A 72,089-nucleotide genomic window follows, 5' to 3' on the forward strand; every position below is an offset into this window, starting at 1 on the left:
TTCGATCCCGACTACGGGTGTTGTCTGTACGGAGTTTGTACGTTCTGCCCGTGACCGTGTGGGCTTTCTCCGAGATCTTCAGTTTCCTCCCACACTCCAAAGACATACAGGATTGTAGGTTAATTGGCTTGGTATAAGTGTAAATTATTCCTAGTGCGTTTAGGATAGTGTTAGTGCGCGGGGATTCCTGGTTGGCGTGGACTCGGTGGGCTGAAACGCCTTGGTTAAAAACTAAAACTAAATATTTTTACCCTTACCTACCCAAAATCATCATTTTCTTCAGCTATGTATCACCATCAGATTGAGGAACAGTTTCTTCCCTGCTGTTACAAGACTACAGAACAGTCCTTAAATAAGATAGAGTGTGGTTGTAATCCTCATTGCAGATCTTATGCATTGTCTCTTTAACTATAACGATATAACGATGTAACACTATATTCTCCTCTCTGGTACTGTGCTCTTTGCATTGTTGTTCTTGTATATGGCTTGATTGTACTTATGCATAGTCTGATTTGACTAGCTAACATGCAAACAAAGCTTCTCACTTCATCTCGGCACACGTGACAATCACAAACCAATACCAGTACCGATAGCAATAGCGATTCTGGTAAAATTCCTATCCATTTCCTTTCACTGACTTGCAAAATAATGTTAATATGCATTTCTCCTTTAATAGCACAAACCCCCTTGATGTCCCTCAGCAACACATAAGCAAATACTTATTACAGTGTGCTAAGCTAGTTCCCCTGGATCTCCGTGGATTGTCACCTTGTCATGGTGGAGAAGCTTGTGTGGACCTGAGATCCTGAGAGCGATGCCGTCTGGAGCTATGCTCCTGGTAGGGCCACCCATGGCGGTAAGATCGAGGGGGAGGTCTCTGACAAAGAGCAATCCAACCAAGACCTTAACGGTGGAACAGGCGGAGGACGATGGCTGACCTTAGTGGAGCGTCACAAGGGCTGGGAAGGCGGATGAAGGCTGCAGCAGAAAAGGGGCTCCAGTCGTCTTGGACTCCACGCCACTGGATCCTGACCCAGATCTGTCAAGGACCGTGTGGTGGCTGTCTGTGCACCAGTCTCCCCACGTGAAACAAAGTCACGCACAGGCATCCTCCATATAGGGAATAACACACTGGAGACACCCATGGCCAGCCATGACCGAAGGGGGCCTAAGAATGTTGGTTTGTAAATGTTTGGCCATTGGCCATACTTTACAGGAATGGACTGGAACAATTAGTTGCCAGAGAACACACCAACTGCCAGTCTTCCACAACCCTAATATCTAAATTTAGTGATGCCTTCCACCATTTTTTTTTTCTCTTTCAGCATCTCCATTCTTCACTAAGGAAATCACCATAAAGGATAGACACAAAATGCTGGAGTAACTCTGCGGGACAGACAGCATCTCTGGATAGAAGGAATGGGCGACGTTTCGGGTCGAGACCCTTCCTCAGACTCCTAATCACACTAAAGGTGCAGCTACTGAATTGCACAAAGCAGTTTACACCAGTACATGAGTTCAGATTCAGATTCAGATTAGTATATTGCATTATACACCAGGTGCAATTAAATTTCTTGTTCACTTGATTTTCATAGAGTAAATGGCATACATACAGAAATGATAAATACAACAACAAATACGATGATGAGTGCAAGAGTCATTTGATTTGCAACGTCAATTACAGAGCACAATCTATGATGTAGCGGTGGCATGGAGGCCACGATATGTATGATGTGTCGACATGTAGAGGCAGCTTCACATGGAGTGTACCTATAGATAGCATCTGCTGTGGTGTGTGATGTCTATGTATGGGAGTCACTGCCTGCGCAGCACTGACCTTAGTGAAGTAAAAGACGTGTTTGGCATCATTGTTAAAATATTGAAGTGTGCACATGTGCTTATGGAAGTCTGAAGAAGGGTTTCGGCCCGAAACGTCGCCTATTTCCTTCGCTCCATAGATGCTGCTGCACCCGCTGAGTTTCCCCAGCAATTTTGTGTACCTTCGATATTCCAGCATCTGCAGTTCCCTTTTGAATGCTTATGGAATGTGATCTGCCTCGACGGGTGGCACAGTAGACAGTGCTGTTGCCTCACACCTCCAGCAGTCTGGGTTCAATCCTGACTTAGGGTTCTGTCTGTACAAAGTTTGCATGGGTTTCCCCTGCTTTCCTCCCACAGCACAAAGATGAGCCAGTAGATTAATTTGCTACTTTGGGACGACAGATAGCACAATGGGCTAAGTGTTCAGCTGGCGACCGGAAGGTAGCCGGTTCGAATCCCGCTTGGGAGTGCATACTGTCGTTGTGTCCTTGGGCAAGACACTTCACCCACCTTTGCCTCTGTGTGAATGTGTGTGAATGTGTGTGAGTGATTGGTGGTGGTCGGAGGGGCCGTAGGCGCAGAATGGCAGCCACGCTTCCGTCAGTCTGCCCCAGGGCAGCTGTGGCTACAGAAGTAGCTTACCACCACCGAGTGTGACTGAGGAGTGAATGAATAATGCGATGTAAAGCGCCTTGAGTATTAGAAAGGCGCTATACAAATCCCATCCATTATTATTATTATTACTTTAACTGCCCTCTAGTGTAATGTGTAACAGGAGAATTGTAGGGGGTTGGGGGGAGAATTTGCCCGGCACTTGAGAAAAAAAATTGCAGCAATTTGGTCGTGGGAATAGGACTGACAGGATTGCCCTGAGACCAGGTTCAGCTGATGGGCCAAATGGCCACCTCATGTGCCATGGGAAAATTTGAGAAACATGAGCAGAAGCACCAGGCTTACACGCACAATTATTCAGGCACACATAATGAAAAATTTCTCCACACCTCCCTGGAAGAAGTTGTTGCAGATTTCCAATCCATTGCCACTTTTAGTTTAGAGATATAGCATAGAAACAGGCCCTTCGGCCCACTGAGTCCACGCCAACCAGCAATCCAGGAACAGTAACACTGGCCTACACACACTGGGGACAATTTACAATTATACCAACCTAATTAACCTACAAACCTGTGCGTGTATGGGAAACCAAAGACCTCGGAGAAAACCCACGCAGGTCACGGGGAGAACGTACAAACTCCGTACCTACAAGGACCCGCAGTCAGGATGGAACCCGGGGCTCCTGCGCTGCAAGCGCTGTAAGGCAGGAACTCTACCGCTGTGTCACCAAGCCGCCCAATTGGCCAACTCTTCTTCTTTTGTGTCCATCTTCCATGTTTCAAATGTTGACCTCGCTGTCATCGTCCGTCCTGAAAAGGACGCAAGCTGCTGGCGACAATCAGTGGGAGCCATCACTTGTTGCAATAGATGTTGCTGGTAGCAGAATTAGCTCAGGATACTTCCAGTTTCCAGCCCCATAATGTGGACGCTTCTGCTACAGGGCCAGCCCACACTTTATTTCACTATTGAATTTCCAGCTTGATATCTGAGCAATTTGTTGAGCTTATTTGATTCTGGTTATCGGCCACACTTTGCTGTATTAATCAACTTGATTAGGTGGTTTGGTAGCGTGAATAAGTTGCTGATTAAAAAATCTTATCTAGTTTTTGGTGCTTGGAAGCTCTCCGTGTTTGATTTTATGATAAGATGATGTTGGGGGTACTTTTTACAGAAACTATTAAATTATTGATGCAAGATGACGAATGAAAAACGAGTTCATTTCAGATCCGAGCCATCTCCATCATCAAAGACCCCTACCACCCATCGCATCACATATTCTCCATCCTGCCATCTGGGAAGAGGTACAGGAGCATTAGCTGCAAAACCAGCAGGATGCTCCTCAGCTTCTTCCCGCAGGCTATAAGACTGATAAACGGACTTTGCCCCCTGCCAAAGTATCGCGCACCAACCACCAACCTGGACAGAGCCACTGTCGTGCCGCTGCCGATCGGAACGCCTGTTGATGTTTAGTTGAGAGTAGTGTTAAACTTTTTCATGATATATGTATTTTTATTTCTATTTATTTTTTACTGCACACTGAATGGGCACTGGTTTGAGTAACGTTTTTTTGTTTCCTCTGGGTATGTGAGTACTCAGGAAAATAACAATAAAGATATACAATACAATACAAAACAATACAATGAAGACAGTTAACTGAGTCACTCTTGGGTGTATCTGCAATCGGTGACACGCTTAGGATGTGACACATTTCTGTGCCATAACGCCGTCAAAGCTACATTCAGTTACTGGCATCCTGAACCCCGTGCATCCAAAATATGATTTTTAATTAGAATCTAATCACGTACAGATCACAGTACAACAGGGTCTTCTGTTATTAATTACAGCGCGGATCTGAAATGAACTCGTTTTTCATTCGTCATCTTGCATCAATAATTTAATAGTTTCTGTAAAAAGTACTCAGCGGTTTTCCAGTAATAATTAGCCATCTGTTCATGATTGTGTAACACAATGTAAGTCATTCAAATTCTCCTGATCCTTATCGCAACTAAATCCAGTGCAAAAAAAGTCTCTAATTGTGATTTGAGATTTACCATGTATCATTCACGAAAACGTCTGCACGAGAAAATATGAGCTATAAAAAAAACAATAAAATACAAGACTGCATTATGATTTGAAAAAAGAACGCATCCATTCAGCTGATTGCTGCTTTTTCGCTTGTTTCCAACTATTAAATGAATTGACCTCATCAAAGCAGCTCAGCATTTTCAATTGCATTATTTGAAAATATATTTTTAATAACCTGGATAACGTTAGTTCGTGATTGTCAGTGACACAGAGACTGCAAATGCTGGAATCCTGACCAAAGGACAAAGGAATTCAAAAGATAGTCACAAAATGCTGGAGCAACTCAGCGGGACAGGCCGCATCTCTAGATAGAAGGAATGGGCGACGGTTCAGATCGAGACCCTTCTTCAGACTGATTGCATTTTGATTTCCACTTGCCCAAAATGACCAAAATAAGTCTGATTAAGGGTTTCGACCCAAAACGTCACCCATCCAGAGATGCTGCCTGTCTCGCTGAGTTACTCCAGCATTTTGTGTCTATCTTCGGGCATCTCAGATGTCCTGGTATGGAACACCTCATCTTGCGCACAGGTGGGTGAAGGAATTGAAGTATTTGTCTTCTTTGTGAACCTGTAAAGCTTCAAGTGCAGACACAAAATGCTGGAGTAACTCAGCGGGACAGGCAGCATCTCTGGAGAGAAGGAATGGGTGACGTTTCTGGTCGAGGCCCTGCTCCTTGACCCGAAACGTCACCCATTCCTTCTATGCAGAGATGCTGCCTGTCCTGCTGAGTTACTCCAGCATTTTATGTCTATCTTCGGTTTAAACCAGCATCTGCAGTTCCTTCCTTCACAAGGAATTCAATAGGCCAGGTAGCTGTGGAGCAAAATGGACAGACTAATTTTGCGTTGGGTCCCTCCTTCAAGACAATTTATCAGTTGTCTTTTGACTCCTCACTTGTTAAAACAACATCTTAATCCTTAAGTTTACATTTGATTCTAGTTTCAATTGAGGATTCATTAATGTTTTGGTATCGTGAGGGATAAATGAAGTGGGATATGAAGGGAACATAAACTTGCCCATACAAGGTTGGGAACGTATCTAGTTTACAAATGATTGTGTATCAAAAAACTACTCTATGAATGACCTATACAAGAGTTTAAACTTCTGTATTTATTCATTTACTTTTGTGGACATCACAGGTAAAATTTATTACCCATCCAATTAGGTAAAAGTGAGCCACCATTTTAGGTGCAGTAGGCCTTCTGTTGAAGTTTCTTCCATTGTGTTATTGGGAAGGAACTTCCAGAATTGAGACCGAGCGACAACGAAAAAATGGGAATACATTCCCAAGACCCAATTACATGTGAGAGGGAAGAAAATGGAGGTGGGAATGTCCAATTGGTGATGTTCCCCTGTTTCTGTTGCCTTTGTCTTTCCAGATAGTGGAGGTCGCTCATCTTTGTTAGGTGCCATTGATGGGTCTGAACATTGGACACATGTACAAAAGAAGCTGAAGTCGCCATTTCACCAAATGAAACTTGGCTGCTATTTAGGATTATAACGAAGACTGGAACCACTAACATTCATTCTGAATCCCATTCAAATGAAGGGTTTACATATATGCATTTTATGGCTCCAGAGTTGACATGATATCATTGCTGATTCTGACCAAGTAACAATGGTGTAATAATTATAATGGTTCAAATTAAAAATATCAACTCTAATTGCAAGGTAATACACATGACAGTTTATGAAGCATCCTTGGTAGGCAGAAATCATGTTCTACAAATACATAGTATCATGTATGAAATAACCTAAAGCCCCTGTCCCACTGTACGAGGTAATTCAAGAGTTCTCCCGAGTTTTTCCCTGATTCAAACTCGGAGAATGTCCGTAGCGGGTCCGTAGGAGTTCGTGGATGTCTCGTAGCGGCTCGTACGGGTAAAAAGTAACAATTTTTTTCATCACGAGCATTTTTTTGCTCGTGGACATTTTTCACAGTGTTGAAGAAATGTCACGAGTTTACCGGATTTCCCAATTACCTACCATTACTCGTACGAGCCGCTACGGGACATCCACGCGCTCCTACGGATCCGCTACGGACATTCTCTGAGTTCGAATCGGGGGAAAGCTCGGGAGAACTCTTGAATTACCTCGTACAGTGGGACAGTGGTGATACCACTGGTCTTATTTATAATCATACTTTCTCACTAACTACTTGCTTATTTTTTGATTTTCTGCTATAATAACAATGTTCAATCTCTGTGAACAATTGGCTGTGCAAAATAATGCAAGAGATAGAATAACAAAAAAAAACTATTAGGAACTTGTCTCCCAGCAGGATCTGCTATAAGATGTCTGTTCATCAAATTTCAAGGCCACTGTTCACAATAATGAAAAATACTCTCATGTGTGATTTAAAAAAAAACTTATGAAAGGTTTTTAATTTTCTTATTCGTGATAGGTTTTTTTCAATCTACAAAAGTTTGATTTACAAATGTTTACAATTATTCCATTGTCCTCAATTTATAAGGCTCTTTTATTGTGAGAAGCATGCCTGCCTTTGCCTTCAGTATATTTCATACTTCTTCCCATTATATTTTGTCTTTGTCATGATCATTAAAGTCATGGAGCCCTGCTTGTTATCGATATTCATTGCAATTTTGTGCGTCTTTCAAGATGGTTGTACAATGCTTCGACCTTTAAGAACTTGCAGAAATTATAAACAAGAAGACTAAAGATAGACAGAAAACGCTGGAGTAACTCAGGCAGCGAAGGCATCAAAGGGGATGAAGATGAAGGGAAATGTAGAATAGATGGTTGTTAGCGAGAGAAGGATATAACAAAACATACAAAGATAACATTTAATCAGGAAGACAGTCAGACTGGTCGGAGAACTAGGAAGGGGGAGGGATGGGGGGAGAAGGAAAGCAAGGGTTACTTGAAGTTAGAGAAGTCAATATTCATACCACTGGGTTGTCACATACGCTGTCACCTTCGTTGCCTCGTTGTCACCTTCCCCTAGTTAACAATGAACTACTCTACATTTTCATTGAACTCCATCCCCTTTGATGTCTTGTTTTCACACCTTACCCTTCCATGTCTCTGTGTCTTCCTCTCTCCTGACTCACAGTCTGAAGAAGGGTCTCGACCCGAAACATCACCCATTCTTTCTCTCCAGAGATGCTGCCTGTACCGTTGAGTTACACCAGCATTTTGAGCCTATCTTCAGCGTAAACCGCACCTGCAGTTCCTTCCTACACAATACTAACCCTAAGGTGGGTGCAATTAATAGAAGTGAAAACAAAAATGATGGCCTGGATATACTCTGTTTGTTAAATCGTGAAGTGGTGATGCTATGAACAAACCTTAACAAAACAGGCAAAATGAAAATGAGTGGCCAAATGTTATCCTGGAAGTGTAATGAATGTTTCAAAAGGCAGAGATGTTCTAATGGAGAGATTATTAAAATAATGAAGTGTATGGTTAGAAGATCAGAAACAATTACATGTGCCTCAGGGTTTGATAATGATCCATGGACACAAAGGCAATTGTTATGGCAACTCTTGAAAGAATGTCAGGTGAGTATTGGATCTTCTTCTAGTGCCAGCCTTTTCACAGCCAAATATAGGTGGGTTTAAATGTCAGTCATTCATCATCGTTGAAAACATTAGCAACGCAGTGGCGCTGGTTTCCGACGGGAACGGTGACGGACGCACCACACATCTCTGCCCTCCAGTTCCTGCGGACTTCCGCCGCTGGAAGTATAGGATTTTGGTGTGTGTGTGCTTTATCAACATTCCTTACAATGCTGTGTATGACAATGATGGCAACTTCTACTGAAGTGTGGATGGCCGTTGGCTCGCTAGAAGCTCATCCGCCCTTTGAAGGTCAAGGTCTTGTTTTTGGTCCTGCTGGGGGTCCACGGCCCCCCTCCTCACCTGGCAAACCAGGTGGGGGAGACGGTTTAGTCACCGACTATCCGACCATGGAGCAGGTAGCGCGGGATTACATGGTTAAATGTGCAAAGGTGGATTTTATTCACCTTGTGGAAAGTCAACAAATGCAGATCCGGTGGCTGCAGTATATTTGCCGAAGCAGATGAAACAAATACTTGAGTGAAGTGGCTGGTCTCTGAAACAAATGTTTAACATGAATTAGACACTGCTTCTTAAAAGAGGATGCACTCACAGTATTCAACTGAGAAGATTAGAATACTTCACCTGGCTTCATGACAGTCAAAGGTCATCTTGTTGTGTGTAGGTCCCGAAATGAAAGCGAGGAGCCAGGTATTTCGGGAGGCACCTTTATTTATGTCCTTCCAGGTTGTAGGGAAGTCCACGAGAGAAAGATGGCACCCTAACCCTTGCCTTTAAACCCTGTGGTTAAGGGCCGCCTCTGGACTGAACCATTCCCGTGCCGAGGGGTTTGACAGTTAGGATGGCCCGATCCTTGGGAGCCGCCACAATCTTACACTTATTCTTGAAGGAAATGCTATGGGTGACTTCATGCTGACACTTAGCTCAATCAATGACTCGGAGAACACAAGAGACTTATATTAAAAGGACAATCTTCCAGGAACAAAGAAGATTGCAAAATCTGGTGAACACTGCCTAGTCCATCATAGGTTTCAGCCTCCCCATAATCAAGGGGATCTAGAGGAGGCGCTGCCTCAAAATGGCAGCCAGCATCATCAGGGACCCATACCTACCTGGCCAAGCTCTCATCTCACTCCTGCCATCAGGAAAAGGGTATAGGAGTCTGAAATGGACTTCAGGACAATGGGGTTAGGAAGGGGAGATAGATCAGCCATGATTGAACGGCGGAGTAGACGATGGGCCGAATGGCCTCATTGTACCCCTATCACTTATGAAAACTGTAACATCCAGGTTAAGAAGCAGCTTCTGCCCAACGTCCATCAGGCTATTGAACAATATGAACTCCAACTAAACTCAGAACCCCAAATTGTCTTGATTGCACTGGGGACTTAGTTTTTGTCTTTGCACAATATTGCTTGGTTGTTTTTATGTATTGAAATATATAGTTTTGTTGTTTATTAATGTGTTTACAGAGTACCAGGCTTACATGTTTGTTTTGCTGCTGCAGGTAAGAATTTCATGGTTCCCTTTTGCGACATATTACAATAAAGCACTCTTGCCTCCAGAATCTTCAGAGAATGTGAAGTTTTAAGTCTTGAAAGATAAACACTAATAACATGACTGTCTATGTCAACAGCGTAATGCAACAACGGAGTCATATGTAATGACAACGGAACAATGGAATTCTTACATGGAGCAGCTGAACAGGCCTGGAAACTCAATGCAGACAGATAAGTATGATGATTTTAAAAATCAATAAAATAATAACTGTAATACAAGTGCAAAATATCTGAAGTCTGTCGTGCAACCAAAGACACAAGTCTAAAGAAGTTCATAGTTGCTGAGGTTGATATTGTGCAGTGTTCAAGAGCCTGATAGTTGAATTTGGTTTCAGTTCAGTTAGGCTCATCTCTTGAACTGACCAATGAAGGCAACCTTGCCGAACACCTTCTTCACTGTGCTGTCTACCTGTGTTGCCACTATCAGGGAACTATGTACCCTAAAGGGCCTGTCCCACGAGCATGCGACTCCATGCGGCGAGCACGACCTAACGTGGTCGCTTGAGCCTTACTGCCTCGCGGGGCCGGTCCACTTCGATCGCCGGAGCCGTATGGAGTTGTGCGGAGCTGGTCCCGACATCGCGCGGGGCTCCGATAACTGACCGTGTTCAAAAATTCCGTGCGGCAACGTACGTACCGCCTCGACGGGCGTGCACAGCGTCTTGACGCCGTACGTCATGCGCGAACTTCGCTCGAACTTCACATCACTCACTCGACCTCCGCGCGGACCCCGCTTCCGGTTTGGTCGCGCTCACCGCATGCAGGCGCATGCTGGTGGGACCGGCCCTGTACGGGGATCATGCGACCTCTGCGCGGCCCCCGCTTCCAGTTTGGTCGCGCTTGCCGCATGCAGGTCGCATGCACGTGGGACAGGCCCTTAAGGTCCCTCTTTTGCACATCACACTCCAGAGCCCTGCCATTTACTGGGTGTTAACAAGTGTACAGACACTGTCTGGTGTTTAAGTCAGCTTTAATTATCAGTTAGAATGGCACAGTACAATACATGTTAGTTCCACTCTACCACTAGTGTGACTACGTAATATAGGAAGTGAATGTTAATATGAAGTGTTCAATAGGGTGGAGTTAGTGGTAGTACATTACTCTGATTGGTTCACATGCAATAATCAATCTACAATTTATATCTTGAACTTGTCTGAATTAAATTCCATCAGCCAATCTTGGCCCATTTTCCCTGTTAATCTAGATCCTTGTGTAATCTCAGATAACTTTCTTTATTATCCACTCTATCCACTATTATCCACACTCTCATCCGAATCATTAACATATGGTACTAGCGACAGAAGGTTCAAGCACTGATCCTCTCTGCATGTCACTGATCACAGGCCTCCAATCGGAAAACCTCCACCACCACCACCATCAAGAAGGTTTCCAACCAAAATGTCACCAATCCATTTTCTCCAGAGACGCTGCAAGACCCTTTACAATAATTATGCCAGGAATTAGTTGGTTAACCTATGATGAGCACTTGTCGGCATTGGGCCTGTACTCGCTGGAGTTTAGAAGGATGAGGGGGTACATCATTGAAACATACAGAAGAGTGAAAGGCTCGGATAGAGTGGATGTGGAGAGGATGTTTCCACTAGTGGGAGAGTCTAGGACTAGAGATCATAGCTTCAGAATTAAAGGATGTTGTTTTAGGAAGGAGATGAGGAGATATATATACATATATATATATATATATATATAGTCAGAGGATGGTGAATCTGTGGAATTCTTTGCCACAGAAGGCTGTGGAGGCCAAGTCAGTGGATATTTTTAAGGCAGAGATGGATAGATTCTTGATTAGTACGAGTGTCATTTATGGGGAGAAGACAGGAGAATGAGGTTAGGAAGGAGAGGTAGATCAGCCATGATTGAACAGCGAAGTAGACTTGATGGGCCGAATGGCCTCTAATGACCTGCTGTGTTACTCCAGCATGTTATGTCTATCCTCCATTAGTGGTTTGTGTGGGAAGTGATGAGTGAACCAAGCAGTTGTGGGGGGAACGTATGTCTTGGAATAGAAAGCCTCATCTTGGAAGCAGATGCAGCAGAGATGGAGAATAGAATAGAATAGAATAGAATAGAATAGAATAGAATAGAATAGAATGCCTTTTATTGTCATTCAAACAGCTTGGTTTGAACAAAATTTCATTTTCTACAGTCTTAACAATTACGGAAAAAACCCAAGACCCACACTTAACACAAACATCAATCACAGTGAATCTCCAACAGCTCCTCACCGTGATCGAAGGCGAAAGTCTTATCTCTTCCCTTTGTTTTTCTCCCGCGGTCCAGCAGTCCAACTGCAGCGTCGAGGCGACTGGGGCTCACGATGTTAAAGCCCCCGGCGGGCGATGGTTTAAGCCGCGCAGGGCGATGTTAGGCCCCGCTCCGAGTCATTTAAACCCCATGATTCTGGCGGGAGAAGTTGCCGTTGCGGGAGCTCCGAAAAGCGGTCTCCCACCAGGGACCTGCGAACTCCCGATGTTACCGTTCACCGGGCCTGTGGCCGGAGCCACCGAAGCTCCGAAGTCAGGTTGTGCCGCGCGCCACCACAGCTCTCCCTACTCCGAAGTCGGCCAGCTCCGCGATTGGAGCCCTCAGGTTGGTTCCAGTTGGAGGCCACCGCCGGCTCCACAATGTTAGACCCAACGACATCGGAGACCAGACAGGGAAAAAGTCGGGTCCCCGTACAGGGAAGAGATTAACTGGTCCCCCCCCCTCACCCCCCACATATACACAGCTAAAAAAATAATAAAACTAGAATCAAAACATACATTTACGAGACAAAAAATGTTCAAAAGACAGACGGACTGCAGTCGAGCCGCTGCCGTTAGGCGCCACCACACCAAATTGAGAGATTGAGAGTCGGGGATAGAGTATTTGCAAGTGTTAGGGTGGGAGCAGGCATAGTACAGATAACTTCGAGAGTCCATTGGTTGGTAGTGTGATGGCCACCGAGACTTCAAGAAAGGGGAGAGAGGGGAAATAGATAGTCCAAGTGAATTTGAGGGGAGAGTGAAAGTTAGTGATAAAGTTTATTAAATCAACGAGTTCTGCAGTTGCGGGAGGCAGCCCTGATATAGTTGTCGATGTAATGCATACATTTCCATTCCTCCTAAAACCCTTCTGCACTCATGGTTGTAGAATATTTTGGATTCCATTTCATACATTCATCCTCACTTGTGTGAATGTACTTAAATTGCAGCTGAAAAATCTCCACCTGAAAATCTTCCCATTATCCCATCAGTTTTGCCTGCCAAACTCTAATTCCAAATGACTCAAGTCACATCTGTTCTCATCCCATTGAAGCTGGCCACTCTCCAATTATTTTTGTATTTACCTGAGGGTGGGCTACGTAATTTTCCATTGCTATTCTAAATCGCACAATGTTGTGGTTTTTGTTTCCTAGAAGTTGCTTGCTCCATTTAGCCTGGCTCGTCTCCCAGAATCAGTTCCAGCTCTGGGAACTCCATCCCTGTCTTCATCAGGCCAGAAACTATTCCTGAACACTCCTTAGAAACTCTTCTCAATCATTGTCTCATTAGTTATTGCTATCCCAGTCCATAGTTTGATAATGCCCTATTATCCCGCAGTCCAGGTATAGGCTCAGGGGTGATCGCGCTTTTGCGGTTGCAGCACCTAGACTGTGGAACAGCATCTCTCTTCTCATCAGAACTGCCCCCTCCATCGACTCCTTTAAGTCTAGACTTGAAACTTATTTCTACTCACAAGCGTTTCTTGAGGTCCTCTGAGGGAGCGCTGTATGTATGTATGTATGTATTTATGTATGTATTGTTAGATCTATGTACCACTGTATGTAGCACGTTAGTACCCGCACTGATGTAAAGCATTTTGGTCAATGAGAGTTGTTTTTAAATGTGCTATAGAAATAAAGTTGACTTGACTTGACTATTATTATCATCACTTGAAGGCCTGTGCCACAAACACCGACAACAGGGAGGCTGCGGCAGAGGATGGCTCCACATGGTGTGAGATTGTCCAGGGTGGCATTAGGAGAGCGGATGTGAGCTGGGACTTACATACTGCAGAGAGGAGGGGCGGCGGCAGGAAATGAGCTTCAACAACCCCAACGCCTCCTCTATCTGTTCCCACTGCGGCAGAGACTGTCACTGGAGGTAGACAAAAATGCTGGAGAAACTCAGCGGGTGCAGCAGCATCTATGGAGCGAAGGAAATAGGCAACCCCTTCTTCAGACTCTCTCACAGTCACTGGAGGATTGGGCTGTTCAGCCACAGCAGACATTACCAACATGTGCAAAGACCCTGCAGACCTCAAAAGCATGTTCTTTCGAAACTGAGAGCTGCCAATGAACATTATCATCACAGTGCAGCTTTGGAGGAAAAAAGTAAATGGAAGGGACATACAAGGAATAGCAATGTTACAACATTTTGAGATTTTAAAAATCAAGTCTGTAATTTATCCCATCAGATAAAACATAAAAAGAAGTTTAATTTGACACCATATTCACTTTCATATCTTCAGTATTAAAAAAAGTTATGGCCATTTTCATACTCAGAAATTAGCATCTTGTTCCCTATTGCTTTTCCATTGACTTAACTCAAAAGCTGTGATTGAGGACAGTCAAAAGCCCATAACTTTCTTAAAAATTAAGAGAACTGAAAGAAATGTTCAGTTATTATTGATTGAAGCATTCTGAAACAAATATGAAACAATCTTACTTAGATGACTTGAAATTAAAGCATATAATTAGTTAGTTACCTAATTGTAGTTAATTACACAATTCAATTACTAGATCTAAACATCTCTCAATTTCTTAAGAATAGATTAACATTTTTAAATAGCCTAAGTGTCCAAATAACATTCACACAAGAATTTATAATATAACATAATTTTTAAATCTCATTGTCATGGATTTATAGGCCAAATGGAAGGAATTTAATGTTTAATACCTGTAAATTAATGGCCATTTAAATCATCTTGCGAGTGGGTTTTTCTGGAACGCGATCAATTGGAATGTTGCGGTTGCGGTGAATTTAAACCCCATATCGGCAGGAAAAATACTGCCGGTTCCTATGAGGAAAAAAATCACCGTTTCGCAATGTAAAATGTGACTTAAAGGCATCTTAAGAAGCACTTTTATACATAAAATAAACGGCTTTCCTTTACCCGTCCCGTACATGAAATCCGTCCCCGTTGTCGGTGTTGACGGCTTCAGAAGCTGATTTAAAAATTACTCCAGCGCTGAACTTGGCGGGCGATTAAAAAAAAAAAATACACAGAACGGCCGTCGGAACGATTCTTCAGCAAAAGCTTGCACTCCAACAAAATATAATCCAGGACAGGTAGGAGTAAACCACGTTTTAACCCCGCCCCCCCCCCACCCCCCCTCAAAGCCGCCAAAATCGCGCACACGGCCAGAGGCAGAACTGCAGCGCTGCTGAAGGTAAGTATTGTAACATACCTACAAGGAACAAACTGGGCCTGTATCACAGATGGACGATTGATAAAGCTATAAATCAAGTCTCCTGAAGTCATAGAATTCAATAGTAAATCCAGAAAACTGCAACATGCTCGGCATTCTGTTGTGTATGTTTTCACCCTGTAACTGCTCATTGACCACATAACCTCGTTTACAACTTATCCCCATGGCCACACTGGCTTTTCCCTACCAGACATCCCCATCTTCCCTGCAGCTTCATTTATCTCCTTCCCAGTTGTGACGAAGGGTTTTTGATCCGAAACGTTAACTCTGTTTCTATTCCCACATGGCCTGACCTGCTGAGCTTATCCAGCATTTTGTTTTAATTTTACATCTCTCCTTGATTACACCAGGACATCATCTCTCCTCAGCACTGCAACATTCCCTTTAATCCATTCTTCCTGCTTTCCTTCTTTTGCCAGTCTTTCTTTTGGGAATATCTGAAATCCATTCATTCACTGTTCAACCAAGTCTTTGTTATTGCAACAAGATTGAAATCCCAGTGGAGTTTACCTACCTTGCTGATGTGCAAAGTGCACCTATTTTACATGCATTGTAATCTCTTTTCGACTGGTTCTATCCAACATCTTTGTAATTTTTGTTTCATAGAAACATAGAAAATAGGTGCAGGAGTAGGTCATTTGGTCATTCAATATGATCATGGCTGATCATCCAACTCAGTATCCTGTACCTGCTTTCTCTCCATACCCCCTGATCCCTTTCGCCACAAGGGCCACATCTAACTCCCTCTTAAATATAGCCAATGAACTGGCCTCAACTACATTCTGTGGCAGAGAATTCCAGAGATTCACCACTCTCTGTGTAAAAAATGTTTTTCTCATCTCAGTCCTAAAAGATTTCCCCTTTATCCTTAAGCTGTGACCCCTTGTTCTGGACTTCCCCAACATCGGGAACAATCATCCTGCATCTAGCCTGTCCAACCCCTTAAGAATTTTGTAAGTTTCTATAAGATCCCCCCTCAATCCTCTAAATTCTAGCGAGTACAAGCCGAGTCTATCCAGTTTCTCTTTATCTCTCTGAATCTTTTTCATATCTTTTCTTCTGCTTTTTAATGGAACCTCCCAGTTCCCAGCCGTTGCCAAATTAGATGAAACATGATTTGACGTGATTTTTAAACAAGGTGTGGATTTTGGAAGTGATGGGCTGTGAGCCATGGAACTTAATGAATCACAGAGTCGTAGAACAGAGAAACAGGCCCGTTAGTCTAAATCACCCATACTGACCAAATGTCCATCCACGCATGTTCTCTCTCATCGATGCCCATTTGCCAGCAATTCATAAATCTTCATAAAGGACAGTATATATACACCCTGTGTAAATGTGAAACTCGTCTGTGGTCCAGAATAATAATTTTTGGGTGAATTGGAGCCAATGTATGTTGGAGAACCAATGTATGAGAACCAATTTCATTCTCGAGCTAGACACAAAATGCTGGAGTAACTCAGCGGGCTCAGACAGCATCTCTGGAGAGAAGGAATGGGTGACATTTCAGGTCGAGACCCTTCGTCAGACTGTCTCGACCCAAAACGTCACCCATTCCTTCTATCCTGAGATGCTGCCTGACCCGCTGAGTGACTCCAGCATTTCGTGTCCATCTTCGGTGTTAACCAGCATCTGCAGTTACTTCCTATCTGCAGTTAATTCTAGAGATGTCAGAACGATGAATATGAATTTTGGAAGCAGGTGCTGTGAAAAAAGGCACCAAGGCAAGTCAAGACAGGAGATTGAAGGAATAATCTCCATTTGTCTTGAGGATTGGAGCTCCAATAACACTGAAGAATCTTGACATCAACCATGACAAAGTAAACTGGAGGATTGATACCCCATCATCTCTCTGAGCATGCATTCCTGCCCGCACCACTGGATAGCAGCTACAAATACAAAATTCATTATAATTAGAAGATAGACACAAAAAGCGGGAGTAACAGCAGGCTGAAGAAGGGTCTTGACCCTAAATGTCACCTATTCCTTTTCTCCAGAGATGCTGTCTGTCCCGCTGAGTTACTCCAGCCATTTGTGTCTATCTTCGGTTTAAAACAGCACCTGCTGATTCTTCCTACACATTTCATTGTAATTACTCTCCTAGACTGCTGGACACCTCCTAACCTGGACACCTCTTTCACCAAGAACACCAAATAGGAACACCACAACTACAGGTTCCTATCCAGAATGCACACAATTCTGACTTGGAAACGTACCCCCAATCCTTAGCAACCACTGGGTCTAAATACTGAGAAACCCTCCACAATAGCTCCATATGTATCCTCACTAGAAGGACTGCTGCAGTTATAGAAGGTGGCTCACCAACATTTTCTCATGGGGATTTAAAGAAGGGCAATAAATGCGGGGCTGATGACCCCCTAGATCCTTCCAAATTAATATATTTTATCCAAAATGCTTTCTGGCAGTGGTTACAGATGGTCACTATACAATGAAATTCTAACAGTCCAGATATTGAAGTTGAGCACAATCTGAAGCTAATTAGCTTGCTCCGACAATCATTTTGCATTGTCACTGATATTGCTACAATCTGGCACAATCAAGTAAAAAATAAAAGTGGACTGCCTCTTCCCAGTTATGGTAGATGCTGGCCCAAAATACAAAGCTGCCAAGAGTAATTGGCATGAGATTGTCAAACCGTCAGGGGGGCTGTTAGAACGATGCTTGCAAAAACAGAAATGTCATCTCGCTGTACTAAGAGGCATTGTTTTACATTCATGACCAGGTCATCGCTGTAGCAGATGGGACGAAGGTTTGCCTTCAACTCTGCAACAAATGGCCCGAGTTATAAAAGAGTGAAAAATAATCCTCTGCACAAATTTACCTAATTTTAAAAGACATTCAAAACTCGGGAAGCAAACAAAAAACTCGGTAAAGATAATTTGAAAACTTGACGTATTCTTGACATATAACAATTTTAGCGTGCACATGTATTCTTTAAAATGTCTTCATTCATTTCAATGAAGCTATTTTGCGTAACATTGTATTCTTTATTCTCCTAGGTTTACTGTTATTGCAAACATTACCATGGTGATGCAAGGCTCCATTTCCCTCCTGCTGCTACGGTAACAGCTAAAATTAAAAACATATTTCAGTAAATGTGAAGCATGATTTTTGGGCAGTTCTGTGGCTTTAACTTCCAAAACTTTGACCAGTTAAAACTGCTGCCACATGACACAGAGTCAGACATGAGTGGGAGAACCCAACTGCAAGGACAATTAAATTGCTTCCATATTTCTCCGAATTAACACTGAGCAGGAACAGTGTTAATTCATGCTGGTTTAAGCCGAAGATAAACACAAAAAGCTGGAGTAACTCAGAGGGTCAGACAGCATCTCAGGAGAGAAGGAATAGGTGCTGCTTCGGGTCGAGACCATTCCTAGAAGAAGAGTCTCGACCTGAAACGTCACCTATTCCTTTTCTCCAGAGATGCTGTCTGACCCTGAGTTACTCCAGCTTTTTGTGTCTATCTTCTACTCACTGCTGCTTTATTTCACTTTTAATTGTTCCTCATTTCCTCTTCATTTCCATCCTAATTCACTGATGATTCTACCCAATATATGTAGATTTGTTAGTACAGGGAACATTGATGCATTTCTGACTTAAAATGTCTAATTTTTGAGACCCCTTTATAAATCCTCTGCTGCTTTTTTTTTTAGCATCTCAACCCCTTTGCAAAAGAACTGAGAAACCATGTTTCCCACGCTGAAGCTGCACTTTAGGAAATTACAAAATCCTAGTCATATGATGGTAATTTATTATTTTTTTAATGAAAAGTGTTTCTATTTCTATTACTTCAATGAGAAGATACCTATTATAATAGTTATCTTCCTGCATCCTCCAATACATTTTATGATATCAAAGTGCCTAAAAATCGAAAAGCTTCTGTATTTGTTTTACTCAGACTTCTTGTGTTTAATATGCATTAATGATGAGCTTTAAAACTTTATTTTTCACAAATAGGGATCTAAGAAAGATTATGGGATAAGTTCCACACTTTCCTCGTCTGATTTACTAGATTGTCATTATGATGATCAGACTGCCATGAAACTTGGCCATAATCACGATTGGCATAACCGCAAACAAATTTTGGAGTAATTTCTGCTTAAGTAGGATAATGGAAAAAAAAATTTCAGCATTTCAATCTCCCTGACTATAGGATTTGTGCCAGAGAACAGGATGGTTGCCAACATTATACTGTGGAATAAACTGTGTAAATAGAGGCAACTTGGGTAGTGGGAAATTGATTGGAATAGTTTCTAAGGGAAAAGGATAAAATTTCATTTAAAAAGGCACAGATAAATCTGGGAGAGACAACTTGGATTTGTTAAGATAGACACAAAATGCTGGAGTAACTCAGCGGGACAGGCGACATCTCTGCAGAGAAGGAATGGGTGAAGTTTCGGATCGAGACCCTTCTTCAGACAGAATTGTTAAGGGCGGGTCTTGGTTGTCTAATGACTGGTTTTTATTTGCAGATTTCATAAGGAGAATTGATGAGTGTGTAAATTGCTCGTTTCTAAGCTTCACCCCAGCCTAGTTTCAGTAAAGACACCGAATCAAGCACTTGAACAACTCATCTTTATTTTAACAAAAGCGCAATTACAGCTCAACTACTGTACCTATCCCACCGCGGGTTTGATCCTCGTATCTGCCTGATCAAGCCCTCTAGGCCTCGCTCAGACAGAGACACTCCAGAAAGTCACGCAGTCCCAAGCGCTCTCCCAGAAGATCGACGTGGGACCTCGTGGCAACAGACTTTTATATGTCCCGGGACCTCGAGGGGCCGAACCACATGGGGGTGGTCTCTGAACAATCCATTACAGATATCGATTAACCCCATACATAACAGACATTTCCCTAACCCAATAATACAGCAGCTCAATACATTGTATTCAAAATGGACTTCGTATGGAAGCCAACTTAGAAACATTTACCCTGATCTGCAGGAAACCCAGACAACGCTCAATACTTCATCCAATCAACACTCGGCAAAGTCGAACTCTGCAACATTATTTACAATTATTTACAAGGTGTATTTCTGGTTTGCAGTTATCCAATCCATCCTATGCATTTTGCACCTAATTGACAGGGTCTGCAGATGTTCTTATTCTTTTCTTGCAAATTGTATCTCGGCTCTAGACACACTGGCACCACTCCGCAGCTTGTCCCAGCTCTGCAGAGAGCAATGCCAAAATGACCAAATCTCCCAGCAGCCCAAGCTTTTTCCCCTTTTGAAGTCCTAGACTCTCCAATTTGGCCAGGATTAACAAGTGTTTCATCAAATGTCTTTGTAAATCCATATAAACTATATTGAATGCAAAGTCGCACAAGCAGGCTGGTCAAAAAAGTAAAAGCCCAAAGAAATCAAGGGGTTATGGAATTGAAATTGGCTTATTGTCAAGAAGTAAATGTTGGTGTGTGCTTCTGTGCTTCAATAGACAATAGGTGCAGGAGTAGGCCATTTGGCCCTTCGAGCCAGCACCGCCATTCACTATGATCATGGCTGATCATCAACAATCAGTAACCCGCTCCTGCCCTCTCGCCATATCCCCCAGCTCCGCAATCTTTAAGAGCTCTATCTAACTCTCTCTTGAAAGCCTCCAGAGAATTGGCCTCCACTGCCTTCTGAGGCAGAGAATTCCACAGATTCACAACTTTCTGTGTGAAAGTTTTTCCTCATCTTCGTTCTAAATGACTTACCCCTTATTCTTAAAGTGTGGCCCCTGGTTCTGGACTCCCCCAACATCGAGAACATGTTTCCTGCCTCTAGCACAGTGGTCGGCAACCTTGTTCTGCATATGGGCCAGGAAGCATGTCTGTGAGCGGATGGCGGGCCACATCTATCACGTATACACATAGATCCCGTCCCGGATGGCAGGCATCAAATCACGTGTTCACAGAAGGTAGACAAAAATGCTGGAAAACTCAGCGGGTGAGGCAGCCTCATGCAATCCTTATATATTAATGATCTGGATGAGGGAATTGAAGGCAATATCTCCAAGTTTGCGGATGACACTAAGCTGGGGGGCAGTGTTAGCTGTGAGGAGGATGCTAGGAGACTGCAAGGTGACTTGGATAGGCTGGGTGAGTGGGCAAATGTTTGGCAGATGCAGTATAATGTGGATAAATGTGAGGTTATCCATTTTGGTGGCAAAAACAGGAAAGCAGACTATTATCTAAATGGTGGCCGACTAGGAAAAGGGGAGATGCAGCGAGACCTGGGTGTCATGGTACACCAGTCATTGAAAGTGGGCATGCAGGTGCAGCAGGCAGTGAAGAAAGCGAATGGTATGTTAGCTTTCATAGCAAAAGGATTTGAGTATAGGAGCAGGGAGGTTCTACTGCAGTTGTACAGGGTCTTGGTGAGACCACACCTGGAGTATTGCGTACAGTTTTGGTCTCCAAATCTGAGGAAGGACATTATTGCCATAGAGGGAGTGCAGAGAAGGTTCACCAGACTGATGCCTGGGATGTCAGGACTGTCTTATGAAGAAAGACTGGATAGACTTGGTTTATACTCTCTAGAATTTAGGAGATTGAGAGGGGATCTTATAGAAACTTACAAAATTCTTAAGGGGTTGGACAGGCTAGATGCAGGAAGATTGCTCCCGATGTTGGGGAAGTCCAGGACAAGGGGTCACAGCTTAAGGATAAGGGGGAAATCCTTTAAAACCGAGATGAGAAGAACTTTTTTCACACAGAGAGTGGTGAATCTCTGGAACTCCCTGCCACAGAGGGTAGTCGAGGCCAGTTCATTGGCTATATTTAAGAGGGAGTTAGATGTGGCCCTTGTGGCTAAGGGGATCAGAGGGTATGGAGAGAAGGCAGGTACGGGATACTGAGTTGGATGATCAGCCATGATCATATTGAATGGCGGTGCAGGCTCAAAGGGCCGAATGGCCTACTCCTGCACCTAATTTCTATGTTTCTATGTTCCTATGTCTCACCCGCTGAGTTTCTCCAGCATTTTTGTCTACCTTCAATTTTTCCAGCATCTGCAGTTCTTTCTTAAACGTGTTCCGGCGGCTTTGCGCAGGATGCTGTACGGCCAGAGCTCGGCTGCGGGGGCCGTAGGTTGCCGACCCCTGCCCTAGCGTGTCCAAACCCTTAATAATTTTATATGTTTCAATGTTCCGTCTAAACTCCAGAGTGTACAAGCCCAGCCGCTCCATTCTATCAACATATGACAATCCCGCCATCCCGAGAATTAACCTTGTGAACCTACGCTGCACTACCTCAACAGCAAAAACGTCCTTCCTCAAATTTGGAGACCAGAACTCCACACAATACTCCAGGTGTGGTCTCACTAGGGCTCTGTACAACTGCAGAAGGACTTCTTTGCTCCTGTACTCAACTCCTCTTGTTATGAAGGCCACCATGCCATTCGCTTTCTTCACTGCCTGATGTACCTGCATGCTTACTTTCATTGTCTGATGCACAAGGACCCCCAGATCCCGTTGTACTTCCACGTTTCCCAACTTGACACCATGCAGATAATAATCTGCCTTCCTGTTTTTGGCACCAAAGTGGATACCCATACATTTATCAACGTTAAACTGTATCTGCCATGCATCTGCCCTCTCGCCCAACCTGTCCAAGTCACCCTGCATCCTCATAGCATCCCCTTTACAGTTCACACTGCCACCCAGCTTTGTGTCATCTGCAAATTTACTGACGTTACTTCTAGTGGTTGAAGGCTGCTACTGATAAGGTTTCATTGTCCTCTGTCACTTGGCCGTTGTAATATATATTATTGATAGAGACGTTTGCAGATATTTTTAAAAATGTCAGTGTGGTTGATAGTGAGGCCAACTGGAGGAACATATAGATGGCCTGGTCAGTTACAAATAGAAAGTAGCAAATGCAATTGACTCTGGTAAAGTGTGAAACCTGTACATGAATAGATGCAACAAAGCGTAGGAATTTTGAGAATGAGAATTTTAATTGATGTGAAGGAGCAAAAATATAAATGTTCACAAATACTTAAACATAGCCAGTAATTAAATTAAGGTGGACACAAATAGCTGGAGCAACTCATAGGAAAGAGGGTCTCGACCCGAATAGTCTGAAGAAGGGTCTCAACCCGAAACATCACCCATTCCTTCTCTCCTGAGATGCTGCTTGTCCCGCTGAGTTATTCCAGCATTTTGTGTCTAGCTGCAGTAACTCAGCGGGTCTGACAGCATCTCTGGGGAAAGGGCTGAGTCTGAAGAAAGGTCACCCATTCCTTCTCTCCTGAGATGCTGTCTGACCCGCTGAGTTACTCCAGCTTTTTGTGTCTATCTTCAGTTTAAACCAGCATCTGCAGCTACTTCATACACAATGAAATTAAGGTAGTTAAAAAGGTATGCAGGGTGGTCTTAGCACAGCTTGTAAGGGCAGGGACGTTACACATGAACTTTATTGAAACACTAGTTCGATCCCAGGCTGACTACTGACTACATTTCTGGTCACCATATTACAGAGAGGATGTGACTATATAGGAAAATTAGCTGAGTATATTTATGATGATGGGGCCAAGGCTGGCTAGGTGTAGCCAGAGGAAAGACTGGGTAAACTAGAGTTCCTTTCTTTGTCACAGAAAGGCCTAATGGGAGCCTGCATGCAATAAAGTGGAAGAATCAATTACCCTTAGAAACATATACGATAGATCATAGATCATAGGTCATGGATTTACAGTGACTGTTAGACATTTTAGAGGAGAGGCGAGGAAAACCTTTTAACCCAGAAGGTGTTATAGGTCTGGAACTCTCTGCCAAGAAGGAAAGAAGGGGCATAAATACTATAACATTTAAAGTCCACGTGAAGAACCCAGACCTGCAGGGCTGTGAGCCTAACATTGGAGGTTGGGATTAGTCTGGTTAGCTCTCCTTCGACTAATATAGACACGGTTATTTGAAAGCCCTGCGCTGGGTCGTACATAATCTATCTTTAGCTTTATTAAAACAACCCCATGGAGGGTTGATTTCCTTCAGGGCCTGTCCCACTTAGGCGATTTTGACAGCGACTGCCGGCGACTGTCATAGTCGTAGCAGGTCGCCGAAAAAACGGCGACTGGACCCCCCTACAACAATGTCTATGACAACCTACCACCTAGTCGACGCCAAGCTACAGGCGACCCATTAGGACATCCACTTATGACCACACCTACGACAACCTACGTCCACCCGCGACAAGCTACTACCCTGTAGGCGACAACTTAAGACAATTCAGTCGCCGGTATCTGTTGCCAGTAGGTTGACGTAGGTAGTCGGGAATGTAATTCACCGATGTCAGCACCGGCGACAACGTACGTTATCCTGGCGACAATCTACAACAGCACCTACGTCAGGAGAAGTCAGGCTACGTTCATTGGCGTCAAACCCACTGTCGCCAAAATGTTTTGAACATTTCAAAATCCAGCGGCGACCAGAAATATGCTACGTCTCTTTAGGCGACTGAGGAGACAACTCACGACCATACAGGCGACACGCCCCGGCGACAGCCTAGTCGCCTGTAGTCGCCTAAAAAAATCGTCTAAGTGGGACAGGCCTTTGCTAAAAGGGAATATGAATTATTGTTCAAATTTAGACTAAAAGTAAAGAATACAAAGAGCCTGTTTCCGTGTGGTATCTCTAAACTGTACTATACTCAACATTCAGAAGTTAAGGATTCAAGGGAAGGCTCGGTTGATATTTTGGATAAACTTCTTCAAGAGAACTTGGCACTTAGATTTCAAATTTAGTATACAAGTACAATTTGTTTTCTTCGGGGGGGAACAGTAAAAAATAATCACTCTACATCCAATTTTCCATGTTTGTTTTGTTTCTCATTTTATGAGTGCTTTTTAATTTGATAAATATGTCCAAAAGTGGTTTTTATTTTGTATCTAAAACCAAGATTTCAATGCAAGTCACAATTTTCCCAGTTCATCTCCTTCTCCCAGTGCAGTGGGGCCAGAACTCCTGACTGAGATTTTGCTTTCAACTCAACAACAGTACATGAGGTAAACAAGTAATTAAAGCATGTGCAGAGAATATACACAGACATCATTTCTCATATATATGAGCACACAGACACAAACACACACAGATTCTCAGTCTGATTCACTAATACAAGGTTTAGAACATTTGGGGTCCATGCCAGTTTGCAGTCAATCCTCTTCTCCTTCTTTATGGCCTTTGCCTTCACTCTGGTAACTATCCAAACCGTTTTTTATACCATTGATTATCCTCACTTGTACTTCAGCCTCAGAGATTTTTAAGTCTGTGTGAATCGAAACTTTCTTCACATCCCTCTTCATCTCTTGTCTAAAACCTTAAATCTGTGTGGGCAGCGCGGTGGCACAGCGGTAGAGCTGCTGCCTTACAGCGGCAGAGACCTGGGTTCAATCCTGACTAGGGGTGCTGTCTGTACGGAGTTTGCACGCTTTCCCCATGACCACGTGGGTGTTCTCCGAGATTTTCAGTATCCTCCCACACTCCAAAGACGTACAGGTTTGTAGGTTAATTGGCTTGGTATAAATGTAAAATTGTCCCGAGTGTATGTCGGGTAGTGTTAATGTGCGGGGATCGCTGGTCAGTGCGGACTCGGTGGGCCGAAGGCCCTGTTTCTGCGCTGTATCTCCCTACTAAATTGTTTCCATGATCAATGATGCTAATAGGAACAGCTTTTCTTTGGGATACCTTATCTAAATCTGCTATAATCCTGCTTACATATACCAAATCTTGCTTCAACATCCTCTGCCACAAGAAAAAAACGCTCTTACCAATTAATTCCTGTATTAATATACCTCATTCTAGGATCATCTTGGGAATTTTCCTCTGTATCTTCTCAAGAATACTTCATAACATTACTAATTAGAATGAGATAAAATTATGTGTAGGCACTTTATAATTTTTCAGCATAATCTCTGTTTCTGAAGCCCAAAATTCCACATAGTTTCATAAGCACTCTCTCAATACAGAAAGTCAGATTTGTTCAAAGATCTATGGTTCCCCAGGCCTCTCTCTTACACCCTTTAGAACAATGCCATAAGACTTCATCTCATCCCTTCTGCCAAAATGGATCATTTCACACTTCCCTATATTAAATTCCTTTCGCCTCTCTGACCATTCTGCCAGTCTATCTATGTCCTGTTAAAATTAAATTTGTATCCTGCACACTTTGCATACTTCCAAATTTTGTACTGCGGCTATTTTTAAATTTGTATTTTATATCCCATAATAAAGTCATTTAAATACTCTGAAGAAAAGCATTTCCCTTGGGAAGCCTGCCATCAGCTTATTGCAATAATCATTTATTGCAATATGATGAAGTCTGACCATAGACCTTTCTTTATACAAGATTGCACTTCACCTCCATAAACCTGAATTCTGTAAACGAGGCAAGCAGGTTAATGGACAGATAATGACTGTTTGGTTAAATGCAGATGCTGCTAATCTGAAATAAGCACAGAATATATGGGGAACACTCAGCAGGTCAGACATCAAATGTGGAAAGAGAAACAGTTAACATTTCAGCTCTGGAACTATGCTGACAAATCCTCTAAAGAATCCCAGACCTAAGACATAAATATTTCCGTTTCCACACATGCTGAGTGTTTTCAGCATTTTTTGTCTTTTAATTTCACATGCGTGTTGACACATCCATCCATACAGCTGTTGATACACAGATAGGCAGACAGTATACATTCAGAAAGATGCTCAGGCACATTCACACACCCGTTCATAGAGATGCAGTTCTTTTTCTACTTCTTCTGCTTAGGCAATCCAGTGGGATCACGAATGAAGATACGAGGAATTGCAAATGCTGGTTGACAAATAAATGCACGCAGTTCATTCACAAAGTAACTCAGCGGGTCAGGCAGCATCTCTGGACAACATGGATAGGTGAGGTTTTGGGTCGAGACCCATCCTCAAGCTGATTGTGGTGGGGGGGGGGGGGGGGGGAAGCTGGAAGAAAAGTGGAGGCAGTGATGTGAGAGGTCTCCATCTCCCCTGAGTCTGAAGAAGGGTCTCGACCCAAAACTTCACCTTTCCTTATCTCCAGAGATGCTGTCTGTCGTGTCTATCTATGCTGCCAATTTCAAGTATTTTTAGACATGTACACTGCAGTCCTTCTGCATAGGTATATGGGTGGAAATCAGTCCAGATGGGCAAGGTATTTGCAAAGTGATGCATTTTGAGACTTCATGTGAAGAAGGGTCCCGACCCAGAACGTTATAGAAACATAGAAACATAGAAAATAGGTTCCATTCGGCCCTTCGAGCCTGCACCGCCATTTGATATGATCATGGCTGATCATCCAACTCAGTATCCCATCCCTGCCTTCTCTCCATACCCCCTGATCCCTTTAGCCACAAGGGCCACATCTAACTCCCTCTTAAATATAGCCAATGAACTGGCCTCAACCACCTTCTGTGGCAGAGAATTCCACAGATTCACCACTCTCTGTGTAAAAAATGATTTTCTCATCTCGGTCCTAAAAGACTTCCCTCTTATCCTTAAACTGTGACTCCTAGTTCTGGACTTCCCCAACATCGGGAATAATCTTCCTGCATCTAGCCTGTCCAACCCCTTAAGAACTTTGTAAGTTTCTATAAGATTCCCCCTCAATCTTCTAAATTCTAGCGAGTACAAACCGAGTCTATCCAGTCTTTCTTCATATGAAAGTCCTGACATCCCAGGAATCAGTCTGGTGAACCTTCTCTGTACTCCCTCTATGGCAGGAATGTATTTCCTCAGATTAGGAGACCAAAACTGTACGCAATACTCCAGGTGTGGTCTCACCAAGACCCTGTACAACTGCAGTAGAACCTCCCTGCTCTTATACTCAAATCCTTTTGCTATGAATGCTAACATACCATTTGCTTTCTTCACTGCCTGCTGCACCTGCATTCCTACTTTCAATGACTGGTGTACCATGACACCCAAGTCTCATTATATCTCCCCTTTTCCTAATCGGCCACCATTCAGATAATAGTCTACTTTCCTGTTTTTGCCACCAAAGTGGATAACCTCACATTTATCCACATTATACTGCATCTGCCATGCATTTGCCCACTCACCCAACCTATCCAAGTCACCTTGCAGCCTCCTAGCATCCTCCTCACAGCTAACACTACCCCCCAGCTTCGTGTCATCCACAAACTTAGAGATGTTGCATTCAATTCCCTCATCCAGATCATTAATATATATTGTAAATAGCTGGGGTCCCAGCACTGAGCCTTGCGGTACCCCACTAGTCACTGCCTGCCATTCTGAAAAGAACTCGTTTACTCCTACTCTTTGCTTCCTGTCTGCCAGCCAGTCCTCTATCCACATCAATACTGAACCCCCAGTACCGTGTGCTTTAAGTTTGTATACTAATCTCTTATGTGGGACCTTGTCGAAAGCCTTCTGACAGTCCAGATATAACACATCCACTGGTTCTCACTTATCCACTCTACTAGTTACATCCTCGAAAAATTCTATAAGATTCGTCAGACATGATTTACCTTTCATAAATCCATGCTGACTTTGTCCAATGAATTCACCACTTTCCAAATGTGCTGCTATCCCATCTTTAATAACTGACTCCAGAATTTTCCCCATCACCGATGTTAGACTAACTGATCTGTAATTCCCCGTTTTCTCTCTCCCTCCCTTTTTAAAAAGCGGGGTTACATTAGCTACCCTCCAGTCCTCAGGAACTACTCCAGAATCTAAAGAGTTTTGAAAAATTATCACTAATGCATCCACTATTTCTGCAGCTACTTCCTTAAGTACTCTGGGATGCAACTTATCTGGCCCTGGGGATTTATCAGCCTTTAATCCATTCAATTTACCTAACACCACTTCCCGGCTAACCTGGATTTCACTTAGTTCCTCCATCTCATTTAACCCCTGGTCCCTTGCTATTTCCAGCAGATTATTTATGTCTTCCTTAGTGAAGACGGAACCAAAGTAGTTATTCAATTGGTCTGCCATTCTGTCCATTATCTGTCCATTCACCTCCACAGATGCTGTCGGACTTGCTGAGTTTCTCCAGCAATTTATTTTCTCCTCAAGTCATGAGCCCTGCCTTCCTGTTTCTGAACCTAGCAGGCATCTCAAGGGGATTGGAAAGCTATCACTAATAATGTGCATACAAAACTCTCAAAACTCACTGGAAACAAATGATAACCAATATCATATGCAGCTAAGATAGACACAAAATGCTGGAGTAACTCAGCGGGACAGGCAGCATTTCTGGAGAGAAGGAATGGGTGTCGTTTCGGGTCGAGACCCTTCTTCAGACTGAGAGTCAAGGGAGTGGGATATGGAGAGAAAGCAGGAACGGTGTACTGATTTTGGATGATTAGCCATATTGAATGGTGGTGCTGATTCGAAGGGCCGAATGGCCTACTCCTGCACCTATTTTCTATGTTTCTCTGAGAGGAAAACATAGAAACATAGAAAATAGGTGCAGGAGGAGGCCATTTGGCCCTTCGAGCCAGCACCGCCTTTCATTGTGATTATGGCTGATCGTCCTCTATCAATAACCCAAGCCTGCCTTCTCCCCATATCCCTTGACACCACTAGCCCCTAGAGCTCTATCTAACTCTCTCTTAAATCCATCCAGTGACTTCTGTGGCAGGGAATTCCATAAATTCACAACTCTCTGGTGAAAAAGTTTGTTCTCACCTCAGTCCTAAATAACCTCCCCCTTATTCTAAGAGATAAAGTAGAGATATGGAAAGGTAAGGTGTGAAAACGACAGATCAAAGCAATCGATGTTCAAGTAAATGTCGAATGGTTCATTGTTAACTGAGGGAAAGGTGACAACGAGGCATACAAACAGTAACATTAATCAGGAGGCCATTGAAACTGGTCGGAGAACTAGGATGAGGAGGGACAGAGAGAGAGGGAAAGCAAGGATTACTTGAAGTTAGAGAAATTAATATTCATATTACTGGTTGTAAGCTGCCCAAGTGAAATATGAGGTGCTGTTCCTCCAATGTTTTCCACAAGCAGTAGCTCTACTCAACAGCCAAAAGTCTGTAGCCTCCTTTTGCTCTGGTATTTTATTTCATTCTTCACATGAGTAAATTGATGTTTTATTTTTAATTGTCTACTGTATATTGTGTTGTTACTTGCGAGCAAAGCACCAAGGCACATTCCTTGTATTTATACATACTTGGCTAATACACTTTATTCAATTCAATTCAATTCAAATTCAATTCAATTCAATTCGCATTTGGTCTCACTCTGACAGTAGAGGAGGCCCAGGGCAGAAAGGTCAGTATGGGAATGGGAGGGGAAGAAAAATGTTTAGCAACCGGGAGATCGTGTTGACCTAGGCAGATTGAGCAAAGGTGTTCAGCGAAACGGTCGCCGAGTCTGTGCTTGTTATGCAGCTACGCAAACAGGTAGATGAACATTCACAGATGTGCATACTCAGATATTCAGTCACATACACTAACCCAGTCATACTGATCAATGTGCACAGATAGACATGCACACATTCACACAATCGCAAAAAACAAAGTACTGCAGAAACTCAGCATGTCAGGCAGCATCTGTGGAGGGAAATAGACAGAGGACATTTAGGATCAGGGGCATTCACACAAAGCTGGTGAGCTGCTGCCCCACAGTACAAGAGACCCAGGCTCGGTCCAGACCTCAGGTGTGTCTGTGTGGAGTTTACACATACTCCCTGTGACTGCATGGGTTTCCTCACACATCCCAAAAGACATGTGGATTTGTAGGTTAATTGGCCTCAGTAATTTGCCCCAAGTGCTTTGGGAATAGATGGGAAATTGTATGGAACTAGAGTGAGCGGGTGATCGATGTTCGGTGTGGAATCGATAGGTCATGGGTGGATGGGCTTGTTCCTACGCTGTATCTTTCAATCAATCAAGGGTCCTGATTAAAGATGTCTTCTGTCCATTCCCTCCACAGATGCTGCCTAACCCATTGAGACAATAGACAATAGGTGCAGGAGTAGGCCATTCGGCACTTCGAGCCAGCACCGCCATTCAATGTGATCATGGCTGATCATCCCCAATCAGTACCTCGTTCCTGCCTTCTCCCCATATCCCCTGACTCCGCTATCTTTAAGAGCCCTTTCTAGCTCTCTCTTGAAAGTATCCAGATAACTGGCCTCCACTACCCTCCGAGGCAGAGAATTCCACAGACTCACAACTCTGTGAGAAAAAGTGTTTCCTCGTCTCTGTTCTAAATGGCTTATTCTTAATGGCTTAAACCCCTTATTCTTAAACTGTGGCCCCTGGTTCTGGACTCCCCCAACACCGGGAACATGTTTCCTGCCTCTGGCGTGTCCAAACCCTTAACAATCTTATCGGTTTCAATAAGATCCCCTCTCAACCTTCTGAACTCCAGAGTGTACAAGCCCAACCGCTCCATTCTCTCAGCATATGACTGTCCCGCCATCCCGGGAATTAACCTTGTAAAGCTACGCTGCACTCTCTCAATAGCAAGAATGTCCTTCCTCAAATTAGGGGACCAAAACTGAACACAATACTCCAGGTGTGGTCTCACAAGGGCTCTGTACAACTGCAGAAGGACCTATTTGCTCCTATACTCGACTCCTCTTGTTATAAAGGCCAACATGCCATTTGCTTTCTTCACTGCCTGCTGTACCTGCATGCTTACTTTCATAGACTGATGAGCAAGGATCCCCAGAACCCGTTGTACTTCCACTGTTCCCAACTTGATGCCATTTAGATAGTAATCTACCTTCCTGTTCATCTGCCATGCATCTGAAGCTTAATATGGATAAATGTGAGGTTATCCACTTTGGTAGCATAAACAGGAAGGCAGATTACTATCTAAATGGCAATTCTCCAGCACTTTGTGTTTTGCTCAAGAGTGCAGCATCAGCAGTTTCTAGTGGTGTCATAGATACAGAGACACAGGCAAATTCACATTGGAACAAGTGCACAGGCTAATATACATGTATTTATAAGTGATAGGAGCAGAATTTGGCAATTTGGCCCATCAAGTCTACTCCGCCATTCAATCATGGCTGACCCCTCCACCCTCCCCCTCCCACACCCCTTCCCTACGCTAAACCCCCCTCCTTCACACACCCCTCCCCCACACATCCCCTCCCCCATACACCCCCTCCCCAGAGTGGTGGAGCATTGCTTTGGGGGAACGGGTTGCGTTGGGGAATGGGTTGCATTGCGGGGGACCAACGCAACCCCAACGGGTCCCACCTAGTCTAGTAGTACACCAAAGATAGACACAAAATGCAGGAGTAACTCAGCGGGACAGGCAGCATCTCTGGATAAATTGGAATAGGTCGAGACCATTCTTAAGGGTCGAGACCATTCTTAAGACTGAGAGTCAGGGGAGAGTGAGTCTAGACATATGGTAAGGTAAGGTGTGAAAATGACAATCAAAGGAGATGAGGTTCAAAGAAAATGTAGAATAGATCAATGTTAGCTAGGGGAAGGTGACAAAGGGTCTTGACCCGAAATGTCACCCATTCCTTATATCCAGAGATGCTGCCTGTCCCATTGAGTTACTCCAGCATTTTGCATCTATCTTCACATTCACACCTGGTGATACACTAAACTTCCAGTATCCACCTGGACCTCCAGCACCTTTCACATTCACACCTGGATCTCCACATTCACACCTGGATCTCCACATTCACACCTGGATCTCCACATTCACACCTGGACCTCCAGCACCCCTCACATTCTCACATGGATCTCCACATTCACACCTGGACCTCCAGCACCCCTCACATTCACTCCTGGAGCTCCACCCACCATATTCACACCTGGACCTCCAGCACCTCCTCACATTCACATCTGGACCTCCAGCACCTCCTCACATTCACATCCGGACCTCCAGCACCCTCCACATTCACACCTGGACCTCCAGCACCCTCCACATTCACCTGGACCTCCAGCACCCTCCACATTCACACCTGGACCTCCAGCACCCTCCACATTCACATCTGGACCTCCAGCACCTCCTCACATTCACACCTGGACCTCCAGCACCTCCTCACATTCACATCTGGACCTCCAGCACCCTCCACATTCACACCTGGACCTCCAGCGCCCTCCACATTCACCTGGACCTCCAGCACCCTCCACATTCACACCTGGACCTCCAGCACCTCCTCACATTCACATCTGGACCTCCAGCACCTCCTCACATTCACATCTGGACCTCCAGCACCCTCCACATTCACACCTGGACCTCCAGCACCCTCCACATTCACCTGGACCTCCAGCACCCTCCACATTCACACCTGGACCTCCAGCGCCCTCCACATTCACACCTGGACCGCCAGCACCCTCCACATTCACACCTGGACCTCCAGCACCTCCTCACATTCACACCTGGACCTCCAGCACCCTCCACATTCACACCTGGACCTCCAGCACCCTCCACATTCACACCTGGACCTCCAGCACCCTCCACATTCACCTGGACCTCCAGCACCCTCCACATTCACACCTGGACCTCCAGCGCCCTCCACATTCACCTGGACCTCCAGCACCCTCCACATTCACACCTGGACCTCCAGCGCCCTCCACATTCACCTGGACCTCCAGCGCCCTCCACATTCACATCTGGACCTCCAGCACCCTCCACATTCACACCTGGACCTCCAGCGCCCTCCACGTTCACCTGGACCTCCAGCACCCTCCACATTCACACCTGGACCTCCAGCGCCCTCCACATTCACACCTGGACCGCCAGCACCTCCTCATTCACACCTGGACCTCCAGCACCTCCTCACATTCACACCTGGACCTCCAGCACCCTCCACATTCACACCTGGACCTCCAGCACCCTCCACATTCACACCTGGACCTCCAGCACCCTCCACATTCACCTGGACCTCCAGCGCCCTCCACATTCACATCTGGACCTCCAGCGCCCTCCACATTCACACCTGGACCTCCAGCGCCCTCCACGTTCACCTGGACCTCCAGCGCCCTCCACATTCACACCTGGACCTCCAGCGCCCTCCACATTCACACCTGGACCGCCAGCACCTCCTCATTCACACCTGGACCTCCAGCACCTCCTCACATTCACACCTGGACCTCCAGCACCCTCCACATTCACACCTGGACCTCCAGCACCCTCCACATTCACACCTGGACCTCCAGCCCCCTCCACATTCACACCTGGACCTCCAGCACCCTCCACATTCACACCTGGACCTCCAGCGCCCTCCACATTCACCTGGACCTCCAGCACCCTCCACATTCACACCTGGACCTCCAGCGCCCTCCACATTCACCTGGACCTCCAGCGCCCTCCACATTCACATCTGGACCTCCAGCACCCTCCACATTCACACCTGGACCTCCAGCACCTCCTCACATTCACACCTGGACCTCCAGCACCCTCCACATTCACACCTGGACCTCCAGCGCCCTCCACATTCACATCTGGACCTCCAGCACCCTCCACATTCACACCTGGACCTCCAGCACCCTCCACATTCACACCTGGAACTCCAGCACCCTCCACATTCACACCTGGACCTCCAGCACCCTCCACATTCACACCTGGACCTCCAGCACCCTCCACATTCACACCTGGACCTCCAGCACCCTCCACATTCACACCTGCTGACACACACTGAGCCTCCAACCCGGTCCCTGCAGTGCGCTCCTCCCGCCGGCAGGAGGGGCAGCAGCGGCGGTGTGCGGCCGGCGCCGTGAGACCGCGGACTCGCTACCTGCAGCCTCCACTACTCGAGGCCGGGGCTGGGGCCGGGGCCTGCTCGCCGCCCGCCGCCGTCATGCCGCTGCCCATGTTGCCGAGTCACAGCGGGCTGGTGCGGAGGATCCTGGCGCACTTCCCGCGGGACCTGAGCCTGGCCTTCGCCTACGGCTCGGGACTGTTCCCACAGGCTGGGCGGCCCGGACCAGTGGTGAGGGGGTGAGGAGGGGGATGTGGGTGGGATGGAGGAGGGAGTCGGGAGTCGAACCAGTAATTCTGTCCTATTGATTAAATGTAAATTTTATCTCTGTTTGCTTCGTTCTCAACTTCCCACCAGCTAACAATGATCTATTCTACATCTGCTCCTTTGATGTCCCGTTTTCACACCTTACCCCCCTTCCATATCTCGGTGCTACACCTGGCTCTCAGTCTGAAGAAGGGTCTCGACCCAAAACGTCACCCGTTCTCTCCAGAGATGCTGCCTGTCCCGCTGATTTACTCCAGCATGTTGTGCCCATATTGACATGTCTCTTAGAACTAACTCCTCCATTGCCAAAGTGAGGACACAGGTAAACTGGAATAAACGCACCTTATAGTCCACTAGGGAGGACTACAACGCATTGAATTCTCAAGTAACCCCCCCACCTCACCTTGAATCTACTCAAGTCCTTACAAGCCCACCTTTCTTTCCACTCCCCTTCCACCACCTGTCGTCCAGTTCCTTTCCCCTCCTCCTCCCCTGTTCATCACCAATCAGTTTCCTTATTTCCTATCCCCCATTTCCATCCATCCATCTGTTTCTACATTTCATTCCTCACCTTCCTTTTTAGATTGCACCATCTGCATTACCTTTGTCTTTTCAACTTATCACCTCCAGCCTTTGTGTCTATCTCCACCTTCTCTGAAGAAGGGTCCGGATCCGAAATGTCACCCATTCCTTCTATTTGGAGATGCTGCCTGTCCTGCTGAGTTACTCCTGCATTTTGTGTCTAACTTTGGAGTACTATTGTGCAGTTGTGGAGGATTTGGAGGCAGTGCAGCAGGTGTTCATCAGGATGCTGTCTGGATTGGAATATGTTAGTTAGAGGGAGAGGTTGGACAACTTGGATTGGTTTTTTTCTGGAGCATCAGAGACTAAGGACTCACCTGAAAGAAGAATGTACAACACTGAACGTGACTCTATAATACTGTGGTGAAAAACAATGAGAGATGCTGTCTGACCCAGAGTCCCTCCAACAGTTTGTTTTCTGTTCAAGATTTCAGCAGTCACGTGAACTGAAGCAGTTATTTTTAACTGAAGTGCAGAGAATTGGGACGTCTGAGGGTATATTATTGCTTACTAATATTTATTCGTAATATTTTACAGTCCAGAAGTGGATTTGAGGTCTTGTTGATGTTTCTTGTTGAGGTCTTGTTGATTGTCCTTGTAAAATACCACAGTTGGAATAACTAATTTAGGGAAGTTCTCCTTATTTCAGATTAACAGTGATTAAATCCATGTATGGGATATGTCCAATTGCAATATCTATGAAAACAAATATTAACTAAATTTGAAGGTAGACAAAAATGCTGGAGAAACTTAGCGGGTGAGGCAGCATCTATGGAGCGATGAAGACAAAAATGCTGGAGAAACTCAGCGGGTGAGGCAGCATATATGGAGTGAAGGAGACGCTGCCTCACCCGCTGAGTTTCTCCAGCATTTTTGTCTACCTTCGATTTTCCAAATCTTTAACTAAATTTGAGATGTTTAGATGCAGTTGAGTTTGCAAGTGTTAAACAAGGGACATGTTGAGGTGGGAAAATGTCAGAAAAATTCTGGTGAGGGAAATTAGATCAATTTTCTTGCCCACAAGTATTTTTATTAAATATCTTCATGACCCTATGTCCTACGTCCTATTCCTTTGTCTATTTTGTTCCTGGCGCAGTATACATAAATGAATTATGGATTGTCACCAGGTTGTCCTGTGCATTACCAGAGTTTCCTCTGCTCTTTTGAGAGACCAACATATATTTTCTTGCATTCTTTTTTTTAATTCAAAGTAAACTTTATTCAGTATAAAAAATATATACAAAACAGGTAATGTGCAAAAATTTCTCCCAACATTCTCGGAGAGTATACGTACATTGAATGCGTCGTTGCGTAGTGTTTACACAAGTTGCATAATTTTACCCGACATCTTTGCCACCCGTGTGGCCCCCTGGCATGAAACCTTCACTTATTTTTCGGGGCATCTCCACCACACCCTGCCCACCAATGTCCAGCAGCAGAAAGACCTTAGACTGTTGCCCTCCCCCACAGAGCCTTGGCATTGGCATTGTTGCTTAATTATAAATAAAATAATTGAAATTGTCACGTCTCAGATTTATTTGTTTCCTAACAATGTTGTCGCCTTTCTCACTTTTAGAATAATGTGCTGGATTTTATCTTTGCCGTTGATGATCCCGTGACCTGGCACACAATGAATATTATGAAAAATCCACAGCATTATTCTTTCTTGCGATTTTTTGGACCAAAGCACGTCAGTAAAATACAGAATAATTATGGAGCTGGAATATATTACAATACATTAGTACCATGTGATGAGAGGGTAAGTAAGCTTAACATGGAATGTTGTATTGTATGCAAAATGTAAGAAGTGAACTTCATCTGTTTATATTCCATTGTGCCAGTTTCAGTTTAGTTTATTGCCACGTGTACCGAGGTACAGTGAAAAGCTTTTGTAGCATGCTAACCAGTCAGCGAAAAGACAATACATGATGACAACCAACCCATTCACAGTGTACAGATACATGATAAGGGAATAACGTTTAGTGCAAGGTAAAGTCAGTAAAGTCCAATCAAAGATATATTGTATCCTAACATCCCAGGAGAAAACATTAACTTTCATTTTGCTTATTTCTGTTTTCATTTGCTGAAAAATGTTGTTAGTTCGAAATCAGATATTTCTACCTTTTTAATACATTGCTTAAAATAGTATAATGCAGGATACCAATTATAATTACTTCCACATTAAAATATCTAACACATCATTAATAGATAATTAACAAATACAATTAAAACAGAAAGATTGTCATTCTTATTTGGTATCTATCGGCTTTGGAGTGGCTAGTTGTTGATATACCTGGTATAGATTGTTGTGGGTTAGTTCCCACTCCAGAGACTTGAGCACAAAAATCTAAATTGACATTACAGTGCAATAGTTAAGGATTGCTGTGTTGTTGTTCCTTCTTGTGAATAGGACTTTAAAATGGGCAATGTCATAGTCATAGAACCTTACAGTGTGGAAACAGGCCCTTCACCCCAACTTGCCCACACCGGCCAGCATGTCCAATCCACACTGGTCCCACCTGCCTGCATTTGACTAGCACGTTGAATGAACGCAGCGGGTACGTCGGAGCTCGGGGACGTCTCTTAGTGGCTCGTAACGCTATCGGCAGGTACTCGGGAAATGCGGTAAGCTCGGGAAGACTCGTGAAGATTTTTCATCATGTTGAAAAATGTCCACGAGAGCCCCGAGTACCTGTGAGCGGCCATTACCGTAAATCTCCAAGTTCGAATCAGGGCAAACTCGGGAGAACTCTTGAATGAACTCGTACAGTGGGACAGGGCTTTAAATGTGTCTTAAATGTCACCATTGTACCTGCCTCAACTGCTTCCTCCGGCAGCTCGTTCCATACAACTACCATCCTTTGTGTGAAAAAGTTACCCCTCAGATTCTTAATGAATCTTTCCCCCCTCACCTTAAACCTATGCCCTCTGGTTCTTGATTACTCTACTCTGGAAAGAGACTCCATGCGTCTTCCCGATCTGTGCCTTTCATGATTTTGGACACCTCTGTAGGACCACCCATCATTTTTCTGTGCTCCAAAGAAAAGAGTCCTAACCTGCTCAACCTCTCACTGCAGCTCAGGCCCTTCAGTCCTGGCAACATCCTCGTAAATCTTCTTCACACCCTTCCCAGCTTGACAACATCTTTCCTACAACATGGTGCCCAAAACTGAACCCAATACTCAAAATGCGGCCTCAACGATGTCTTATACAACTGCAAAATGACCTCCCAACTACTATGTTCAATACTCTGATGAAGGCCAAGCCTGGAAAGCAACCTTCCACCTTCCAGGCAGCAGCATTGTCTGCTTCCTCAGGTAATAATAAGGATTCCATGTGGAAGAATAGGAATCCGAGGGGTAACTTTTTCACACAAAGGATGGTGGGTGTCTGGAACAAGCTGCCAAAGGAGGTTGGTGAGGCAGGGACTATCCCAACGTTTAAGAAACAGTTAAACAGGTACATGGAAAGGACAGGTTTCAGTGGATATGGTCCAAACATGGGCAGGTGGGACTAGTGTAGCTGGGACATGTTGGGCCGAAGGGCCTGTTTCCATGTTTCTATGACTCTACGACTAAGAGCAGTGAAGGTTCTGTAGAAGTATTTGTGATAGATTTATGAAACTCGCTACCTGAAAGGGAGCAGGGTTAGAGTGAAATATCTTTATCACATTTGATGCCTGAAGAGCTGTGAAGGATGCAGTCTGCGGTGCTGCTAATCAAGTGATGGAAGGTGGCATTAGGCAGAGTACCTCTTTCTCGATTGGCAAAGACATAACAGCCATTTACATTTTGTGTGATAAATTTTCTGATATTTTATATCCTGGCCGATACATATTCCTCATTCATTGTTAATGGAACAAATTGCTTTTTCATTATCACTTAAGAGTGTGAATCATTTGTGCAAATTGTCTGTCATATTCCTGCATTTCAAAATAGCTGTGTTGACTGGAAAGCAATTTAAAGACATTCTGAGATTGTGAAATGTGTGTCAGTGGAAGTTTGTCTTTTTATGAGCTTGCTGTGGATCAACACTGCTATTATAATTAGACTGTACATTTATTTTAGAATATCCATTTCGAGATTGAAAACTAGTTCCACTTATAAAATTACAAAACGATTAGGTCCAGCTATTTTAAATCAAATAATTTATACGTTATAAAACAGATAATTGATCGCAGAAAGGACACAAATGTTATGCCATTAAATATAATTTACTTCAGATGCTGAATTGGAATTTATCTTTGCATTCGAGATTGTCACAGCAAAATCTATTTCATGTAAATACAAGAAATTGTAGCCATGGCATGTCAGCCTTTTAACATAGCATTGAACAAATTCAGGCTGGAGTTCTGTGAGCAGACTAGTTCTGTAGGGATCTGTGCTGGGACCACTGCTGTTTGTGATATATCTAAATGACAATGACACCAAGATTGTTGGGGTTGTGGACTGTGAAGAAGGCTGTCAAAGTATAAAGCACGATATTGATCAGCTACAGAAATGGGTGTAGAAATGCCTGATGGAGTTTAATCCAAGCAAGTGTGAGGTATTGCAGTTTGGAAAGCCAAATGTCAGGGGAAAAGATACAATTAATGGCCTGACCCTTAACAGCATTGATGTACAGAGGGATCTTGTTAAGTTGGAAAGGGTGCAGAGACAATTTACAAGGATGTTGCCAGGACATAAGGGTCTGAGCTATGGGGAGAGGATGAGCAGGCTGGGCTCTATTCCCCAGAGTGCAGGAGGATGATCTTGTGGTGGTGTATAATATCATTAGAGGAATAGATCGGGTAGACGTACAGAGTCTCTTGCCCAGAGTAGGGAAATCGAGGACCAGAGAGCATAGGTTTAAGTTGAAGGGGAATGATTTTACAGGAATCTGAGGGGTAACTTTTTCACACAAATGGGTGATGGGAGTATAGAACAAATTGCCGGAGGAGGTCATTGACTATCTCAACATTTAAGAAGCAGCCAAGTGGAGCTAGTGTAGATGGGACATGTTAATCGGTGTGGGCAAATTGGGCAAAAGGGCCTATTTCCACACTATATGACTCTATAAGAAGCTAACATAGCAGAGGGAACTAATACAAAATCAGTTGTCATAACCTATTGGTATTATTTTCTAATACTTCTTCCTCCCCAGATAATCAAATATGGTGTTATCAGTACGGGGACTCTGATTGAAGACCTTCTTCATTGGAAAAATTTATACATTGCTGGAAGACTGCACAAACCTGTAAGTTCATGACAGTTTTAGTTTTGATACAGAATCTGGTTGGACTACTTATTGTGTTGAAACACCATGGAAGCTGCAAAGGACTAGGGTATTTAATTGGGAGAGACTATTTGTCACTATATATTTTGGTTCTTTGTTTTAGCTTTGCCCATTCTTTTACACTTATCATTCTGTAATCATCAAGCTAAAAGGGATCAGCAGCAGATTGTATTGAACCCCAATGAACACAGAGACAATGGTTAAACTTTGTAAGTATTTGAAGATCATTATGATTGAGACAAATACAAAATAAGGGCATGGTACGAATCTTGAAAAAGACTGGAATAATCCCAATATTGTTTTTTTCACACTGTTAAAATAAACTCCAGGAAGTGTTATAGAACAGAGGCCTCACCGTGCAAGAACATAGTTCCATGAAAGTGTACATGTAGGTAGACAGGGTGGTGAAGAAGGCATTTGGCACACTTTCCTTCATTGGGCAGAGTACAGAAATTTGGACGTCATTTTACAGCTGTACAAACATTAGTGGACTACAGTTCTCATTGCTCTGCCATATGAAGAATGTCTTTAAACTGGACACAATACAAAAATATTTATGCGGATATTACTGGGTCTGGTAGGTTTAACCTGATCGGTGCCACCCTAGAAAATACTTGGTCAAAGTATACAAGTGAAAAAAATCTAGGCAGTGAACAGGTTCAGCTATAAGGAGAGGCTTGATAAGCAGGATTTTTTTTTTCCCTGCAGTGTATGGGCTGAGGTTGACTTTACAGAGATAATGAAAACCATGAGGTGCATAGATAAGGTGAACAGCCACAAACTTTTTCCACAGGATAGGGAAGTCTAACACACAAAACATAGGTTTAAGGTGAGTAAGAAGAAATTTAAAAGGGACCTGTGGGGCAAGTTATTGACACAGAGGGTGGCGCATACATGGACAAGCAGAAGTGGTAGATATGGGTACAATTAAGCATTAAAAAGTGAAGTGAATGGGAAAGGTTTGGCGGGATATAGGTTAGGATGGGGCAAGTTAAACTAACTCAGTTGAGCATTTTGGTCAGCATGAATAGGAGAGCCAACGGGCTTGTTTCCATGTTGTTTAGCTCTATAACTGATTGATTATCAGAATAACCCCCACAATATGTTGCACCTCTACTTCCCAACATGTGGCACAGCTAAGTCGACCTGCTGTTTAACATAGCTCAAAACCCAGGTTCAATCCTGACTTTGGGTGCTGTCTGTGTGGAATTTGCATGTTCTCTCTGTAACCACATAGGTTTCCTCCAGTGCTCCAGTTTCCTCACACATCCTAGAGACCTGCAGGCTGGTAGGTTAATTTGTTACCGTGAATCTCCCATAGTGTGTAGGTGAGTGGTTAAATCTAGTGGTGGTGCGAAGAGGGATTTGAATGGGAAAATAAAAGGTGGGATTAACATAGGATTAGTGTAGATGCAAACTCAATGAACGAAGGGTCAGTTTCCATCTTGTGTCTTCCTATGACTATGTATACATGAATGAAAGGCTGATACATGTAAGTCAATGCTTCATGCTTTTTAAATAGGTCCACAATATAGTAATCGTCCATGTCAACCAAGATGCCTCATTTGACCACATTTGGTCTATCTATCTATTCTATCTATAGATAATTAAAGCTCTCATCTTGTTTGTTTGTGAGTCTGTCTGTCTGCGTATCTGTCTGTCTGTCTGTTTGTGTGCCTGTCTGTTAGTCATGCCCTGAATTACGCCAAAACGGTACACAATAGCGCTATAAAATTTGGACCACCTTACTCACCATTGTCCTGTGGTGTGTTGTATCAAGTTTCGTTCAGATTGATGGTATAGTTTACGTTATTTACATTTAAAAGTTTACACATTTAACTTTTCACTTAACTTCTCACTGTAAAAAATCCAAATCCAATTGTTGGCCCTGCTCGTTACAATGTTGCAAATCGCAGGACACTGAGTCCTGGCAGCAAGTGCAATTGGATTTTTTTTTTTTACTAACTAAAAACAGTGAGGGTGAATAAGGGGAAATGAGCCTTCCATGCGCAGTCAGGGGCTATGGGTGAGTGGTGGAATATTGCCTTGGGGAACGGGTTGCGTTGGTGGACCAGGCCTCCCGTGGGGGCTATGGGTGAGTGGTCGAATATTGCGTTGGGGGAACGGGTAGTGTTGAGCGACCAGGCCTCCCGTGTGACAGGGACCCAACGGATCCCACTTGGTCTAGTATCCCTCTAAACCTCTCCTATCTAAGGATCTGGCCAAATGTCTTTTAAATGTTGTTATTGTACCTGTTTGAACTATTTCCGTTGGCAGCTCCGTCCAAATAGTTACCACGTTCTCTGTGAAAATGTTACCCTTCAGGTTCCTGGTAATTCTCTCTCTTTTCACCTTAAACTCAAGCCCTCTAGTTCTTGATTTCCCTCATCTAGAAAAAGTAGATTCTGTGCATTTACCCTAACCCCCTCCTATGCTCCAATAAATAAAGAATATCTAGTCTTGGATATTATCTCCACACGGATACTGACTAATCTGTTGGGTATTTCCAGCATTCTCATTTTGGTTTCCAGATTCAGCAAAAACTAATTTCACAGAGCGGCACAGTGGTGCAGCGGTAGAGTTGCTGCCTTACAGCACCCGAGACCTGGGTTCAATCCTGACTATGGGTGCTGTCTATATGAAGTTTGTATGTTCTCCCTGTGGCCGCGGTGAGCTTTCTCCAAGTGCTCTAGTTTCCTCTCATGGTCCAAAGACTTACTGGTTTAACTAAATGGCTATTTGAACATTGGAATTACCTGGACAACTCCAGTCTCATGATTCAACCTATGCTCATTCCCACCCTGACTGCAACATAAAGCCAAAGATAGACACTAAATGGTGGAGTAACTCAGCAGGACAGGCAGCATCGCTGGAGTGAAGGGTTTCAGGTTGAGACCCTTCTTCAGACCCGAAACGTCACCCCTGTCTTCTCACCAGAGATGCTCCTGTGTCCAGCATTTTGTGTCTATCTTCGGTTTAAACCAGCATCTGCAGTACTTTCCTACACATTTTGGCTGCTACATGAGGACATATTGTTTTCTCAGTTCTGATGAAGCATCATTGGCCTGAAATGTTAAATCCATATCTCTTTATACAGATATTGCCTGACATACTCTGTGTTTTCTTAACATTTTGTATTTTTGTTTCAGCTTTCCAGCTTTTGCAATTTGTGTATTTTCAAATACATTTTGTGTAATAATCACAAACCTTTCAAGAAATAACTAATCATTAAGCAAAAAGATGGAACGTTCATTCTGAGCACATCAAACTGAACACTGGAACCATACTAATTGAGCTGTGGGTACAAATTCCAGCTTTCAGTTCGAATACAGATGCTCCCCGATTTACGATGCTTCGACTTACGATATTTCGACTTTACAATCGGCAAACGGTCACTTCTGGTCACGTGATCGCAAATGTTTTAAACACGTTTTCAACTTGCGATATTTTCAATTTACGATGGGTTTATAGAAACGTTATCCTATCGTAGGTCGAAGAGCAGCTATATATGTATCAGCCTTCTGACAAACTCTTTCCAACGAATCATTGAATATGGTTGACACTATGCAATGATAGTAAAAATATTTGTTAAAAATTAAATAAAGTATCTAAACTCTTTAAAATCCTAAAACAATTTTTTTCTTGTATTGTATGCAACTTTCTGCAATCATGTTCATGCATACGTGCATCAACAGTTCCCGCGACTCCGATTCCCTGTAGTCAAATGAATAAGCAGCTGGCTTGACTCATCAACAGTGGGTCCATACTGCTGGACTATTCTGAAAGCCATAACATGGCATTACTGAAATCTGTGTTTAATTGCAGGTGAAAATTTTGATCCAAGATGAAAATGGCAAATTGCAAGCTGCATTGGCTAAGAATCTGAAGAGTGCAGTGATGGCAGCCTTTCTCATGCTGCCAGAATCATTTACTGAGGAGGAGCTCTACGTCCGTATCGCTGGGCTGTCTTACTATGGTATATGACAATTTCACTTGACTAGATGGCAGCTGACATGTTCCCACATTATCTTGCTGTACTCAAATAAAACAAAAAATATATTTAGAATATGGTAGATTGGGAATAATCAAGAGAGATCCTTGATGATCTTTCATCAGAATTGAAATGTCCCATGACGCTGCCCGACCTGCTGAATATTTACAGCAATCTCTTGTTTTAATTCAAACTTGCAGCCTGTACATATTCCTCTGACACTGTTGCTCTATCACCACCCTCCCCCTCTCACCTTTGGCAAATGAGTTTGTTCTTGTATCTACCTGAACCAACCTCTTTGCTTCATCTAATCTTTTTCAGAGTTTTGAATCTCTTCCCCTTGATGAAACTTTCATTCACATCTTCCGATGGCTCCCTTCCATTTGCAATCACTATACATGGCAATTATATTTTAATATTTAAAACTGCAGTATAACCTTTTGCCATCTGACGGTTCTTTTTTTTTTTGTTTTTTTTTTTTGAAATCTTTTTATTTGAATTTCACATCAATTTGCATACATACAATGATAACAGACAGTGACACTCAAGGCATAATTGTGCAACAGTATGTAAGCGGCCCTCAAAGCCCTTACCCTTACCCACCTTCAACCCACCCGAATCAGGTCGGAACCAAACGGGGACAAACAACACTCACATACTTACACATCCACACAAATACGTAGAGATAAACAAAACAAAATGTACTGGGGGAAAAAAAGAAGGGAAAAAAAAGTCACTAATAACAGTAAATAAGTAGGTAATTAAATAAATAAGTGTGGGGAGGGGGGGGGGCTAAGAGGGGGAGCAGCTGCAGTAAAGCAGGACAGTGATGGAAAGCACTCAGTCCTCTTCCGAATCCGGGGACAAGTTAAGAGAGTTAACAAGTTCCAGGAAAGGGTTCCATGTGTCTAGGAATGTCTTGGTAGAGCCTTTGAGAGAGAACCTAAGTTTTTCAAGCTTTAAATTGGAGAGTTCTAATTTTGACCTCTGCTAATTGATGGTGTTCATTTCTTTTTAATCAGGTGATTTCCGAATGATTATAGGAGAAGACCGATCGAAAGTAATGAATATTGTCAGTGCAAATATGGAAAATTTCCAAAGACTCTACAATCATATTTTACAGGAGTGCCCTCAAGTGGTCTATAAGCAGCATTTGGGTAAATTAGAGGTACGGTGCCAATGTTTGCAAGTAGATTGGATGGAATATTACATGTATAAGTTAATCTAAATTCTAATTTTGACCTCTGCTAATTGATGGTGTTCATTCTTTTTTAAGCTCGATAAAAGTCCAGAAGGTCAATTGAATCTATTGATGGCTTTGCCCAGAACTCTTCAACAAGAAATCACTCGTTTGGTAGATCAACCAGGAAAAAATAGAGATGTAGAAGAGATTCTACTTCAAGTAGCTCAAGACCCAGACTGTGGATTGATAATACAGCTATGTAAGTGTGATCTATCTGATATTTTAATTCATGTATTATTCACAATACGTGTGAGTAGATTGCAACTTACAGCAATTATTTGATCATTTACAATTAGCTTTTGAGTGTTATATATTCCAATTTAGAATTCAGTCCATGAAGGATAACAATCACTCCTATTGTACAGTCATAGAGATATATAGCATGGAAACGGGCCCTTCAGCCAAACGTATCATGCTGACCAAGATGTCTGTCTGAGCTAGTCCCACTTTCCTGCATGCGGCCCATATCCCTCTAAACGTTTTCTATCCATGTACCTGTCTGAATGACTTTTGTAGCCGCCTCCACAGCATCTTCTGGGAGCTCGCTCCATATACCCACCACTCTGTGTGAAATGGATGGTACCAACATATTCAATTCTTGGCCTGTCTTCAATATTTTTTTCTGACCCCACACAGTACCAAGTTCTCCTACCCTACCTACTCTTATCCTGGATTAATAGGATAGATATTTAGAATGATAAACTTTTACCCACTGTAAATGCACTACTAGTCCCAGCAAACCTGGTGTACAGGTCAAAAATTAATGCATTTTCTTTGCCAATGCAGTGACAGACCGAAATTAAATTAATTTTGGAGAATATAACATATGATGAATAGGCTAATAACTAGCTATGAGGCTATGAGGTTACAAATGAGACAAAAAAAAAAAAATCTCTGAATTAGATATGACATTAAAATTAAGGCAATCTACAAAAACGACAACAAAATAGTGGAATATAATTCCCAGTTTTTGCCCCTATCTTGTCCCAAATTTGCTAGAGTAATCAGGGAGAGTCTAAGCTCTGGCCTCCACTATTCAATTGTTTTATTATGTTTTCACCTTTAATAATAATAATAATAATAATAATAATACATTTTATTTATGGGCGCCTTTCAAGAGTCTCAAGGACACCTTACAAAAATTTAGCAGGTAGAGGAAAAACATGTAAGGGGAATGAAATAAATAGTAGAGACATGACTAGTACACAAAGTAAAGACAGAATTCAATACAAAACAGAATTAAATACAAAAAATTTAAGGTACGTTAATTAATTCTCTTAATCCTTTGGACCCCATATTCAAAATCTCTTTTTTTTTCATCGATAATAAATTCCAGTTTGTGACTCCGAAAGATTGAAAAATAATAAATTCACTGTTCATTCCATTGACACACATTCTATAAATTAGTGCCGACAATGTCCAAAAGTAAATCGTCCCCAAGACTTGTTCCAAAAACATGGTGCCAGGTTGTGCTGTAGTTGGAGTGTCATTTGTTGCAATCGCTTTAGAAACTGCTTTGTTCACTCCAGTTTTGCCCTGGCTGAATGTCGTGGGGTAAACTGAACTGACCTATTCTGCTGTAATGTTTTCTCACCCCCCGGGTTTTGCAGCCCCCGGGCTCTCTCCGCCCCCCGGGCTCTCTACCCCCGCACTCTCTCTCCCCCCGATCTCTGCCCCTCTCTGTCTGTCTCTGCCCCCTCTCTCTCTATCTCTGCCCCTCTATCTCTGCCCCTCTCTCTATGTCTCTGCCCCTCTCTCTCTGTCTCTGCCCCTCTCTCTGCCCCACTCTCTTTGTCTCTGCCCCCTCTCCCTGTCTCTGCCCCTCTCTCTCTGCCCTCTCTCTCTCTCTCTCTCTCTCTACCCCCTCCCTCTCCCTCTCTAGACACTCCTGCGTGTTGGGGGCTAGGCGCGTGTGGATAGGGTGGGGATGGGGTAAAAGGAGAGAATTAATAATAATATAATATCAAGGGGGGTGGTTAGTGTGTGTGTGGGGGGGGTGGTGGGGTGGTGGTTAGTGTGTGTGATGGGGGGAGGGGGGTTAGTGTGTATGTGACCGCAGGCCGCCCCCCCCACCCCCGCGCATTGAGGGGACGGGACTCAACGGGTCCCACTTGATCTAGTAAATCATAAAAGTGTGATAATTAAAGAAAGTACTATAACTACATTTTCAAAATGATCACTATTGCCTGTATTATTCAACATTACTATAAATCATCCTAGTTTCACTGTAAAATGGTATTCAGATTATTGACATCCTGATTTAATTTCATAAGAGTGAATAAGCCAGATGCCTTCAAGGATGGCAGGCATTAACTTTGACAGGAAATGTCACATACATTCAAGGCAACATGGGAAGTTGAAGATTCAGTAGCTCAAAAGCTTCTATAGATGTGTGTGATACTTGCTCAGTAACTTGGATCAGTAGTAATGTTAGAACAATCCTTGGGTGTGTTGTGGAAGAAGAGAAGGGGCATATGGTTGGCTGGGAATGTCGGCAGTGCTGAGGAGACTAGGATTTTTTTTTCCTGGTTCCACATCTAAGGTAAATTTGAAAAGAAAAGACATTTTTTATTTTGATGGCCTCCAGCAATCTCTTCAAGATAAACAGCAAAACTAATTTGGAGTCTGAAGAAGGGTCTCGATCCAGAACGTCACCCAGAGATGCTGCCTGTCCTGCTGAGTTACTCCACCATTTTGTGTGGTGTAAACCAGCATCTGCAGTTCTTTCCTACACAAAACTAATTGCATGCTCCAGTCAATTTCTTTTTAATACCAGAGAAGAATTTAAACTCCCATATTTTTCTAATTAAGCTCCTATATTTGTTAATTATTTTGGCAATCGGGGAATAATGGCAAAAATAGCATTTGCCTGGTTAGTACATGGCAAATGTATAGTTGAATGTATATAACGTTTTCCGTGAGATGCCAATTCTGGCTACTTTTGTCTGTTATTTGCAGTCGACGAGACTGATAATGGAAATTAGATCTGATTTCACTCTCTTATTAAATTTGAGACAGTTTAGGAATTCATTTACCATGTAGGCATATAAAAACATAACTACGATCACTCTTAATATCTGATTATCGTGTGGTAAAATGGTTTGACATTAGAATTCTCTGGCTTTGATAAAGACTATATTTCTTTGATTAATTAATGCCTCAGGTGGTGCTACTTCTGATCAACAATGCATCCTGCTCAACAAGGCTTCTTTGGATTAGATTTCATGTGAAAGTAGATGCACTCACTGAGAAGAATAAGAAATAAGAGCAGGTGTACACCCTACGTCATTCAGTGACCTTCCATGTAATCTCCACCTTGTACCCACATTTCTGATCCCATTGATATCTAAAAATCTATTGATTTGATGTATTGAAAATTCTTGTTAACTGAACATCAACTGTCCTCTGAGGAAGATGAATTAAATGATTCACAGCTCTTTGAGTGAAGGAATCCCTCAACACCACAAACCTTTATCTTAAGACACCGTGACATTATTCTGTTCAGTAATGAGAGTATCACAAGTCTGTCTGACTGTCATTTATCCCTTATCTGTGTTATACTGCAGCAGTTTTGTGTTTTTTGATTTGCTTTATATGTGACAGGAGTCAGTGGTACTAATTTTAAAGCCCTGAGATTTTCACTTATTTGATTCCGGATGAAAATGTTGCATCCTTCCTTCCCTTAAATAAAAAATGCACACCAGACCAAAGGCTGAAAATCGTAAATAATGGATACAATCCTATATTTTGCCCTTATACATTCTTGGTATTCTTTTGCCAAAGTATCAACCATTTTTGCTGCACTTGACATGCTCCTCCACATCTGACTCCCATAGGAGTTTAGCAATCCAGCGTTTACATAAGTGCAAGTTGGTGCTTTGTTTAAAATAACTTTTAGCAAGAACTTAGGGCAAAAAAACTGGTGATTTTCTGGCTAAAGTCAGCAATATCAATAGCTTGATGCGAACTGCGATAAGTACCCTTCTGAACAAAGGTTGAATTCCAACTCTCTGCTTGAATCTGATATTGCAGACTCATTAATTGTATTGTATTGTATTGTATTGTATTGTATATCTTTATTGTTATTTTCCTGAGTACTCACATACCCAGAGGAAACAAAAAAACGTTACTCAAACCAGTGTCCATTCAGTGTGCAGTAAAAAATAAATAGAAATAAAAATACATATATCATGAACAAGTTTAACACTACTCTCAACTAAACATCAACAGGCGTTCCGATCGGCAGCGGCACGACAGTGGCTCTGTCCAGGTTGGTGGTTGGTGCGCGATACTTTGGCAGGGGGCAAAGTCCGTTTAACAGTCTTATAGCCTGCGGGAAGAAGCTGAGGAGCATCCTGCTGGTTTTGCAGCTAATGCTCCTGTACCTCTTCCCAGATGGCAGGATGGAGAATATGTGATGCGATGGGTGGTAGGGGTCTTTGATGATGGAGATGGCTCTGTTGATACATCTCTTCCTGTATATGTCCAGCAAGAAAGGGAGTGGAGCACCAATAATCCTGCTGGCGGTCTTCACAATCCTGTCAAGTTGGTGCCGTTCGTACGCCTTGCAGCTCCCGAACCAGGAAGTGATGCCGTTGGTTAATGCGCTCTCGATTGTCCCCCTATAAAAAGTTCGTAGATGTGTAGTGGGGAGACCTGCTTTCCGTAGTCTTCGGAGAGGGTGTAGTCGCTGCTGGGCTCTCTTGACCAGTGCTGTGGTGTTGGTTGTGGACATCAGGTCATCTGACAGGTGGAGTCCTAGGAACTTCACGCTGCTGACCCTTTCCACATCAGCTCCATCGATGTGCAGAGGTGTATGGTGTTGTTTTCCCGCCCTCCTGAAGTCAACCACCATCTCCTTAGTTTTTCCCACGTTGAGAATGAGGTTGTGGGATTTGCACCATCCTGTGAGCAGCTCCACCTCCATCCTGTACGCCGACTCATCATTGCCACTGATGAGACCCACCACTGTTGTGTCATCAGCGAACTTGTTGATGAAGTTGTTATTGAGTCTAGCAGTACAGTCGTGTGTAAGCAGACTAAACAGCAGGGGGCTTAGGACACAGCCTTGGGGCGAGCCAGTGCTCACGGCTATGGTTTTTGATGTCCTACTGCCCACCCTGACTGTCTGCTGCCGTTGTGATAGAAAGTTCAGGACCCAGTTACATGTGCCAGCATCAACCCCCATAACACTATCCAGAAATATATTTGGACTTATAGAGCATGAATTATTTTAAATAAATATGAGTATAAGATTTTTAACATTTGGTTTCTTTTCCCCAAATTACAAGGTGTAGCTGGTATCGTAAAAACTTCAAGTATAACCCAAAGTGCAAAAGGAATCCTTACTGCTGGTAAGAAATTCCCCCCTCTCTTAAATAATTGTATAATGTAATACATTCCGTTAAAACGCTCTTGACAATATTCGGTTTAATTTGAGTTTTGGACATCATTTCATGTCTTGTTTCTTATGTACTTAGGTATGAAAAAATCAATTACCTACAGCATGAAGAAGATGCATAAAATGTGGAGGGGCTGGAGAAGAAAAGCCGTCAAAAGTGTTTGCTAATTATAATTTAAACTACATTTTTTTAAATATTTTTTTTATGAAGCTTAACAGCTATTTGGGTTTTTTCGCAAGTCCCTGCGATAATTTATAGAATCATTGTTTGTAAAGCCTGGAGAGTAACCCTTTTCCACTCAGTATCGTCAATAGTAACTCAATGCCTTTCATTCCCAAATAATTTTATGAATACATATTTACAATATATACTTTGCATTGGTCATCATTACACTGTAACGGAACATCAGTGTAAATATCCAAGTGTTGCAATAGTAGGCATTTAGAGATTAGTGGGTTATTAGGATCTTGTTATGTAAACTGAATAAAGGTAAATACATCAATAGGAAACTTAGGTTCTATAATTGTTATTTAACCATCTGTAAGTGAATTTCATTTACCAACATTGCAATGTCGCAGTGGGCATGCACATTTTGCTTATTTGTGAAATTTGTTTTCAGATCACTTGGAAAACATTTTTAACTATGTTGATTTAACTGAACATTGAATAATTGAACACTGTATTAAATCAACATGGTTCGGAGAAGATTAAGCAACTGTCCTTGTTCATATGATTGGCGCTGCACCATTTGGTGAATTTACCCATTGAACTTATTTACTTTCTTCAGTGCAGGAGATGGCCATTCGGCCCATTGCATTCAAGCCAGCTGCCAAATGCAAGAAATTCAAGGCAGCAAGACAGCCAACAGTCTGTCTGTTTGTTCGTCTTTTTTTAATCTTTAGTATATGTTAAAAGTCTGTGTAAATGTTCTCCGGTTTGGTTTATGTGGGGGGGAGGGGGATTTTTTTTCTTCAGTTTCTTACCTTGCCGGAGATGCGATTATTTTCCGGATCGCATCTCCGGTCACTCTGCGGCCTACCATCGATGGAGTAGGAGGCCTCCTCGGACTGACTTTGTGCCCCACCGCGGGGCATGGACTTAACTTCGGAGCCGATCCCTTCTTTGGGATCGCTCCAACCGTGGCCAGGGACTTACCTTCAAGGGCTCGCAGTCTCGGGAGAGGCTAGTCGGGAGCTCCAACGTCACAGAAGCTCAACCAGCTCCGACACGGGGTTTGATCGCCGGCGTGGGGGAGCTGACATCCTCCCGAAGCGAAGGGCCCGACCGCCGGCTGTGGGAGTCAAGTTCGTCCCATCCACAGAAGGTTCGAGGCCCCTGACCACGGGGGAACATTGAAGGGGAGAAATTTGAACTTTGATTCACCTTCCATCACAGTGAGGAATGTGGAGGAGTCACTGTGGTGGATGTTTATGTTAAAATGTATTTTGTGTGTTCCGTTACATTTTATTGGTATGACTGACTTGGCAAATGTAATTCCTCGTATGTTGCAAAACATACTTGGCTAATAAAGTATTATTATGATTGTGTGAAATGCGCTGAGGCCAGGCGCCAGCTCTTGAGCACCATCACGCATCAGGCCATCATCTCTGAGACCATTTCTGATTTTATCACTTCCACTGTCTGCCCTCCACAGCCTCCAACCTTATTGTTCCCCAGCCCTGCCGCACGCCCGTTTTACCTCCTCCCCAAAATCCATCAACACATCTGCCCTGGCAGACGCATTGTTTCTGCCTGCTCCTGTCCCACTGAAATCATTTCCACATACCGTGACTCCATCCTATCCCCACCTGGTCCAATCCCTCTCGACCTATGTCTAAGATAATTCACACATCTTCGTCTCTTTAATGATTTCGAGCCCCCACTCTCATCTTTATTATGGATGTTCAGTCACTACACCTCCATCCCCCAACAGGAAGGCCTCGAAGCCCTCTTTTTCTTCCTCAACCTTAGAACCTTCCAATTTCCCTCTACTAACATTCTCCTCCTCCTAGCGGAGCTGGTCCTCACTCTCAACAACTTCTTCTTCGACTTATCCCACTTCCTCCAAATCCAAGGCGTAGCTATGGGCACCCGCATGGGGCCCCAGTATTGCCTGCCTCCAGGGTACGTTGAACAATCCCAGGCCTACACTGGCCCTATCCTCGAACTCTATCTCCGCTACATTGATGACTGCACCGGTGCTACCTCTTATACTCATGCAGAACTCACTGATGTCATTACTACTCATTTCCATCCTGCACTTAAATTTACTTGGCCCATCTCCGACATCTTCCTCTCCTTTCTGGATCTCACCGTTTCCATCACGGGAGATAGACTATCGACCGACATCTGTTATAAACCTACTGACCCCCATAACTATTTGGACTACACTTCTTCCCACCCTGCATCCTGCAAAGACTTTATCCCCATCTCCCAATTACTTCGTCTACATCGCATCTGCGCCCAGGATGAGGTGTTCCATACCAGGACATCCAAGATGTCCTCATTCTTTAGAGAACAGGGGTTCCCCTCTTCCATCATTGATGAGGTCCTTACACGTGCCTCCTCGGTACCTCACAGCTCCGCTCTTGCTCCCCCTCCCCCTAGTTGCAATAGGGACAGTCTCCCGAGCCCTTTCACCCCATCAGCCGTCGCATACAACACATAATTGTCCAACATTTTTGCCACCTCCAACGGGATCCCACCACTAGTCACATAGATAGATAGATATAATTTATTTGCCACACAACCAGGGTTGGTGGAAATTTGGGTTGTCAGCAGCAGTACAATAATAAAGAACACACAATAAAACTGTAACACAAACATCCACCACAGCATTCATCACTGTGGTGGAAGGCACAAAAATTTGGCCAGTCCTCCTCCATTTCCCCCCCGTGTACAGGACCAGAGTCCAGTCAGTCCAGGATCGGCTCTTCCTCACCGGAGACCGCGGCTTTAGATTATTGTAGGCCGCAGGCCGGCGGTCGAGATTTAAAGTCCCCGCCGCAGCCAGAAGCACCGTAGACTGCAGGGCCGGCGGTCGAAGCTCCCCTCCAGGGGTGATGGGAAGCTCCCCTCCAGGGGTGATGGTAAGTCCATGCCGCACCCGCGGTAGAAGTTGGCCGCGGGCCGGCAGTGATGGCTGCTTCTTCCCCCGGGTCCCCAACGTGAGATCCCGGGCTGTAGACGCCGCACCAGCTGGAGCTCTGCAGACCGCGGCTTCAGGCTGCGACTTCAGGCTGCCGGCTGCCCCAGGCCAGCGGAATGCAGCGCTCCCCTCCAGCGAGCCCCAGCGAGGGTCGCCCGCTCCACGCCGAGAGTCCACGCTGCGCCCGCCGCTGAAGCCCCGGGCGCGTCTCCGGGAAAGGCCGCGTTGATCCTTGATGTTAGGCCACGGGGGAGGCGACCTGGCAAAAGTCGCCTCTCCATGGAGGAGGCGACCGAAGCGGTTTCCCCCTCACCCCCCCCCCCCCACACAAAACACACGAAGAAACATTAAATACAGACTTTAAAACATACTAAAAAATAAAAAAAAGCTGGAAAAACTGACGCGCTGCTGACATGGCTGCACACAGAGGAGCGCCCCCATTTCTACCCCTTTCCGCCTTCTGCAGAGACCATTCCCTCCGCAATTCCCTGGTTAACACATCCCCACCCACTCACCAATCTCAATTGCTCAATCTCGTGTGGCTATGCTCCACGTCCGTCTAAGAAGTTGGACGCCGACCGCTCGGGGGTCGCGGAGATACAACCACAGGGGATGCAACACATTTCCCTATACCTCCTCTCTCGAATCTGTCCAGGGACCCTGACAGTCCTTTCAGGTTACGCAGAGGTTCACTTGCTCCTCCTCCAACCTCATCTACTGCATCCGTTGTTCAAGGTGTGGACTCTTCTTCATCGGTGAGACCAAACGTAGACTTGGTGATCGTTTCGCTAAACACCTTCGCTCAGTCCGTCTGGACCTACCTGATCTCCCGGTTGCCAAAAGCTTTAATCCCCCTTCCCATTCCCACACTGATCTTTGTTTGTGTCCTAGGCCTCGTCCATTGTCAGAGCAAGGCCAAATGCAAATTGGAAGAACAGCATCTCATATTTTGCTTGGGGACCTTACAAACTAGTGGCATGAGTATTGATTTATCTGACTTCAAGTAGCGCTTGCATTCCCTCCTCTCACCATCCCTTCCCCAACCAAGTCATATCAAAGTGTTCTTGTTAAGTCTCTTTGTCTACTCATTCTCACCTGGGCCACAGATAACAATGGCCTGTGTCCTTTATCGTCATTACATTTTTTGCATATCTTTCATTCATTTGTTTCATATCTGTCAACATCACCGTCTACATCTCGTTTCCCTTTCCCCTACTCTCAGTCTGAAAAAGGGTCTCGATCTGAAATGCCAGCATCTTTTCTCCAGAGATGCTGTCTGACCTGCTGAGTTACTCCAGCATTTTATGTCTATCTTCGGTTTAAACCAGCATCTGCAGTTCCTTCCTACAAAAGAATTTGTGTTGTACTGCTTTGAGGTCCAGAACTAGGGAATACAGGCCAAACATAACATACTCATGGGTTGAAATCATTTTCGTGGAATTTTTGTCAGCGTTTGAAAATCCCATGTTCATCTTGAATACTGAAGGTGGCACAGTTGAATATTACATATAAGGGTTGCATCATTTACACCAACACACATTACTTTAAATATAAGATTTTGCTTGGCCTCAAGGACATGCTTAGTTGAATTAGGAGGTTATGAAATCATTTAAATATGCTGGAATATTGTCCTACCTTTTTCTGTTTCACAATCAGTTTATATTTTAGTAATTTATTTAGAAAAATAATGGCAATTTATAAAGTGACGAAACACTGCAAGAATCGTCATGTCTAAGGAAGCATGTGTCTAATACTATGCGTCTAAAATTGTTGAGATTATCTTTTTTCTCTTCAAAATATCAAAATGTTTGTTCTAAAACCTTGTCTGTTATTCAGTATAATGTGTTTCTAGCTTGACTGTATATTTTCAAGCTCCTTCCAGAATAAGAACTTCTTTCACCCAGCAGTGCTTAAACTCTTCTTGATCTTGACGTATATTTACTTAAGAGCTATTTGATGTTGGGTTCTCGAGCACAGCTTTAATTTAGGGCAGAATAACCCATTGTATGCAAGATGGTGTAACACACCCAACGTTAAACAGTTTAGTCTACCTTCAACGTTAAACATCGTTCACTTAATGTGCAAGTATTTGAAAATGCCTGAAAAGAGAAACTTGTATTTATATGGCATGCCTGACAACCCCACAATACTCCAAAGTACTTTGCAGTACTTTAGAAATAGCTCATTGTAGTATTGGAGGAAACAACAACAGCTTGCACTGGGAGTGTTGTCACAGCTTTGTGATAATGAATGGATAAGCTTGTGTTGATGGGGACTGATGAAGCAACTGCAGGTGGTGGAATCTTACATTGATGTTCAGTGATAGTTACATATTAATCAGGCAACTAGGGAAACTCAGCGAGACAGGCAGCATCTCTTGATAGAAGAAATGGGTCTTATCCAGACATGCTGTCTGACCCGCTGAGTTACTCTGGCATTTTGTGTATCTTTGGTTTAAACCAGCATCTGCAGTTCCTTCCTACACACCTGGGGTAACTCCTCGGTCCATGGTCAAAATCTTGTAGGATCTTTTACATCCACCTGAAAGAGCAGAAGAGAATTCGGTGTAACACCTGAAAAATACACTGAATCCTCTGCCTGGGCCAGATGAATTACTTCATTCCTTCTTCAGAAGCCTCCATCTTCATTCCCTCAGTGGTCCACAGAGTGTCAACCGAGATGTGGCCTTTGGTGTGGATCTTCAGTGCACAAACGTCTGAAGCAATAACACACAGCTTGTTAACACACAGTCTGAAGAAGAGCCTCGACCCAAAACAGCACCCATCCCTTCTCTCCAGAGATGCTGCCAGTCCCGCTGAGTTGCTCCAGCACTTTATGTCTTTATTCGGTATAAACCAGCATCTGCAGTTCCTTCTGACACGCAGCGTTCATAGCTTCTGCCAGGCCATTTCATTCACCGTGTTACAAATTTATTTATTCTTGAATATGTCTGGTGCTTTATAAACCTTTCCAGCCTCCCTTTTCATCAGCCTATTTATTCAAATTCAAATTCAATCAAACATTTTATATTATTGGATAGAGTCTTATTCTTTAATTGAGTTTAGTTTATAGATACAGCGTGGAAACGCCCCTTGGCCCACCGAGTCCACAACGACCAGCGATCCCCGCACATTAACACTATCCGACACACTAGGGACAATTTACATTGATACCAAGCCAATTAACCTACAAACCTGCTCGTCTTTGGAGTGTGGGAGGAAACCGAGGATCTCGGAGAAAACCCATGCGGTCACGAGAAGAACGTACAAACTCCGTACAGACAGCACCCGTGGTCAGTATCAAACCGGGGACTGCAGAGCTGTGAGGCAGCAACTCTACCGCTGTGCCACCATGCTCCCTTATTTATAAGACTTTTGTACACAAAACATGTAAACGGGCAGAATAGGCCATCAGGTCGCAAGAAGTCTCCATTAAAGATGATCATGCCTGATCCAGTCTCAAAGTGCTTCACTTATTAAGCTTACAATTTGATTACGATTCTTCCAATGCCTATATGATTAATTCATTAAGTCAAACTTGCCTTCAAAATTATATTTTGAGGAGCCCATTTTAATGCTTAAAATAAATGTTAAAATAATCAGTTCCAAACAAACATTTTGAGCAAATTCTTTAAGATTTAAAACCACCGGGTATGTGTTGCTAGTGATTCATTCCAATGCATGGATATCTCCCACCCACCTCTGCAACATTTAAATAATGTGAATTATTTGTTTATCTTAGAATTGGCACCCAACGTTATCCATCTTGGCATGAAAGCCGCTGTAAAAATGTTTGTATTTCTACAATTTGACTGGGTGCTTTCTGATGTTGTTCTTCAAGGTTGTGAAAGAAAAGTACTCATTTCTATAATACCCAGACAAGTCTCTGCAAATACAATACAAACCAATATAAACATTGAAGCCACTGGGTATAAATGGAGTGGAAAGCAGACATGATTACAGAACTTTGAATTAAATGGTTATCGAAATTTCGATTTGATAACAACTCATTAAAATATATACTTTCCCTCAAATTTTAAGCCATCCTGGTTGCTTACTAAACTGACCATTGACAAACAAACACAGTAATTAACCACAGGTTTTAAAAATATAGTAAAAACCCACTATGAATCAAACTAATTTTAGCCTCCATCTTTCAGCCCTGGCAAGATGCATTACATAGGCAGCACCTGCCCATATATGTGCATATGGTCATAAGTGATAGGAGCAGAATTAGGCCATTCAGCCCATCATCTACTCTGCCATTCAATCATGGTTGATCTATCTCTCCTTCCTAACCCCATTCTGCCTTCTCCCCAAAACCTGTACCAATCAAAAATCTATTTATCTCTGCCTTATTAATATCCACTGACCTGGCCTACACAGCCTTCTGTGGCAAAGAATTCCACAGATTCACCACTCTCTGACTAAATAAATTCCTCTTTATCTCCTCCCTAAAGAAACATTGTTTAATTCTATGACCTCTAGTCCTGGACTCTCCCACTAGTAGAACCATCCTCTCCACATCCACTCTATCCAGGTCTTTCACTATTCTGTACTATATAGAACTAGACTAAGTGGGACCTGTTGGGTCCCAGCTTCACACGGGAGGGCTGGTCCCCCAACGCAATATTCCACCTCTCCACCAATTCCAATATATACACACACGCAGACTCACACACACACATACACACACACTCACACATACACACACCCTTCACCTCACACACACACACACATACACTCATACATACACACACACCCACACATACACTCACACACACACACACCCACACATACACTCACACACATACACACACACACACACACACACACAGACTCACACACACACTCACACACATACATTCACTCACACACACACACGCAGACACACACACACATACACTCACACACATACACCCAAACACACACACACACATACACACACACACACATACACTGACACACATACACTCACGCACACACATACACTCACACAGACTCACACACTCACACGTACACACATATACACACACACACACATACACACACAGATGCACATACACTCACAGACACACCCACAGACACACATACACTCACACACATAAACTCTCACACACATACACATACCCTCACACACACACATACATTCAAACATACACACACACCCACACATACACTCACAGACATACACACACATATACTCACACACACACACATAGACTCACACACATACATTCACTCACACACACACACACGCAGACTCACACACACACATGCACTCACACACATACACCCAAACACACACGCATACACTCACACACACACACATACACTGACACACATACCCTCACACACACACACACATACACACTCGCATACACACTCACACACACCATATATATGACAGTAAACTTTCTTGAATCTACTCACACGGCTGAGCGCGGCCTCTCCACTGTGGGGCTTCCGCAGTCAGCGGATCTTCCGCAATTAGCGTGACCTCTGCACTTACTGGAAATTGCACTTTCAGCGCGACCTCTGCACTCACCGGAAATTACGCAATCAGCGTGACCTGTCCACTAAGCAGAAGTACGAAATGAGCGGAACTTTTGGACTAAACACAGTCGGACCTAATAAAGCATTTATTCCTTCCAAACACAGTCGGACCTAATAAAGCATTTATTCCTTCCAAACACAGTCAGACCTAGTGAAGCATTGCAGTTTCAAGCACAGGTAGGGCAGCAGGCCAAACAACTCATGGCATTGTCATTTCATTTCATTTCATTTCCAATTAAGCATTGCACTTTCAAGCACAGGCAGGGCAGCAGGCCAAACAACTCATGGCATTGTCATTAAGGGCTAACAAATCATTTATTGTAAGTACATTGCAGACTCACAGTTCAGTTGATTCACAGCTTAGAATGACAGTCGTGGCCTCTCCCTCGCGATCTTGCAGAGTGACTGACTCACGTCCAGGCATCCGGGGTTTTATAGTCCTGCCCCCCCTCGGAAGGGACGTTACCTTCATTGCGGTGATTGACAGGCGAGAGGACCAATTAGCTGATCCCAAGGCTTTTTAAACACTCATAACCTTTTTATTTTTCATCGATGGGAAAAATCCTCGGGGCTGGCTCAGCGGAGGGGGACTGTGAGCAAGTTGGCCAAACAGTGATAAAGGGTAGCGTTTTTTCTTAAATCAATATACAGCGCAGACAGGAAGTGGTCAAGATGAGACTTTTAATTATATAGATAACTAGACCAAGTGCAGACCCGTTAGGTCTGTACCCCCAACGTGCGGTTGTAGGGGGGGAGGTGGCATGCAGCGTCACACACACTAACTATCCAACCCCCCCCCCCCCCCGCACTCACGCTAATTACCCCCTTGATATTATATTAATATTATTAATTTGCTCCTTTTACCCCATAACCACCCTATCTACTGAAGCGTAGCCCCCAACTTGCAGTCACAACTAGAGAGGGGGGGATGGGGGGGGGGGGTAGAGAGTGAGGGCAGAGAGAGATGGGGCAGAGACACAGAGAGAGGGGCAAGAGGGAGAGAGGGTGGCGAGGAGGAGAAGAGGGAGGGTGGGTGAGAGGGGAAAGGTGGGGGTGGAGGGGAGGAGAGAGAGAGGGTGAGAGTGAGGGGGGAGAGGTGAGGGGAGGGGGGGAGTGGGAGAGGTGAGGGGAGGGGGAGAGGTGGGAGCAGGGAGGTGGGGAAGCAGGGAGGATGGAGGGGAGGGGGTTTAGGGGAGGGATGGTGGGGGAGGGGAGGAGTGGGATAAAAAGGGGAAAAGGAGAAGAGAGGGGGAGAGGAAGGGGGAGGAGAGGGAGGAGAAGGGGTTGAGGGAGGAGGGGGGAGACGGAGAGGGGGGGAGAAGGAGAGGGGGGGTTGTGCTGAGAAGGGGTGTGAGGGGAGGAGAGCGAGAGCGGGGGAGAGGTGAGGGGAGGGGGGGAGAGGTGAGTGGGAGAGTGAGAGGTGAGGGAAGAGGAGGGAGGGATGAGGGAAGGGTAGGTGTAGGTGTGAGTGCAGGGGAGGGGGGTTTAGGGGAGGGATGGTGGGGAGGGGAGGAGTGGGAGAAAAAGAGGGGAGAAAGAGAGAGGGGAGAGGAAGAGGGGGTTTGAGGAGAGGGGGAGGAGAGGGGGGAGAGGAGGGGAGAGGAGAGGGGGGAGAGTAGAGGACGAGGGGGGATAGAGGAGAGGGGGGGTTGTGCTGAGAAGGGGGTGAGGTGAGGGGAGGGGGAGAGGTGGGAGCAGGGAGGGGGTGGAGGGAAGGGGGTAGGGGTGTGTGGAGGGGAGGGGGGTTTAGGGGAGGGACGGTGGGGGAGGGGGGGAGAGAGGGGAGGGAAGAGGGGGAGAGAGGGGGAGGAAGAGGGGGAGAGAGGAGAGGGGGAGGAGGGGGAGAGGAGGGGGGGAGGAGAGGGGGGGAGAGGAGAGGGGGGGAGAGGAGAGGGGGGAGAGGAGAGGGGGTAGAGGAGAGGAGGGGAGAGGAGAGGGGGGGAGAGGAGAGGAGGGGGAGAGGAGAGGGGGGGAGAGGGGGTGAGAGGAGAGAGGGGGGCGGGGAAAGGAGAGGGGGGGGAGAGGAGAGGGGGGAGAGAGAGTGCCTTTTTATTTCAACCCAAACCCCCCCAAACAACCATTTGCAGGCAGTGCTTTTTTACTTTAACCATATTTTCATTTTCAAACCACATTAAGGGTGCTTACTCACAGTTGTGTGGACATGGTTTTATAGTCCATCCCCCCTGCCGCCAGCGGGGGCAGCAGAGAGAATGGGGAATTTTGTAAAATCATTAATATCTCTGTCATTTTTCATCGACTGGAAAAATCCTCGGCACACATGCGGCGGAGGGGGGCTCTGAGCGAGGTGGCCAAAAATGACGGCCGCAGGTGGCGGCGTTCTCTCGGAAATCGCAGCACAGATGGCCAAAACCGGTCAAGAACAGACTTTTAGTAATATAGATGGCGACCATGCTCATTGTGATAATCAATATTTATACAATAATCCTGCTCTAACTCAAATGTTTATCTACTTCTTATCTATACTATTACTAAAACTATCATCTTGACCACTTCCGGTCTGCGTTGTTTTTAAATTTGCGCAAAAACAGTACCCTATATCGCTAGGATTTTTAAGCCACCTTACTCACCGTTCTACTCTGCTCCAAGCACACCAAGTTTTGATCGGTGAAATATTAGAAAAGTGATTGGTCTGTTATTCACAAGGACGGTGAAGCCCCTTCCGTCACCCGCTATCAATCACCGGCCGCGAGAATAAAGCTGAAGGAGCGGAGTGAGCAGAGTATGGGCGGGGGCTGTATTCTGCAAGCGGGGTCTGTGTTCTGTGTTCTGCGAGCGGGGCGGTGACCACCATGACGAGCCGGAAGCCGATGTGTGCAGCCGGGTCTTGGATCCACTGAGTGCGGTCGGAGCCGGGGGCCAGGGCCGGAAGCCACTGGGCCCACACAACCCCCTCCCCCTCCCCCTCCTCACCCAACACCATCCACCACCACCTCCCCCTTCCCCACACCACCCCCTACCCCCCAACTATACACACCCCTCCCCCTCCCACTAGTGAGATGAGGATAGAAGATGTGCGGATTGTGAAGCTGGAGGAAGGAATCTAGAATCCAGAAATCGGAGTTGCATAGGGACTTGGGAGTGCTAGTGCAGGATTCCCAAAAAGTTAATCTGCAAGTCGAATAGGCAGTAAACAAAGCAAGCTCAATGCTAGCATTTATTTCAAGAGGGCTTGTATACAAAAACAGGGATGTAATGTTGAGGCTCTATAAGGTGCTGGTAAGGTTGCATTTGGAGTACTGTGAGCAATTTTGGGCACCATATCTGAAGTGCTGGCTCCGTAGAAGGTCCAGAGGAGGTTTACAGGAATGATCCCAGGAATGAGTGGGTTAACCTATGATGAGCGTTTGTCAGGACTGGGCCTGTACTCACCGGAGTTTAGAAGAATGAGGGAGGACCTCATTGAAACATACAGAATAGTGAAAGGTTTGGATGGAGTGGATGTGGAGAAGATATTTAATTAGTGGGAGAGTCTAGGACTAGAGGTCATAGCCTCAGAATTAAAAGACGTTCTTTCAGGAAGGAGATGAGAAATGTCTTTAGTCATACATTGATTAATCTGTAGATTTCTTCGCCAATGAAGGCTGTGGAGGCCAAGCCAGTGGATATTTATTAAGGCAGATATAGATAGATTTTTTGATTAGTACAGGTGTTAGAGGTTATGTGGAGAAGGCAGGAGAATGAGAATGGGGTTAGGAGGGAGCGATAGATCAGCCATGATTGAATGGCGGAATAGACTTGATGGGCTGAAATGCCTGATTCTACCCCTATTCCTTATGACCATATTAAGGGCATAGGTTTGAGGTGAGAGGAGAAAGATTTAATAGGAACCTGAGGGGCAAATATTTCCACATGGAGGATGGTGGGAATATGGAACGAACTGCCAGAGAAAGTAGTTGGGGCGGGCACAATAGCATTTAAGAGTCATGGGGATAGGTAAATGGATAGAAAAGATTTAGGGGGATATGAGCTAAACTCAGTCAAATGGGATTAGTTTAGATGGGAACAAATACTGTGGATCCCATGTGTCTTTATCTTCTGGATCAGCCTACCATGATGGACTTTATTAAATGTCTTAGTAAAATGCATGTAGATTACATCCATTGTCCTACCCTCATCAATCACCTTTGTCATCTCAAAAAATAGTTTGACATGGATGTGTTGGTCTGAAGGGCCTGTTTCCATGCTGTATGACTCTGTAACTTGAAGTAATATTGAGGCAGGTGGACACAAAATGCTGGAGTAACTCAGCGGGACAGGCAGCATCTCTGGAGAGAAGGAATGGGTGACGACATTTCAGGTCGAGACCCTTCTTCAGACTTGGATGTTGAGGCAGTTGTGGTCTTAACTAAAAGGTTCTTGCAGTACCCTATTATTGCCACTAAAACTTTCAAATGTGATTTATACATTTTCACAGTAAATTCACCAGCAATGGGAACATGATGTAACCATGGTGCTGCCGAATGCCTCATTTTTTAACAACATCAGCTTCCTTTGGAAAATTGATGGCAGTTGATTTTATAAACAGAATTGACCTTTTTTTATTATTATTATTAATGGAATTCAAAATCTAACTCCCGTAAAATTAAACAGAATTTAAAAAAAACTATTAGAACAGAAGGTCGATATTGAATGAAATTGACATTTCAAAAGCTGGGATTCAGAACGTACATGGGCTGGTTCCGACAGAGCTTGTTTGTGTTCTGCCATTCTAGTCTTGTTTGACGAGTTTTGCTTCTTCCACCTTATCCTATGCTCAGCCCAGAAATTCTACACCAAGTGATTTCAGCAAATCCTTACACATATGCAGTAATTATATGGGTGGGGATGTTTCTGGCAGAGTTAAGAAAATAGAACTTTGAGGACATTATAGCAAGGATGACTGAATTCGACACAAGCAATAGATTCTTTACGTGCTGGGAGCTATGATTAAATACGCATGTTTTCAGTCGAGTTCAACTTCATAATTCGAACAATAGAGCAAATCTTTCCTCCAGTACACAAACGTGAAAGCTTTGTGTGATTTCTCCTTCCCCACAGAGAAGACGTTAGTTTATAATAGGACTGGATGAAACCAAATACAAATAAAACCAAAGAAGTAAAATGGAAGAAAATGTTGTATTTCAATCGTAATTTCATCCTGCAAGTAGAAAGATGAATCCTGCAATTGTTATTCATGTTTAACTTTATCTCTCTACATTTGAAAGTTAGAAAATATATTCTCAGCATATATAAATAATTTGCTTCCTTTGACATAGATTTCAAAATTCTCACATCCATATGAGTTTAATCCCAGCCTATAAACAAACAGATGCATGTAGGAAGGAACTGCAGATGCTGGTTTACATCGAAGATAGACACAAAATGCTGGAGTAACTCAGCGGGACAGGCAGCATCTCTGGAGAGAAGGAATTGGTGACATTTCTGGTCGAGACGCTTCTTCAAACAGATGCATAAGATTTTGCATTCTACCATGGTGCTACTTCCTCACAGTGCCAGTGACCCGGGTTCAACCCCGACTATGGGTGCTGTCCGTGTGGAGTTTGCATGTTCTCCCTGTTTTTTTCCAGGTGCTCCGTTTTCTTCCCACATTCCAAAGACGTGCAGATTTGTAGGTTAATCGGCTTCTATAAATTGCCCCTAGTGTGTAGGATGCAAAGATGGGGTGACATAGAACTAGTGTACAGGTGATTGATGGTCGGCATGGACTCGCATCTGCAGTTCCTTCCATCACAGTTATTCATGCACAATGTATATATACATTGGCAGACTATCTGCAGAATGGCTCTTAAATTACTATTATGACTTGACGTTTTCCTTGTTTGTTCTCAAATCCTACAGAAAATCATTTAGCAACCTTTAATTTCTTGTTAAGCCACATACTTTAAAACTAAATATGTACAAGTGACAATGTATGAGGGCGGCACGGTGGCGCAGCGGTAGAGTTGCATCTTACAGCACTTACAGCGCCAGAGACCTGGGTTCGATCTCCCTGTGACCGCGTGGGTTTTCTCCGAGATCTTCGGTTTCCTCCAACACTCTAAAGATGTACAGGTATGTAGGTAATTGGCTTGGTATACATGTAAAATTGTTCCTAGTGTGTGTAGGATAGTGTTAATGTGCGGAGATCGCTGGTCTGTGCGGACACGGTGGGCCGAAGGGCCTGTGTCCGCACTGTATCTCTAAATTAAAGTAAAAAAACTAACCCTGACATGCCAACTCCATCTCCACTCTGTCTTCAGCTAGTCTGCAGTTCCAAGAGCAATGGTGAGCCTTGTCAAGTATACTGTTAACACGGATTGTCAGTAAACATTGGGCAGAAAGGCGAGGCAGGATCATGTTTCAAAGTGATGATAAAAGCAGAGGGATGTGACAATGTCAACAATCACTGGGAACAACAATAGGCTGCCTCATAAAGTGGACGGTCCCAGTTCATGATCCCCACGTCTGATCTTAGTTCTATTTACACGCCAGTGCTGAAGCAACACCAGTCTTGGTCTGTGTAGGAAGGAACTGCAGAAGCTGGTTTACACCGAAGATAGACACAAAATGCTGGAGTAACTCAGCGGGGCTGGGTGACTTCAGTCTGAAGAAGGGTCTTGACCCTAAACGTCTCCCATTCCTTTTCTCCAGAGATGCTGCCTGGCCCGCTGAGTTACTCCAGTATTTTGTGTCTATCGACACTGTTTCTCTGTTGGATAGCATCACGCACTTCCCAGTAACTCACTGATAATGAACAAGAAACAAATCACTGATTTTACTTCGGAGTCACGTGAGTGACTACGTGAAGAACCCCGCCAGGACGCATGCGTGCCATATCGCTACACGCATTGCAACGAGTCACAGCAGGGGGAACGACGTTCCCCTTAGCGGCAGAATTTGAAAGCCGGGAACAGCAGGTAAGGAGACCCTGCGTTCTTTCCACTTAATTCACAGGTGGAGGCATGGACAGATCCACGAGAAACAAGAAGGCTGCGAAAAAGCTGGCGGGGGGAGAACTGTGGAGTTGCGGGCAGCCAGCAGCGGCCAACGGCACGCCAATCTCCCGTAATGGGAACAGCTGTACCCGACTTCGCTCCCGCACCGGCCACGGCCGGGCGGTAAAGCGAAGCAAAAAACTAACTGAGTCGTTGACTCCGATGAGTCCGACTTTGAACAGCCGCGAGCGGCCAGTGCCGTGAGCATTGGGGCCGGTTGGAGCGGCTTCAGGAGCAGCCGCGAGCGGCCAGTGCACGTGAGCATTGGGGCCGGTTGGAGCGGCTTCAGGAGCAGCCGCGAGCGGCCAGTGCCCGTAAGCATTGGGGCCGGTTGGAGCAGCTTCAGGAGCAGCCGCGAGCGGCCAGTGCCCGAGAGCATTGGAGCCAGTTGGAGCGGCTTCAGGAGCAGCCACGAGCGGCCAGTGCCCGTGAGCATTGGGGCCGGTTGGAGCAGCTTCAGGAGCAGCCGCGAGCGGCCAGTGCCCGAGAGTATTGGAGCCGGTTGGAGCGGCTGTTGGAGGAACAGGAGCAGCCGCGAGCGGCCAGTGCCCGAGAGCATTGGAGCCAGTTGGAGCGGCTGTTGGAGCAAATACTCCAAAGTGGCAGGCTCCGGGAAATGGAGACTAGTCACAGTGGGCAGCTAGTAAGTCCTACAGCAGTACCTCTTGTAGGGCTGCACGGGGGGTCAATTCTGGGCTGACACTGAAGAGGGGTGTGCAGAACATACCCCTAGTGTGCATGGGGTGCAAGAAAACCTATTGGATATGGTGTCCCAGTTCATTCAACCCGACCAAACTGGTGAAAACCTGGAGCCTAAAATAGCTGCAAGTATCGACTACATGTCATTCAACCAGCTACAAGGACAGGCATTATTGGACACCACAGCAAGACACTTACCACCAGGGAACTGCAAATCACTGAATGTTCCCAGTGTCAACCAGTGTATTTGGAAACATGTCATCCAACCGGCTTTAGACCCCAAATTTGCAGGCCTGTGCAAACCTGGAACCTCCAAACCACCAATATTACTATTTGGAGGTGACTTATCCAAACAGGTAAAAGAACTTGACAAAGAGGCTAAAACCCTGGGGCTCATTAAAGCAACGTCCAAAAACTACTTCGGCCGGAAACAGCACCCCTACGCACCCACCAGTCGGCCAAGACAAACTGGTGAAAGCTCGAAGACCAGGAACACTCAACATCGGCCTTTTTTAGGCCATGGCCCAGACCGGCCTTCCTGGAAAATGTGCAAACCCTCAACACCGACCCAACTACAGATCCAGACACCGGGGCCTCAACGTCCACGGAGGATGCCGAAAATGTAACAAACCTACCACTAGTAACCATGGAGGTAGGTGGGTCTGGTTCCTTACGAATTGAAGGGAGCATGGAGGTTGGTGGGAGATTACAATTCTATCTGGATGCATGGAATAAGTTAACTACCGACACTTATATTTTAAGCAGTATAGGGTTATACCATAGAATTTATACAAAAACATAACCCTCCAGTTCAGCATGTACCGAACCGAATGTTCGTGCTTACAGGCAAAGAAAAATCAAAAACACATGCTGAACTACAGCGGCTTTATAAAAAAGGAGTAATTGAGAAAACCCAACACGAATCACAGGAATTCGTGTCCAAAATCTTTATCATAAACAAGAAAGATGGTGGTTGCCGCATCATCGTAGATTTGACTAATTTGAATACTTTCGTTCAATATATTCATTTCAAGATGGAAACCTTTGTTACTGCTAAGCAATTGATTTCGAAAGGTTACTACATGGCAAGCATCGATTTAAAAGATGCTTACTATACAGTACCCATAAGAGGTGACCACAGATGTTATTTAACACAATGGATTATCTGGGGTTCACCATTAACTCAGTTCACATGTCAGTGACTTTGCCGAAAGAAAAGGTTACAGCCTTAATAGAGGCTTGGAGCAAAATCATTGACATCACTAAACCATCCATCAGACTGGTAGCAAGAATAATTGGCAAAATAGTGGCTGCGTTTCCAGCCACACAATTCGGACCTTTACATTTTCAAAATTTACAGAGGGCTAAAATACGAGCACTCAAAATTAATGGTGGTCATTTTGACAGACCAATGAAGCTACCAACAGAGGCCATAATGGAACTAAAATGGTGGGAAGATAACATTAGGCATTGTTCCAATCCAATCATTATCAGCAACCCGTCTATGGTACTACAAACTGATGCCAGTGCACTTGGTTGGGGTGCTACCAATTCCATCTCCAGCTGTGGAGGGAGATGGAATGCACAGGAGGCATCATTATTACAAACACTGGGCATAAACTACCTGGAAATGTTAAGTGCATTCCATGGCCTTAAGTCATATTGTTCTGGGTTATATCACCAGCATGTTAGACTACAAATTGACAACACCACCGTGGTAGCATATATCAACCATATGGGTGGAAACAAATCGACATCATGTGACAATCTGGCCAGCACAATTTGGCAATGGTGTATCCAGAGAGATATTTGGATATCAGCTACCTACTTACCAGGTAAACTAAATTTAGTGGCAGACACCAGGTCACGCAAATTCAATGAAAACACTGAATGGATGTTGGATAAAAATGTATTTGCTGAAATTACAGCACGGTATGGAACACCAGATATCGATCTATTCACATCCAGGCTCAATCACCAGTTATCGAATTATGTTTCATGAGAACCAGACCCTGGGGCAGCGGCAACAGATGCATTTTCGCTGCATTGGGGGAAATTGTTTATTTATGCATTCCCTACTTTCTGCCTCATCAGTCGGGTATTAAGGAAAATACAGCAAGACTCTGCGTCTGGTATTTTGATAGTACCCGATTGGCCTACTCAACCATGGTTCCCGGTGATACTCGACATGGTATTAGAACCATGCATCACCATCCATCATAGACCTAATTTACTGGTTCATCCCGTAACAAGGGAAAGTCACCCATGTCATAATTATACAAACCTATTAATTTGTAGAGTTTGAAAGCAACTCTACTACACCTGGGACTGACGGACCGAACAGTGGATATTATTTCAGCGGCCCACAGACAGTCCACCAAAAAACAGTACTTGGTGTACATCAAGAAATGGGAAATGTACTGTCACAACAATAACATCACCCACAGATCTATGAACATCCCGTCTGTTCTGGAATTCCTGGCAAGCCTCCATTACGATGAGGGGCTCAGTAAGTTTGATAGAGCCATCAACTGCGCCAGAAGTGCTCTGTCAACATACCTGTGGCAAGGAACAGAGCGGCATTCTGTTGGGACACACCCCCTGGTAACCAAACTCATGAGGGGCATTTTAATGTTAATCCCCCAAGAACCAAGTACTCCCAAATATGGGATGTGAGCATTGTACTGACCATGTTAAGAAACTGGTCTCCAGCTACAGCTCTGTCCTTACAGAAACTGACTATGAAAACAGTCATGCTGATGGCCTTGGTCACGGCACAAAGGGTCCAGTCGCTACAGAAACTAAGGCTGGACAACATGACTATTTCATCTGGAAATTTAACTTTTCACATCAATGAATTAGTCAAACAGAACAGACAGGGGTCAGCAGGCCTAAAAATAGAATTCAGGGCCTACCCGACAGATGAGCGTCTCTGTATTGTAACACACTTACTATTATATATGGAGTATACTAAGATCATCAGAGGCAAAGAAATGGCACTTTTAATCAGCTACAAACAGCCACACAAAAAAGTGACAGTCCAGACCATCTCGAGATGGCTAAAACAGGTCCTAATAAAGGCTGGAGTAGGCACTAGCATTTTTAAATCTCACTCCACCAGGGCAGCAGCTACATCGGCAGCTATGAAGTTGGATGTTCCTATGGACCAAATCCTCAAGACAGCAGGATGGTCAACGGAGAAAACTTTCCAACGATTTTATAACAAACCAGTCATTGAACCTGGAACATTTGCAGAAACAATTTTAAGTTCTGTAATATAATTTTACCCCATAAATAGGGGCTATAATTTGGTGTTAATAAATTTATCGTTGGTTTTTCAATATCGTATTGATGTCTAATGATGTTAACACTATTCTCCCCATAATCAAGGCAGATGTGATGCATAGACTCGTTTCCACGGCATGAAATCACAGAGCTTTAAAATCTTCACGTAGTCACTCACGTGACTCCGAAGTAAAATAGTAAGATTAAACGAGAACTTACCAGTTTGAAGTTTGATCGTTATTTTATGAGGAGTAACGTTGAGGGAATACGTGCCCTCCGCTTCCACCCTTGATCATATACTCAACTGGTATCTCTTCTCTAATCTTACTATGTTTAGTCATTACAGTTATCTGTGATTTCACACCGCTGCTTTGAAGAATGACACGCATGCGTCCTGGCGGGGTTCTTCACGTATTCCCTCAACGTTACTCCTCATAAAATAACGATCAAACTTCAAACTGGTAAGTTCTCGTTTAATCTTACTATTTTCTTGGCAACAAAACTTTGAGCCTTAGAACACCTGGACAAGAGACAGGAGCCGATAAAAGTGATGCAGTTTAGACAAATGAAGTCTGGGTACCAATGGTATTAGTTCCAATCCCAAGGAAACCAAAATAATGTATAACTGCATCAATATGCAGCTTTTCTGACTGCCTAATGGTTTACTATTAGATAAACCTCTTAAGAAGAGAAATTCTACCCTTTGAATGACTGGCAGTTTTATTTGCAGTAATAATGCCCCCAAGTAGACAGTTAAAAGAGGTGACTGTAACTGTTTAGTTCACGAAAATAACATTTTGTTTTATGGAAAGCAAGTCTGGCCAGCAGGCATGTTGCACATCTGCAGAAATAATGACTTGTATTCAAATTTATTGTCATTGTCTCAATTAG

General features: G+C 44.2%; 1 protein-coding gene across 3 annotated transcripts; it reads left to right on the plus strand.

The window, feature by feature from the left end:
* The first annotated feature begins 34,748 nt into the window (after positions 1-34,748).
* On the plus strand, positions 34,749-52,227 carry tamm41 (TAM41 mitochondrial translocator assembly and maintenance homolog). Of its 3 annotated transcripts, none has more exons than XM_033037242.1 (8): positions 34,749-34,988; positions 37,183-37,365; positions 40,749-40,841; positions 44,706-44,856; positions 45,894-46,039; positions 46,148-46,313; positions 51,406-51,468; positions 51,595-52,227. In XM_033037242.1, the coding sequence occupies exons 1-8, from the start codon at positions 34,857-34,859 to the stop codon at positions 51,681-51,683; spliced, it is 1,023 nt and encodes a 340-aa protein (XP_032893133.1). In that variant the 5' UTR covers positions 34,749-34,856; the 3' UTR covers positions 51,684-52,227. The 3 variants fall into 3 exon arrangements, with proteins under 3 accessions (XP_032893133.1, XP_032893134.1, XP_032893135.1); XM_033037243.1 differs by having other exon boundaries at positions 34,885-34,995; XM_033037244.1 differs by lacking the exon at positions 34,749-34,988 and adding an exon at positions 35,742-36,101.
* The last annotated feature ends 19,862 nt before the right edge of the window (positions 52,228-72,089 follow it).

This window comes from Amblyraja radiata, chromosome 18 (genome assembly GCF_010909765.2).
Source record: "Amblyraja radiata isolate CabotCenter1 chromosome 18, sAmbRad1.1.pri, whole genome shotgun sequence".
Classification (NCBI taxonomy): domain Eukaryota; kingdom Metazoa; phylum Chordata; class Chondrichthyes; order Rajiformes; family Rajidae; genus Amblyraja; species Amblyraja radiata.

Excerpts from the sequence above, each read along its gene's own strand:
- tamm41 (XM_033037242.1), top strand. The coding sequence starts at position 34,857 with ATGCCGCTGCCCATGTTGCCGAGTCACAGCGGGCTGGTGCGGAGGATC. Across the intron at positions 34,989-37,182 it reads CTGGGCGGCCCGGACCAGTG|AATAATGTGCTGGATTTTAT; the intron begins GTGAGGGGGTGA and ends TCTCACTTTTAG. Across the intron at positions 37,366-40,748 it reads TAGTACCATGTGATGAGAGG|ATAATCAAATATGGTGTTAT; the intron begins GTAAGTAAGCTT and ends CTTCCTCCCCAG.